The sequence below is a fragment of the Lissotriton helveticus genome, chromosome 8 (genome assembly GCF_964261635.1).
Source record: "Lissotriton helveticus chromosome 8, aLisHel1.1, whole genome shotgun sequence".
NCBI lineage: Eukaryota > Metazoa > Chordata > Amphibia > Caudata > Salamandridae > Lissotriton > Lissotriton helveticus.
In genome coordinates, this window is record NC_136069.1 from 154,114,618 (window position 1) to 154,186,706 (window position 72,089).

General features: G+C 42.2%; 2 long non-coding RNA genes across 2 annotated transcripts in view; both read right to left on the minus strand.

Moving 5' to 3' along the window:
- The window catches only part of LOC144771517 (uncharacterized), a 5,832-nt gene extending 4,341 nt beyond the window's left edge, over nucleotides 1-1,491 (minus strand). The window contains exons 1-2 of the long non-coding RNA XR_013599319.1: nucleotides 1,409-1,491; nucleotides 1,165-1,308 (exon numbers count right to left, since the gene is read on the minus strand). This is a non-coding gene — a long non-coding RNA (uncharacterized LOC144771517). The remainder of the gene's footprint in view (nucleotides 1-1,164; nucleotides 1,309-1,408) is intronic.
- A 4,928-nt stretch (nucleotides 1,492-6,419) lies between these two features.
- Nucleotides 6,420-56,764, minus strand: LOC144771518 (uncharacterized). The gene is made up of 4 exons (XR_013599320.1): nucleotides 56,639-56,764; nucleotides 48,489-48,545; nucleotides 16,392-16,424; nucleotides 6,420-6,463 (listed from the first exon to the last, which is right to left on the minus strand). It is a non-coding gene; the product is annotated as an uncharacterized LOC144771518 (long non-coding RNA).
- Between the last annotated feature and the right edge of the window lie 15,325 nt (nucleotides 56,765-72,089).

The window sequence follows — 72,089 nt, forward strand, 5'->3', positions numbered from 1 at the left end:
TCAGCAAGGGTGTTAACCCAATGACTCTTCAGGGCTGGAAGTGATACAAAGAACAGTGTGGGAATGTTATCTGCAATGAACACATTCAAGGGGTGAAGAAAAATGAAGACAGAAAGAAAACCTGTGTACGTGGAAACCAAAGGAGGGAAGTTGTGTGAAACAAAAATAGTAGTGACTGGCACTTCTAAAAAGAACACCTAAAGTGAAATCGTATACAGAAGTGACCTAACCAAGTGATGTGTGTTTAAAATGTAAAGAATCGAAATGCGAATTCTGGTATCAGAAAACAAAACTAGGGCGCAGGGAAAAAACATAGTGGCCTAAGTAAGAAGCCTGGGTAAAGGCAGAAGTTAAGGGCCTAGTACCTGTAAGAAAAACAAAATAGAACGGACTAAAACATATCATGAACAGGAGCGAAATAAGCATGGGTGCGGTGAAGTGAAACCAGTGCCGTGAACTATAAATCTCAATAAGCAAAACAAAAGAATAGCAAAAGATTATTGCACAACGACCCTGTTACTCATGTCATGCCACCTAGGGAAAAGAAATCACAATAGTACCATCCTTGGTGCACATGAATCTGTCCATACTTAAAGGCACATCTATAAAAACTATGCATGTACAAAATTATCTTCACAACTACACTTATATACATGCTGTTCATTCTTTACATATCCCCGTCGTTTCCAATTCAAATCGTTATTGGCTATTGCCGTTGAACACTTTAACATGTCTGCAATGTATAGGTCCAAAAAAATATCACACTATAGAGTATCTTAAAACAACGTTCACATGGGTCTGTACCCACAAATTTAAACGTATAGATATGCTATGCAAATTCAATCATATTCTTCACGAATACAAAGCATGCAGTAACTGGTCTAGATAGAGGATTGAGGAGTGCACTAGTGTTGAGAACACTTAAGCTAGTAATCCAAATAATGGTAAACAGGAAGGTGACAAAATAAAAAAGGGGGGAGGGGGGCGAAGAAAAAAGTCCATTTTAAAAGGAAAGAAATACCTGCAATAGTATATAAGGTTGTGTTCTCTGTTGGAAAGGGGAGAAATAAGGGGAGGAATTAGAGAAGACAGAGCACCAAATATATGCGTGCCATGCCATTCTTAAGGAGAAGTGAAAAAAAGTAACAGGGGTGTGTCACTCACCGGGGGAACGGTGATAATTCCAAACCGCTCCTGTTCGGGTTCACAAGGTCGAAGTGTGCACGGGTCTGCACAAGGAACCAAGTTAATGGACCAAAAGTGTAGGTCGACAAAGGCGGGTAATGCCTGTTGTCACTATTAAAGCGGCTGCACGGGAGAGAAAAATAAAGGAGAAATATAAGGAGCGAAGACAAAATTGGGCAGCAGGGAAATGAAGTGCACGAAAAAGGGGCTCCGAGTATCTTACCGTTGCCGCCGTATTTGTTGAAATGAAGGGTATTCGCCGGATAAGGGAAACACCCTAGCCCGAGGCTAAATGGTCTTATATGGACCAGAAACCGGCGCGTGAGGGTAAAGACTAGAACGCTAATCGCCGCATGGAGGCGATGGCCCGTTAAAGATAAAGGAAAGACTGAGCTAATGAAATATTTGGTTAACATTGGGCAGAGAGCAATGGGAAGGAATAAGAAATATCATCATTCTAATGGGAAAGAAAGGAGTAACGGAAAATGGAGTGAAGCTTTATAATTAAGTTGAAACTATAAAATGGAATAAGCAATTTGGGAATAAAAAGCAATCAAAAAAAGGACACATAGGCAAAGTGGGATTGGGATCACAAGGTATGAACTAGTCAAAAGGGTAACAAAAAGGGTAGCCAAGGAAATGTATGCCAAGAAATATAAGGCCGAGTAAATTGATTAGGTACAGTTCAATAGAGGAAAAATTATACATATGGTAATATAATGTACATATGGATATAATAATATCTCTAATTTTCAGACGCCTGTTCGAAAAAACAAGGGACAATTGTCATTAAACTGAGAAGCGTGTATGATGTAGTGTCACTGGTCATGGTCCCAGAAAGAAATGAAGCTCATCATCAGTGTTTTGTCCGTATTTCACAGAATGAAGGCGCATGATCCAGGTTGCTTCCTGGCGTCTGAGTCTTAATTCTCGATTGCCACCTCTCACGTTCCCTTCTACTAGGTCTATACCAAAAAACTTGAAATTCTTTGTGGTTCCTTGAGAGGGACAGGTGGCCATGTGTATTGCCATTGGATAATGTGCATCTTGTTGTAGAATGGCCCGTGCATGGTCTCTGATTCGTTCTCTCAAGGGTCGGATGGTACTGCCCACATATATGCTCTGGCACATGCATTGAATAATGTAGACCACATATCTGCAATCACAGTTTATGTTTGTGTTGATGGTGTATAGTTCTTTGTGGAAGCCATTGAAGGTCTTGGTGGCATGGTTGGCCCATCTGCACATTCCACAATAGCCGCATTTGTAGAATCCCTTGGATTTCTTTGTTAACCATGTAGTGGTCTTGGTGCCATGTGGAACTGTAGGGCATAGTCTGTTTCTCAGGTTTCTTCCGCGTCGATATGTAATCTGGGGTCTGGTGGTAATTGAATCCTTCAAAGTTCTGTCTGCTAATAGGATGCCCCAGTGTTTAGTAACACTCTTTTTTACTGTTGATCTTATTTCATTGTAGTCCATGATCAGTCTCACAGGTTGACGTGCCGCATCTATTGTCTTTTTTCTGATGAGCGTGGCTTCTCTGTTGATTCGTTTGATTCTGTTCTTTGCTCTGTGTAGAATCCCTGCATTGTATCCTCTATTAGAGAATCTTTTCGTCATGTCTCGTATGCATAGGTCAAATTCCATGTTGTCACTACAATTTCTTCTGGCACGTATGAACTCTCCATAAGGGATGGTGTTAATCTGGTGGAGAGGATGTGAGCTGCCCGCATGTAAAACCGCATTGCAGGAGGTCTCTTTTCGGAAAAGGCGGCTTTGTAGGGCATTGTTTTTGATGTATAGTTCGACATCTAGAAAGGTGAATTTGTGGTACTAATGTGGCTTGTGAATTTCATCTCCATGTCGTTGTTGTTCAGATATTCACAGAAATCTTCTAGCTTTTCTTGTGTCCCACACCAGATCAGTAGGCAGTCGTCAATATACCTGCCCCAGTATACTATGTAGTCGACCCAGGGCCGGCCACTATGTGTTTTCCCTGCGCCCTCGTTTTGTTTTCTGATACCAGAATTCGCATTTCGATTCTTTACATTTTAAACATACACATCACTTGGTTAGGTCACTTCTGTATACGATTTCACTTTAGGTGTTCTTTTTAGAAGTGCCAGTCACTACTATTGTTGTTTCACACAACTTCCCTCCTTTGGTTTCCACGTACACAGGTTTTCTTTCTGTCTTCATTTTTCTTCACCCCTTGAATGTGTTCATTGCAGATAACATTCCCACACTGTCCTTTGTATCACTTCCAGCCCTGAAGAGTCATTGGGTTAACACCCTTTCTGACGAAACACGTGTCGGCTGGTTTCTTTCTATATGGATCTCCTCTGAACAGGAGAAACATCCATACACCAATTAAAAAAACAAGAATGAAAATGAACACTAGTGTGTGATCTTATCCTTGGAGAACATTTTATCTTGATTACCCATATCATTGAAATTGTTGTGTGCGCTTGATTTGACACTTAGAAAGATGAGACAGGTGTGCCGTAAACAGGAGAGGCAGTGGCGTTCTGACTTAGAGCCTCTGGGAAGGGAATTCCACAAACAGTGTTTGAAAGAATATAAAGCGTCTATTATGGAGGAAAAGGGGCTATACTATTCAAAGATCACAGAGTCAATGAAATCCTCTAGGGATCTTTTTAATGTCATCAATTCTCTTACATCCCCCACAGTCACAGATCCTTCAAAATTTTCTCAGGAGTTCTGTGATAAAATATCCGATTTCTTTTGTACCAAAATCACAGACATTTATTCCTTGCTGGAAGCTTCCAACTCTAATGCGGGGTTGCCTGCTCAGTCTACCTTGCTCTCTAACGAAGGTGCATTTATGGAGGGGACTCCCAGGCTACTCACTTTCCCTTGTATGTTGCCAGAAGTTACTGATTGGCTACTAGAAGGAGTCAAATATGGCTCCCCTCTGGACCCCTGCCCCTTAAGGTGCTAAGAATTGGTTGAGAGATCAGTATTCCCCACCTTACTGCTGTATTGAACGTAGCTATCTCAGAGTGACAGTATCCTGCCCTGTGGAAGACTGCAGTCGTTAAGCCACTTTTAAAGAAGCCTTCTTTGGCCCATACAAGTGGATGCAGGGCACACCACTCTGCTTGTTATACTTGACCTCACTGCAGCTTTTGATACCCTATCTCCTCTGAGGCTGGTTGAACGTCTCAGAGAGACAGGAATCGGGGGCTCGGCCCTGGGGCTTCTTGCTTCCTTTCTCAGTGATCGTACACAGACAGTGAAATTTGGCCAATTCTACTCGCCCTTCAACCCCCTGGCATGTGGTGATCCTCAGGGCTCCTCCCTGAGCCCAACACTTTTTAATATCTATGTTGCCCCACTGGCTAAGGTTGTTAGATCCTTTGGGTTGGAGGTGTTGTCCTATGCGGACGACACCCAAATAATGGTGTCCATCACTCACAGCATCAGGGATTCTGCCCAGAATTTTAGGAATTGTATGCAGGCTGTCTCCTCCTGGATGGTGGAAAACCTTATGAAATTGAACAGAGAGAAGACTGAGGTCCTGATCTTCGGCAGTAAACTGGACATTTGGACCAGTGATTGGTGGCCGGACACGGTTTGCGTCTGTCCCTGCCCTGTATCCCCCGGGGAAAATCTAGGGGTCATAGTGGACAATTCACTCTCCTTGTGCCTGCAGGTCAGTAGGACAGTGTCCACCTGTTTTGGGATTATCAGGATCCTCAGGAAAATCTCCCATTTTCTCTCTTATGACTCACGCAAGCAGGCTGTTATTGCCTTGGTAATGTCCAGATTGGATTATTGTAATGCCCTTTATTTGGGCATTAATAAAGGCCTGGTGCGAAGTCTGCAGCTGGAGAAGAATTCTGCGGCCAGGCTGGTAATTAGTCTACCGAAATACCACTCAGTCTCAGCCTCTCTTATCACGCTGCACTGGCTTTCTCTGGACCATAGGATCCTCTTCAAAACACTGTGCCTAACTCATAAGGCCTATTATGGCTCAGGCCCTGATGGTATTAACGCAATATTCCATTGTTATGCTCCCACTAGACAGCTCCAGTCTGCAGAAAAAAATCTGTTAACAGAACCTAGGTTAAAAAAGTCAAAATGGGGAGGTAGAGCCTTCTCTACTGCTGCTGCTAAGTTGTGGAACTCCCTACCGGAAGAGCTTTCTGGTCAGGTGTCACATTCTCCCTTCCATAAATCCTTGAAGACCTGGCTTTTTAAACAGATTTCAGTTTGAGCATGCCATCTTGTCTGCACATTAGTTCCGCAATAGTGCCGCGACACCCTTGGGCTAAGTTTAGCGCTCTATAAGTTCAATTTTCAATCATTCATTCATCCCCATAACCTGTGGGAATATCCCAGCGAGTATGGTTTTTCTAATACAAACTCCGACTTTGAGAGTTAGTTTTGAAGTGGTCGGCTGAAACATGGGGGCTGCTCAGAAAACTTACTATGCCTTCAAAGAAACTTACTATGCCTTCAAAGTAGCCCTCGTGGTGACGGTGGCATCTCTGAATGCACTGAGGTCTGCACCAGGCAAGCAAAGATCTATAAATATAGCAGGTGGTATTCTGCCAGGTTGGCTCAAGTTATGACCTCCGCCCAGCTGGTAGATGGCAGGCCACCCACCACAACTTTTAATGAACCCAAAGAATGGGCCACTTAAAAAGAAATAATAACCTCTAGAGGTTTCCATACCAAGTGTCCAGACTCCGCTTGCGCTAGAAGAAGCCAGATAATAACATTCTGCTTTAAACGCTTCCCAATTTTGCTGAGATGTATTTCACTTTTTAATTGCACCCCCGTACACTATGTCTCTTTTTTCCATCAAGGCAATACAAGAGCTTCATTAAATTCAATGTTGTTGTTAATTTGCATGCTAATGAGCAGCATTCGTGGCAACATGATTTGAACCTTGGGACTAATCAAGGCAGCTAGCATTTGTTTTGGAAAGCAAAGGTGTAGGTGTATATTTTTCACCGTTTTTTGGGTGGCAGTGTATCTTCAAACTCTTGTGATCCTCGGAATCAACACATGTTGCCAAGGCAACAACTAGAACGGCAGAAAGTGTATTTAAACAGTGAGGTGGCCATGGTAATGGTAATTTGTTAACATGCTTCTGATGGGAAGAATTACATCCATTTCAGGGGAATGTTTTGGATATACAATATGATTACTTATACCTCTTTCAGGTTTTATTGCGTTACCCCATTCTTACCATGCTAGAATAAGTGATCCAAGAGTCGGCCCATTTAGTGATGTGGATGGTTCTTCGCTGTACACAGAAATAAGAGATTTGAATATGTTAGCTCAGGTTTTTTCGCAGTTGTAACAAGCTTATAAAGTGCAACTAAGTAATACAATTATCACTTAGAGCTGCCAAGAAAAGCAAACTGTCTAAAAACAAACATACAATAATAGAAATGTATTTAAATTTTAAGCTGAAATGGCGAAATAAAGATTGAACCATCTAAAATTATTGTAAATGATATGGAAAATATGCCCAGAGTGTTACTTATGCAAGAGCAAACAACTCAACATAAAGCATATAAACAAACAAAATAATTTATGTTGAAGGGACCTCTGAGAGCCGGACACACATTCTGGTTTTCTCTAAATTTGTAGTCACCCCTGAAGAAGGGATAAGGTATCCCAAAATGTATTTGGTTGATATGATTAAGATTGCCAAGGAGGAAAATGAATTCCAGCATGCTTTAGAGAAAGGCCTGGAAGACACGTATTTTGCATTAGAAGAAAAGGGAAATCATGAAGCCTTACATGTGAATGATGAAAACATAGAAAAGTCAATGGACAAAATGGAATAACATTGTCAAAAATGGATTACTGAATGAAAATGGAGTCTCTGTGAATATTTATGGAATTACACTGTGCAACTGGGACAAGGGTATAACTGTGCTCTAAATCTTATGAAGTTACATATGCATGCCATTGTGGCAGGGCGCGAGCCCAGGTTGCACGTAGGAGCAAAACATAGAATAACTTTGAAAAAATTAAGTATAATGAAGGTGTTCATTCTATCATCTATTTGGACACTATCTGCGACAGTGCCACATGGTCATATTTTAATGAACACAGTGGCAGTTCCTATTTATGCCTCTTCTATTTTCCTTCTGTGCTTGCTTTATGAGTCTGCCATCTCTTTTTAGGAAGTTTGAGGTTTTTAAACACATGCAGTAATGTTGACATCATGCCTGCATGTTATGTTTGCTGACATTTATCATTGTGAGGATCTGAGGAGTTTTTTTAATACAAATCATAAAGGTTTTATGCTGCTCAAGAGATATTCTTCTCCAGATTGCAAATTCCGCGTGTTCGGCATCGTGATCTTCACAAAACTTCCACCAGAATTCCAATGGGGCGCCCGAATGATGTGTTCGCGATCGCACACTCTAGCCGGACCATGTAACCAGCTACCAATCCTCGTGGCGCTCGCGAACTGATAGGAGAACTCGTCGGTGAATGCAGGCATCCCGGTAAGTCGCTCCCACGCACGTGAAAACGCATTTAGTGCGTGAACACAAAAAAACTCCGCTCCGTTGTGGAGATCGGAGTTTTTCGGTAACTCTGCGTTCTATGCAGAAGGCAGAGTTTCCAAGAATCCACAAACCTTGCAAGCAGAGTGGAATTTTAGACCAGGGTTACCTGCTATTTCACCAAACCCCATCTGGTAGGTCTATCTTTAGAGGGAGGGGACTGTCAAGAATCTGGGTTCTCTCGCTCCCTCTTGTGGGATTTGTGTCCTGGGATTTTGTTTTGTCACTCGTATTGCCATCACCCAAGACTATTTGTTCCAAAGATCCTAACAAAGTCACGGTGAAAAATCACTACCCTTTACCTTTGATCCTGGTTCTATTTGATCAGGTGTGGAATTTAACCATTTACACCAAGTTGGACCTGTAAGGGGCATACCAGCACATCAGAGTTATTTAAGGAGATGAATGAAAGACAGACTATTGAACTTAGTTCAGCCTCTTTGAATACCTAGTAATGCCGTTCGGACCCTGTAAGGCCCCAGAGGCATTCCAGTTCTTTATTCATGAGCTCCTAAGAGACTTATTGCACATATGTGTCCTTCTGTACATAGATGACATCCTCATTAACTCCCCAAATCTGACTGACCATGTAAGTCATGTTGGGCCATTCTACATGGTATATGTGAAAACAATCTGTTTGTTAAATTTGAAAACTGTACCATCCACACCTCCATAGTAGAATTGTTATTTTCTCTCCCCAGAAGCTATAACTACAAATAGGAAAAAAGTAGCTGCCATCTTGGATTGGTGAGCACCTACCAAACTTAAGGAAATACAGTGCTTCTTGAGTTTCACAGATTTTTAGAGGTGATTCATTACCCATTTTTCTGAAATTATTTCACCCATTAACAGGCTTTTGAAGAAGAAATTACCTCCCCACTGGTCAGAGGAAGCTGATCAAGCCTTTGCCTTGATTAGCAACAAGTTCACATCAGCCCGTGTGCTTAGGCACCCTGATCCTATGCAGAGTTTATTTGGCAAAACAGATGCCTCTCAAGTAGAGGTGGCAGTGAGGTTCTTCTGCAGCAAGATAGTTATACAGGACACATGCACCCCTTAGCTAACCTATTTAAAAAGCTGTTACTCACAGACCAAAAATACATGATTGCTAAGAGAGAGTTCCTCATCATCAAGTTATGTTTTTAAGGAATTGTAACATTACTTAGTAGAAGCTGCTCATACTGTCATGCCATTCACAAATCGTTTAAATCTCTCATTGCTTTAACACTGAGGACAATTTGGTGGCTAATGGTTTTTAGTGAATTTGATTTTATGATAACATATCACCCAGGGGCTCAGGAAACAAAAGCAGATACTTTGTGACGGTGGGATATACCACCCAAGAAACCGACTTCATGCCTCCTCAGAACATCATCTCCCCAAAAACTGTTTTAGGAGTTTGCCAAATAAAAAACTTTCTCAAAAGAGTAAAGCAGGAGGCCCTTCAGATTTACATGGGGGAATAGTTGACTGATAATGGCATTAGAAAACAGGATGGCCTCTTTTACCCTTAAAAGTAATGTATTTCCACCTTTTCCAGAGCTAGTGCAGGAAGCTTAAGTTTGGTGTCTTAATACCTCTCTCACTGGAAATCCAGGCATTTAGAACACCATAGCAAATTTCAAAAAATTGTATTGTTGGCCCCGCCTGCCTAAGAACATACAGAACTATGTTCATTCTTGTCCAACACGCATCCAAACTGACTCCCAACTCAGTATCAGTAGGACTCTTTTATATTCTCCAAGCACCCCATACCTATGGCATAACAGAAGAGTGTATTTTATCACAGTCCTTACCAACTCCAACAAACACACTGTTGTCTGGGTAACTGTAGACCTGTTTTCTACCTCTAAAGAAACTCCTCATGTCAAAGGATGTGTCCTCTCTTTTGCTTCAGCATGTCATGCAGCTTCATGGTCTCCCTTCTGGTATAATTTCTGATAGGAGGGAACAATTGATCTCTAAATTGTGGCAGAGCTTGTGCACCTCGTTGGACATTGATGTTTGACTCTTGGTTGCCTATCACCCACAAACCAATCGGCAGGCAGAGCAAGTTCGATAATAATTGGGACAGATTATTTGATGTTTGTTAGCCACTAATTCCTCAAAATGGGAACAGATACTCCCTTTAGTAAAATGTGCATGCAATAACTCTGCTACTTTCCTATTTCACTGTGTAACAGGAAAGGTTCCGCAAGCTCTACCTGCAGGTCTACCAAGAAGCCCTGAGCAAGTTTCTATCTATCCAGAACAATCCTGATCTCTCATCTCAAGTCCAAAAACACATTAAACAACTGTTACAAGAGTCACAGGAACACATAGAGGTGCAAGCCAAGAAACATCAAAAACAGCAGCCTGGTTACAAAGGAGATCTGCTATGACTCTCCATCAAGATAATTATAATGGAAGGACACTGAAAGCTACAGCCCAGGTATCGGGGTCCTTTCTTTATCCTCAGAGTTATCAACCCAGTGGTTATGAAACTCCACTTGTGATTTTATGGTCATTGCATCCAGTGTTTCATGCTCCTTTGGTTCTACCCTATTGGGTTCAAACTTGTCTTGAGGGCCCCTCTCCTCCAATATGAGTAGATAATCACATACATTCTGAGGTCCATCTCATCTTGTAGGACAAGCAAGTCAAGGGTGTCAATTTGGTGGATTGGAACTAGTACAGGCCGGACGATCATTCATGGGAACCCCCTGCCAATGTCTGCACTCTCCACGTTTTGTGATGGTTTCATGCCTGCTATCCCACCAAGTCTGCCCATCAGCTTGCTCTTTTTTGGAGGGAGCAGTCAAGGATCTAGGCTATCTCAGACCCTCTTTTGTGATTTGTGCTCTGGGACTTCGCTCTGTCCCTCATATTGCCATCCCCCGAGGCAATTCCTTCCAAGGACCCTTTTTGTTCCAATAGATAATTTGCTAGGGCCATTTATTCCAAGGACTTTTTAGGCTACCATACACTATCCCCCAGGCCTTTTGTCTTTTGTCCCTGTTGGTCCAATCCCCCATTAAGGCTGTATTCATTCCCCAGGTCCCTTATTGCCACACTCTACAGAAAAAATCAGTGACACCAACAATCTCTATAGAATTTGGGAATCATGCAGTAGCAGTGGCCATCTTGCTTGAGCGCGGTAAAAATCCTTCGCCCAAACCATGATGAATGGTTTCATTCTTTTTGAAGAGAGTGGCTCTCTCTTCCCATTCTCGCTTGAAAATCTGCGTTCCCTCCTGAAGACCTCCAGCCTGGAAGCCTGATACTCCACCTGGAGTCCCCACAAGCTCCTTACCTGGATGTTGTCCTTTCACGTGGTGAGCTCTTACTGAGAGAGAAAAAGGAGAAAGAGCAGCATTAACATGTTTTAAAGCATTCTGTAGCAAGCTAACAAAAATTAAACAAAGACTAAGATTAGTGCACTAGCTGATGTTTTTTCTTTTCTTTGTGTTTTACTAACATTAAGCATTTCTAAGAATAGAAAGCATGGGACTAACTTTTTGGAGCCATTTTAATATAATGTAGGGAACTATCATGTTTATCCTCTCCTGCTCAGTGTTGAGAAAGAAACTTGGTGATTATTACCAAATTTCAAGCACGTAGGTACTCTTCAAAAGGACAGTCCTGAAGTAAGGGCCAGAAACCCAAGTAGTGGTTAAAGATTATAGACCGTATGTACACAGATATTTGTACAGAATGATTATTTGTGTGTAAGGAGAGGTTCTGTACAGTAACTTTGGGGAAACTAAGGTCTCTCTCTCTTTTGTTGTGAATAAATAACAGGTATACAGCACCAGTCTGAGACGAAAGACCCTTAGCAATCAGATTAAGACAGGTGTTTCTGTAGGAGAATAAAGCAAAAGGGAAAAGACTGAAGTGGAGAGTAAGAAAATGGGCGGGGAACCGGTGGGAGCAGCAGCAAAAGGTCAAGAAAGAGAGCATGAGCAGCAAAAAGGTGGGTAAGAGAGCAGGAAGAGGCCTGAGAAGAGAGTGGTGCGGAAGCAGGAAGAGGAAGAAAAATGCAGCAGGAGAGAAGGGACCTAGAAGAACACAGATCCTGGAGGTGGCCGAAGACCAACAAAGGTAGGTGGAGAGCTGGACCTGGACACCTGTTGACTAAAGACTGGTTGCTGAAGAGGCCTACTGGGCATAAAGAGTGCACCACCACAACATCCTGGGCACAGACTGAGAGCTGATCAGGCCGCATCGGGGTGGGAGCTACCCCTGCTGGGAAAGTGTAGATCTGGCTGAGAACTCCTCGAACTGGGTGGAGCTGCTGTGAGGGGGGGTTTCCTGAGCCGGTTGATCTGGCCTTTTCAGCCCGCAGAGTGATGGTAGGCACATGGAGGCTGCCTGCACGAGATTACAGTTAACCAGGGCTTGATCCAGAGATATCCTGAGGACTGTTGGAGCGCAGGTGGGGAGCCGCTGTGGCCCAGATTCATTACCCCTCCAACTGAAGCAGGCTGGCATCAGGAGCGCAGACACTTTGTGATATTCTTATAACACTGTCCGCTTACCTGGTCCTGGGTGCCACTCAACCCAACCGGGTACTGCACAGCTTGAGGATCACCTGGGGAGGAGGGTATCTGCCACGGTGAGTGTGGCAGTTGGCTGACAAGGTTAATGTGAGGCCCATCCGGGTGGATGGTGGGTGTAGTCCCCCTCTAGCAAGCCACTCGCTGGGTTCTGTGTTGGAGCTCCCAGAGTGGACAAATTGGAGGGGACTTGTGAGTCCAATCTGCCATTCCGCCATGGTCATGAGCAAGGAAAAGGCAGCAAGAGCAGCTGGGCCAAACACCATAACTCAGTATACCATGCCGAGACACCCTACCCAGTGTATAACCAGATAAACGAGGTACTGCATTTTGGGGAGAAGGAGGATCGCTCCGAGCCATCCCGGGGAGAGCTTCTTGCTGCTATTCAGGGAGTCAAAGAAGGCCCTAGAAGACCGAATTGAGACCGCCTTGATTGATGTTAATCTGCTCCGGGTAGATATGTGGAACGTGGCAGGTCACTGCGGCCGAGGGGGTATGTTGCAGATCTGCAGGAAGAGGTGACAACACTCAAGCAACAAGTGCCCCAGATAATGATGGCCATGAGGGCACTGGAGCAAAGGGCTGAAGATGTGGAGGGACATGCAAGATGCAGGAACATTCGTGTGCTGGGAATTCCAAAAGATACATTCCAGGAACACTGGCTTTGCACACAGGTGCATCCCAAGGGCCTTTCTGACCTGTTCACGTATGAGAAGGCTCACAGGGCTCTGGTGCTGCCTCCCACTCTGGTCACAGAGACTTGCGCTATCATTGTGAAGGTGCTAAACTACTGTGACAGAGACTGTGACCTGCACGCTGCCAAAGAGCATCAAGACCTCCAATATGAGAACAATAAAGTCACTATATATCTGGGTTACACCAGACAGGAGTAGGAACTGTGGAAATGCTTCATGGGGGTCAAGCGAAAGCTACGTGATTTACAGCTGCAATATATGTTTCTCTATCTGGCCTAGTTGAAAATCCTAGAGCAGGGCAAGGCCCACATCTTTGAGTCTGTGGAGGAAATTTGGGAGTGGCTTGAGATTTGGAGAGATGGTCTCCTCCTACAGGAGCTACATGGTCTTTAGTAGGGGCTCCCAGCATCGTATTGGTGCCAGTGGGTGACTCCTGGGCTCCGCGCCTCTGCAGGCCTCAATTGCGACGCGCACTGGATATTATTTCGCCCTGGCGGCGAGATGGGAACAATGCCGGGCGGGGGAGGGCGCTCTGGGAGGGAGCTGCACCACTCACCATCTGCCGGCAGTCTCAGCCTTACTCGTCCGGTGCACCCCCTGTGGACGGCGTCTCAGTACGCGCCTCTCCGGCGGGTCTTCAAAATTGAAGCTGGTGCGCACAACGCGGTTGCAGGCCGCAAACTTTCTTCCAATGACGCTCTGTGCTCACATGTCGTAGGAGCCTCGGAGATGAATCGCTGCATGCCGGTTCACCTCCGCCACCGATATTCTGAGCGCGGGGCAATGCTTGAGCCGGATAACTGGTTGGATGTCTGAGGGGAATGGGTCTCACCCTCGGAGCCTCACTAGGTCACGGCCATCTTAGTTAGCTGCAGGCCATGCCCCCGTTTCACAGATTTTTAGAGGTGATTCATTACTCATTTTTCTGAAATTATTACACCTATTACCAGGCTTTTGAAGAAGAAAGTACCTCCCCACTGGTCAGAGGAAGCTGATCAAGTCTTTGCCTAGATTAGCAACAAGTTCACATCAGCACCTGTGCTTAGGCACCCTGATCCTATGCAGAGTTTATTTGGCAAAACAGATGCCTCACAAGTAGAGGTGGCAGTGAGTTTCTTCTGCAGCAAGATAGTTATTCAGGACACATGCACCCCTTAGCTAACCTATTTAAAAAGCTGTTACTCACAGACCAAAAATACATGAATGCTAAGAGAGAGTTCCTCATCATCAAGTTAGGTTTTCAGGAATTGTAACATTACTTAGTAGGAGCTGCTCATACTGTCATGCCATTCACAAATCGTTTAAATCTCTCATTGCTTTAACACCAAGGAAAATTTGGTGGCTAATGGTTTTTAGTGAATTTGATTTTATGATAACATATCACCCAGGGGCTCAGGAAATAAAAGCAGATACCTTGTGACGGTGGGATATACCACCCAAGAAACCGACTTCATGCCTCCTTAGAACATCATCTCCCCAAAAACTGTCCTAGGAGTTTGCCAAATAAAAAACATTCTCAAAAGAGTAAAGCAGGCGGCCCTTCAGATTTACATGGGAGAATAGTTGACTGCTAACGGCATTAGAATACAGGATGGCCTCTTTTACCGTTAAAAGTAATGTATTTCCACCTTTTCCAGAGCTAGTGGAGGAAGCTTAAGTTTGGTGTCTTAATACCTCTCTCACTGGAAATCCAGGCATTTAGAACACCATAGAAATTTCAAAAGATGGTATTGTTGGCCCAGCCTGCCTAAGAACTTACAGAACTATATTCATTCTTGTCCAACACGCATCCAAACTAAGACTCCCAACTCATTATCAGAAGGACTCTTTTATATTCTCCAAGCACCCCATGCCTATGCCATAACAGAAGAGTGGATTTGATCACAGTCCTTACCATTTCCAACAAACACACTGCTGTCTGGGTAACTGTAGACCTGTTTTCTACCTCTAAAGAAACTCCTCATGTCAAAGGATGTGTCCTCTCTTTTGCTTCAGCATGTCATGCAGCTTCATGGTCTCCCTTCTGTTATAATTTCTGATAGTTGGGCACAATTGATCTCTAAATTCTGGCAGAGCTTGCGCACCTTGTTGGACAATGAAGTTTGACTCTTGGTTGCCTATCACCCGCAAACCAATCGGCAGGCAGAGCAAGTTCGAAAATAATTGGGACAGATTATTTGATGTTTGTTAGCCACTAATTCCTCAAAATGGGAACAGATACTCCCTTTAGTAAAATTTGCATGCAATAACTCTGCTACTTTCCTATTTCACTGTGTAACAGGAAAGGTTCCGCAAGCTCTACCTGCAGGTCCACCAAAAAGCCCTGAGCAAGTTTCTATCTATCTATCCAGAACAATCCTGATCTCTCCTCTCAAGTCCACAAACACATTAAACAACTGTTACAAGAGTCAAAGGAACACATGGAGGTGCAAGCCAAGAAACATCAAAAACAGCAGCTTGGTTACAAAGGAGATCTGGTATGACCCTCTATCAAGATCATTACAATTGAAAGACTCTGAAAGCTACAGCCCAGGTATTGGGGTCCTTTGTCTATCCTCAGAGTCATCAACCCAGTGGCAATGAAACTCCACTTGTCTGAGTTTATGGCAATGCATCCAGTGTTTCATGCTCTTTTGGTTTTACCCTATTGGGTTCAAACTTGTCTTGAGGGCCCCTCTCCTCCAATATGAGTAGAAAATCACATACATTCTGGGGTCCATCTCATCTTGTAGGACAAGCAAATCAAGGGTGTCAATTTGGTGGATTGGAACTAGTACAGGTCGGACGATCATTCATGGGAACCCCCTGCCAATGTCTGCACTCTCCACGTTTTGTGATGGTTTCATGCCTGCTATCCCACCAAGTCCGCCCATCAGCTTGCTCTTTTTTGGAGGGAGCAGTCAAGGATCTAGGTTATCTCAGACCCTCTTTTGTGATTTGTGCCCTGGGACTTTGCTCTGTCCCTCATATTGCCATCCCCCGAGGCCATTCCTTACAAGGACCCTTTTTGTTCCAATAGATCATTTGCTAGGGCCTTTTATTCCAAGGACTTTTTATGCTACCATACACTATCCCTCGGGGCCTTTTGTCTTTTGTCCCTGTTGGTCGAATCCCCCATTAAGGCTGTATTAATTCCCCAGGTCCGTTTTTGCCTATTGATTGTCTTAGCCCACTCTCCCTAGAAAAAATCAGTGACACCAACAATCTCTAGAGAATTTGGGTATCATGCAGTAGCAGTGGCCATCTTGCTTGAGCGCGGTAAAAATCCTTCGCCCAAACCATGATGCCCTGAATGGCTTCATTCTTTTTGTAGAGAGTGGCTCTCTCTTCCCATCCTCGCTTGAAAATCTGCGTTCCCACCTGAAGACCTCCAGCCTGGAAGCCTGATACTCCACCTGGAGTCCCCACAAGCTCCTTACCTGGATGATGTCCTTTCACGTGGTGAGCTCTTACTGAGAGAGAAAAAGGAGAAATAGCAGCATTAACATGTTTTTAAGCATTCTGTAGCAAGCTAACAAAAATTAAACAAAGACTAAGATTAGTGCACTAGCTGATGTTTTTTCTTTTCTTCGTGTTTTACTAACATTGAGAATTTCTAAGAATTGAAAGAATGGGACTAACTTTTTGGAGCCATTTTAATATAATGTAGGGAACTATCATGTTTATCCTCTCCTGCTCAGTGTTGAGAAAGAAACTTGGTGATTATTACCAAATTCCAAGCACGGAGGTACTCTTCAAAAGGACAGTCCTGAAGTAAGGGCCAGAAACCCAAGCAGTGGTTAAAAATTATAGACCGTAAGTACACAGATATTTGTACAGAATGATTGTTTGTGTGTAAGGAGAGTTTCTGTATAGTAACTTTGGGGAAACTAAGGTCTCTATCTCTTTTGTTGTGAATCAATAACAGGTATACAGCACCAGTCTGAGACGAAAGACCCTTAGCAATCAGATTAAGACAAGTGTTTCTGTAGGCGAATAAAGCAAAAGGGAAAGGACTGAAGTGGAGAGTAAGCAAAATGGGCGGGGAACCGGTGGGAGCAGCAGCAAAAAGGTCAAGAAAGAGAGCAGGAGCAGCAAAAAGGTGGGTAAGAGAGCAGGAAGAGGCCTGAGAAGAGAGTGGTGCGGAAGCAGGAAGAGGAAGAAAAATGCAGCAGGAGAGAAGGGACCTAGAAGAACACAGATCCTGGAGGTGGCCGAAGGCCAACAAAGGTAGGTGGAGAGCTGGACCTGGACACCTGTTGCCTAAAGACTGGTTGCTGAAGAGGCCTACTGGGCATAAAGAGTGCACCACAACAACATCCTGGGCACAGGCTGAGAGCTGATCAGGCCGCATCGGGGTGGGAGCTACCCCTGCTGGGAAAGTGTAGATCTGGCTGAGAACTCCTCGAACTGGGTGGAGCTGCTGTGAGGGGGGGTTTCCTGAGCAGGTTGATCTGGCCTTTTCAGCCCGCAGAGTGATGGTAGGCACATGGAGGCTGCCTGCTCGAGATTACAGTTAACCAGGGCTTGATCCAGAGATATCCTGAGGACTGTTGGAGCGCAGGTGGGGAGCCGCTGTGGCCCAGATTCATTGCCCCTCCAACTGAAGCAGGCTGGCATCAGGAGCGCAGACACTTTGTGATATTCTTATAACACTGTCCGTTTACCTGGTCCTGGGGGCCACTCAACCCAACCGGGTACTGCACAGCTTGAGGATCACCTGGGGAGGAGGGTATCTGCCACGGTGAGTGTGGCAGTTGGCTGACAAGGTTAATGTGAGGCCCATCCGGGTGGGTGGTGGGTGTTGTCCCCCTCTAGCAGGCCACTCGCTGGGTTCTGTGTTGGAGCTCCCAGAGTGGACAAATTGGAGGGGACTTGTGAGTCCAATCTGCCATGCCGCCATGGTCATGAGCAAGGAAAAGGCAGCAAGAGCAGCTGGGCCAAACACCATAACTCAGTATACCATGCCGAGACACCCTACCCAGTGTATAACCAGATAAACGAGGTACTGCATTTTGGGGAGAAGGAGGATCGCTCTGAGCCATCCCGGGGAGAGCTTCTTGCTGCTATTCAGGGAGTCAAGGAAGGCCCTAGAAGACCGAATTGAGACCGCCTTGATTGATGTTAATCTGCTCCGGGTAGATATGTGGAACGTGGCAGGTCACTGCGGCCGAGGGGGAATGTTGCAGATATGCAGGAAGAGGTGACCACACTTAAGCAACAAGTGGCCCAGATAATGATGGCCATGAGGGCACTGGAGCAAAGGGCTGAAGATGTGGAGGGACATGCAAGATGCAGCAACATTTGTGTGCTGGGAATTCCAAAAGATACATTCCAGGAACACTGGTTTTGCACACAGGTGCATCCCAAGGGCCTTTCTGACCTGTTCACGTATGAGAAGGCTCACAGGGCTCTGGTGCTGCCTCCCACTCTGGTCACAGAGACTTGTGCTATCACTGTGAAGGTGCTAAACTACTGTGACAGAGACTGTGACCTGCACGCTGCCAAAGAGCATCAAGACCTCCAATATGAGAACAATAAAGTCACTATATATCTGGGTTACACCAGACAGGAGTAGGAACTGTGGAAATGCTTCCTGGGGGTCAAGCGAAAGCTACGTGATTTACAGCTGCAATATATGTTTCTCTATCTGGCCTAGTTGAAAATCCTAGAGCAGGGCAAGGCCCACATCTTTGAGTCTGTGGAGGAAATTTGGGAGTGGCTTGAGATTTGGGGAGATGGTCTCCTCCTACAGGAGCTACATGGTCTTTAGTAGGGGCTCCCAGCATCGTATTGGTGCCAGTGGGTGACTCCTGGGCTCCGTGCCTCTGCAGGCCTCAATTGCGACGCGCACTGGATATTATTTCGCCCTGGCGGCGAGATGGGAACAATGCCGGGCGGGGGAGGGCGCTCTGGGAGGGAGCTGCACCACTCACCATCTGCCGGCAGTCTCAGCCTTACTCGTCCGGTGCACCGCCTGTGGACGGCGTCTCAGTACGCGCCTCTCCGGCGGGTCTTCAAAATTGAGGCTGGTGCGCACAACGCGGTTGCAGGCCGCAAACTTTCTTCCGATGACGCTCTGTGCTCCGATGTCGTAGGAGCCTCGGAGATGAATCGCTGCATGCCGGTTCACCTCCGCCACCGATATTCTGAGCGCGGGGCAATGCTTGAGCCGGATAACTGGTTGGATGTCTGAGGGGAATCGGTCTCACCCTCGGAGCCTCACTAGGTCACGGCCATCTTAGTTAGCTGCAGGCCATGCCCCCGTTTCACAGATTTTTAGAGGTGATTCATTACTCATTTTTCTGAAATTATTACACCTATTACCAGGCTTTTGAAGAAGAAAGTACCTCCCCACTGGTCAGAGGAAGCTGATCAAGTCTTTGCCTAGATTAGCAACAAGTTCACATCAGCCCCTGTGCTTAGGCACCCTGATCCTATGCAGAGTTTATTTGGCAAAACAGATGCCTCTCAAGTAGAGGTGGCAGTGAGTTTCTTCTGCAGCAAGATAGTTATACAGGACACATGCACCCCTTAGCTAACCTATTTAAAAAGCTGTTACTCACAGACCAAAAATACATGAATGCTAAGAGAGAGTACCTCATCATCAAGTTAGGTTTTCAGGAATTGTAACATTACTTAGTAGGAGCTGCTCATACTGTCATGCCATTCACAAATCGTTTAAATCTCTCATTGCTTTAACACCAAGGAAAATTTGGTGGCTAATGGTTTTTAGTGAATTTGATTTTATGATAACATATCACCCAGGGGCTCAGGAAATAAAAGCAGATACCTTGTGACGGTGGGATATACCACCCAAGAAACCGACTTCATGCCTCCTTAGAACATCATCTCCCCAAAAACTGTTCTAGGAGTTTGCCAAATAAAAAACATTCTCAAATGAGTAAAGCAGGCGGCCCTTCAGATTTGCATGGGAGAATAGTTGACTGATAACGGCATTAGAATACAGGATGGCCTCTTTTACCGTTAAAAGTAATGTATTTCCACCTTTTCCAGAGCTAGTGGAGGAAGCTTAAGTTTGGTGTCTTAATACCTATCTCACTGGAAATCCAGGCATTTAGAACACCATAGAAATTTCAAAAGATGGTATTGTTGGCCCAGCCTGCCTAAGAACTTACAGAACTATATTCATTCTTGTCCAACACGCATCCAAACTAAGACTCCCAACTCATTATCAGAAGGACTCTTTTATATTCTCCAAGCACCCCATGCCTATGCCATAACAGAAGAGTGGATTTGATCACAGTCCTTACCATTTCCAACACACACACTGCTGTCTGGGTAACTGTAGACCTGTTTTCTACCTCTAAAGAAACTCCTCATGTCAAAGGATGTGTCCTCTCTTTTGCTTCAGCATGTCATGCAGCTTCATGGTCTCCCTTCTGTTATAATTTCTGATAGTTGGGCACAATTGATCTCTAAATTCTGGCAGAGCTTGAGCACCTTGTTGGACAATGAAGTTTGACTCTTGGTTGCCTATCACCCGCAAACCAATCGGCAGGCAGAGCAAGTTCGAAAATAATTGGGACAGATTATTTGATGTTTGTTAGCCACTAATTCCTCAAAATGGGAACAGATACTCCCTTTAGTAAAATTTGCATGCAATAACTCTGCTACTTTCCTATTTCACTGTGTAACAGGAAAGGTTCCGCATGCTCTACCTGCAGGTCCACCAAAAAGCCCTGAGCAAGTTTCTATCTATCCAGAACAATCCTGATCTCTCCTCTCAAGTCCACAAACACATTAAACAACTGTTACAAGAGTCAAAGGAACACATGGGGGTGCAAGCCAAGAAACATCAAAAACAGCAGCTTGGTTACAAAGGAGATCTGGTATGACTCTCTATCAAGATCATTACAATTGAAGGACTCTGAAAGCTACAGCCCAGGTATTGGTGTCCTTTGTCTATCCTCAGAGTCATCAACCCAGTGGCAATGAAACTCCACTTGTCTGAGTTTATGGCAATGCATCCAATGTTTCATGATCCTTTGGTTCTACCCTATTGGGTTCAAACTTGTCTTGAGGGCCCCTCTCCTCCAATATGAGTTGAAAATCACATAAATTCTGGGGTCCATCTCATCTTGTAGGACAAGCATGTCAAGAGTGTCAATTTGGTGGATTGGAACTAGTACAGGTCGGACGATCATTCATGGGAACCCCCTGCCCATGTCTGCACTCTCCACGTTTTGTGATGGTTTCATGCCTGCTATCCCACCAAGTCCGCCCATCAGCTTGCTCTTTTTTGGAGGGAGCAGTCAAGGATCTAGGTTATCTCAGACCCTCTTTTGTGATTTGTGCCCTGGAACTTTGCTCTGTCCCTCATATTGCCATCCCCCGAGGCCATTCCTTACAAGGACCCTTTTTGTTCCAATAGATCATTTGCTAGGGCCTTTTATTCCAAGGACTTTTTAGGCTACCATACACTATCCCTCGGGGCCTTTTGTCTTTTGTCCCTGTTGGTCGAATCCCCCATTAAGGCTGTATTAATTCCCCAGGTCCCTTTTTGCCTATTGATTGTCTTAGCCCACTCTCCCTAGAAAAAATCAGTGACACCAACAATCTCTAGAGAATTTGGGTATCATGCAGTAGCAGTGGCCATCTTGCTTGAGCGCGGTAAAAATCCTTCGCCCAAACCATGATGCCCTGAATGGCTTCATTCTTTTTGTAGAGAGTGGCTCTCTCTTCCCATCCTCGCTTGAAAATCTGCGTTCCCACCTGAAGACCTCCAGCCTGGAAGCCTGATACTCCACCTGGAGTCCCCACAAGCTCCTTACCTGGATGATGTCCTTTCACGTGGTGAGCTCTTACTGAGAGAGAAAAAGGAGAAATAGCAGCATTAACATGTTTTTAAGCATTCTGTAGCAAGCTAACAAAAATTAAACAAAGACTAAGATTAGTGCACTAGCTGATGTTTTTTCTTTTCTTCGTGTTTTACTAACATTGAGAATTTCTAAGAATTGAAAGAATGGGACTAACTTTTTGGAGCCATTTTAATATAATGTAGGGAACTATCATGTTTATCCTCTCCTGCTCAGTGTTGAGAAAGAAACTTGGTGATTATTACCAAATTCCAAGCACGGAGGTACTCTTCAAAAGGACAGTCCTGAAGTAAGGGCCAGAAACCCAAGCAGTGGTTACAAATTATAGACCGTAAGTACACAGATATTTGTACAGAATGATTGTTTGTGTGTAAGGTGAGTTTCTGTATAGTAACTTTGGGGAAACTAAGGTCTCTCTCTCTTTTGTTGTGAATCAATAACAGCTATACAGCACCAGTCTGAGACGAAAGACCCTTAGCAATCAGATTAAGACAAGTGGTTCTGTAGGCGAATAAAGCAAAAGGGAAAGGACTGAAGTGGAGAGTAAGCAAAATGGGCGGGGAACCGGTGGGAGCAGCAGCAAAAAGGTCAAGAAAGAGAGCATGAGCAGCAAAAAGGTGGGTAAGAGAGCAGGAAGGGGCCTGAGAAGAGAGTGGTGCAGAAGCAGGAAGAGGAAGAAAAATGCAGCAGGAGAGAAGGGACCTAGAAGAACACAGATCCTTGAGGTGGCCGAAGGCCAACAAAGCTAGGTGGAGAGCTGGACCTGGACACCTGTTGACTAACAACTGGTTGCTGAAGAGGCCTACTGGGCATAAAGAGTGCACCACAACAACATCCTGGGCACAGGCTGAGAGCTGATCAGGCCACATCGCGGTGGGAGCTACCCTTGCTGGGAAAGTGTAGATCTGGCTGAGAACTCCTGGAACTGGGTGGGGCTCCTGTGAGGGGGGGTTATCTGAGCCGGTTGATCTGGCCTTTTCAGCCCGCAGAGTGATGGTAGGCACATGGAGGCTGCCTGCTCGAAATTACAGTTAACCAGGGCTTGATCCAGAGATATCCTGAGGACTCTTGGAGCACAGGTGGGGAGACGCTGTGGCCCAGATTATTGCCCCTCCAACTGAAGCAGGCTGGCATCAGGAGCGCAGACACTTTGTGATAATCTTATAACACTGCCCGCTTACCTGGTCCTGGGTGCCACTCAACCCAACCGGGTACTGCACAGCTTGAGGATCCCCTGGGGAGGAGGGTATCTGCCATGGTGAGTGTGGCAGTTGGCTGACAAGGTTAGTGTGAGGCCCATCCGGGTGGGTGGTGGGTGTAGTCCCCCTCTAACAAGCCACTAGCTGGGTTCTGTGTTGGAGCTCCCAGAGTGGACAAATTGGAGGGGACTTGTGAGTCCAATCTGCCACGCTGCCATGGTCATGAGCAAGGAAAAGGCAGCAAGAGCAGCTGGGCCAAACACCATAACTCAATATACCATGCCGAGACACCATACCCAGTGTATAACCAGATAAACGAGGAACTGCATTTTGGGGAGAAGGAGGATCGCTCCGAGCCATCCCGGGGAGAGCTTCTTGCTGCTATTCAGGGAGTCAAGGAAGGCCCTAGAAGACCGCATTGAGACCGCCTTGATTGATGTTAATCTGCTCCGGGTAGATATGTGGAAAGTGGCAGGTCACTGCGGCCGAGGGGGGATGTTGCAGATCTGCAGGAAGAGGTGACAACACTCAAGCAACAAGTGGCCCAGATAATGATGGCCATGAGGGCACTGGAGCAAAGGGCTGAAGATGTGGAGGGACATGCAAGATGCAGCAACATTCGTGTGCTGGGAATTCCAAAAGATACATACCAGGAACACTGGTTTTGCACACAAAAGGTCAGAAATTATAACAGAAGGGAGACCATGAAGCTGCATGACATGCTGAAGCAAAAGAGAGGACACATCCTTTGACATGAGGAGTTTCTTTAGAGGTAGAAAACAGGTCTACAGTTACCCAGACAGCAGTGTGTTTGTTGGAAATGGTAAGGACTGTGATAAAATCCACTCTTCTGTTATGCCATAGGCATGGGGTGCTTGGAGAATATAAAAGAGTCCTACTGATACTGAGTTGGGAGTCTTAGTTTGGATGCGTGTTGGACAATAAAGTCACTATATATCTGGGTTACACCAGACAGAAGTAGGAACTGCGGAAATCCTTCCTGGGGGTCAAGCGAAAGCTACGTGATTTACAGCTGCAATATATGTTTCTCTATCTGGCCTAGTTGAAAATCCTAGAGCAGGGCAAGGCCCACATCTTTGAGTCTGTGGAGGAAATTTGGGAGTGGCTTGAGATGTGGGGAGATGGTCTCCTCCTACAGGAGCTACATGGTCTTCCGTAGGGGCTCCCAGCATCGTATTGGCCAGGTGGAGACTCATGACCTGGCTCCAAAGGATGATCACATGATCACAGTGGGAGAGGGCAGATTGTTGAAGCTAGGCACCATCGTGGACGCTAGGTCCCTGGATCTGCTGGCCTCCATCGCCCTCTGGACCCGGAGGGAAATTTGCGGCACTGGACACAACAGCATACAGTGTCCCTAAGACCCTGATGGGTGAGGCCCCTGAACCAGAGGGTTATTGAAACAAATCCTGGCTGAATTGAGGGTACTCCGACTGTGTAACCCCACATGCCTGGGAGGAGAGCTGTACCTGAATAAGGCGGGATTGCGTCTGTGAGCGATGATTGTGAAAGAGTGAAGGAAGTCTTGGCTCCATGAGCGACTTATATATATCAGAGGAGGTGCTGGGGCCCACGGCAGGGACCTGGGGTGAGATAATTGATGCCCTTACCTGGAACTATGTGTTGCTGTGAACCTGCTGGTCTGTGTTTGTGCAGACGGCTGGGGTAACTTGTTATTTGCTTGCCCCTGTTGGGCTATTTGGGATGCTGTGTATGTCCTGGCACAAGCATAGGGTGGGCAATCTCAAATATGATGTTGTGAGTGTATTGTCCGTGGGCAGGGATGGGGAGTTTTTGGGCCCGATTCACAGAATGAACTTAAGACTCATTCCTAAACTTACTACTATTTTAGTATTCACAGAATGCACTTACTACTTTTGGCATTCACAGAATGAACTTACTACTTTTGGTATTCACAGAAGTTGGGATTTTGTCTTAACTTTGTCTTAAGACAAACTTAAGACAAACTCAAGACAGACTTAAGACAGACTTAAGACAAAATCCTAACTTCTGTGCATACCAAAAGTAGTAAGTTCATTCTGTGAATGCCAAAAGTAGTAAGTGCATTCTGTGAATACCAAAATAGTAGTAAGTTTAGGATTGAGTCTTAAGTTCATTCTGTGAATCGGGCCCTTTGTTTTCAGTTTGCTGTTGGTTGTAAGCTGTGTGTGTGTGTGCAGTGGATGGAGGTACTAGGCAGCGGTCACTGGATCTCAAGCATGGTGTATGCTGAGTGGCAATTCTATGACAGAGGTGGTTAGGTTTCTCAGTTGGAATGTTGGGGGCTGAGCACTTTCAATAAGTGACACAGGGTGCTCTCCTTCCTGAAAAGACATAGGGGTCCATTATGATGATGGGCGGATTGCCTCCGCCAGGGTGGCGGTGGCCACCGCCACCCTGGCGGAGGCAATCCGCCCGACAAGCACTCTCATTTTCCCCTCCGCCAGATTAGGATGGCGGAGGGGACATCGGCGGACGGAAAGACCGTCCGCCGCTTTACCGCCGCGGTAATGGATTAATATGGTGGCGGTGTCCAATGGACACCGCCAGCCATATTACAATGGCACCAAGTAGAGGCCTTTCCGCGGCGGCAATGCTGCCACGGAAAGGCAGGCGGGAATTGCTGCGGGGGCCCCCTGCAGGGCCCCCAGGTTGCCAACACTGTCGGGGGGCACATGGGGGGTACCTATGGTACCCCCCCACATTTGCTTATGCAAAGCGGCAGGCACCGCGCGGTGCCTGCCGCTTTGCATATGCAAATGCAACAAAGCATTTTTAGCATTGTTGCGGGCGGTGCAGAGTGCACCGCCCGCCACAATGCTAAAACTACAGGATGTGCCCGCCACTGTGGCGGGCACATCCTAATTCCCCCCACGGGACCCCCGCCCTTATGGCGGGCGGTCCCGTTCCCCACTATGGTGACGGGCGGACTTTAATGGACCCCATAATATCAAGTTTGCATGCTTGCAGGAAACGCATCTGGATGACACTAGGGCCGCAAGGTTAAGGAAAAAGTGTCAGGACAGGTATTCTACTCCTCCTATTCTCTATATGCTAGGGGTACACAATCTGGGTGGCCCTGAGAACTCTGTTCACTCCCCAGTATATGGAAGCAGATATAGGGGGCTGTTATGGGCTCTTGCGTGCCCAACTAGATGGCCATGAAATCGCTATTTTAAACACTTATGCCCCGAACAGAGACAAAATTACCTTTGACCAAGCATTGCAGGATCTCATAGCCATAGAGCTGGATGTACAGCTCATATGGCTGGGTGACTTTAACTGTGTTCTTGCCCCTGCTCCGGACAGACATCCCAAAGCTGGAGCTAAACCTCATAAGACCCAAAAATTGCAGGCTGTAATGAGGGATTTAGGTCTACATAATGCCTAGCGGGCGCGACACCCTACTCAGAGGCTCTTTATTTGTTTCTCTCCTACACACAACATACATAACAAGCTTGACAGGGTCCTACTGACTGAGAAGCCCACCTTTCTGGCCGCTGAGGTAACCCACTTGGCCTGGTTTTTATCAGAACACACCCTTGTGTGCTGTGTAATACAGTGGAATGCCCCTGTACAGGGCCGCCGTCTTTGGCAAATGCGCTCCGCGATTCGGAAGGATTAGGAGGGAAGGGCGACACTCTCTCGGGTGCTCTCGGACTACATGACATTTAACTGGAATGCCACCACTAGCATAGGCACAGAATGGGTGGCAATGAAGGCAGAAATGCTTGGAGTAGGAATAGGACTCAACTGCAGAGTCTTGGACCAGTTGTAGGAAGAGTTGAGGGACAAGGAGATGCGCGAGCAGGGATGCAGACAGATAATCAGGGACCCCCTACCACCTATGCTCTAGAACGCACGCTGTGTGAATAAATTAGCAATATCTAGGACAGGCGGGACAAATACACGCTCACTCGCTACTGCCAGCGTCTACATGCTGAAAGCGACAAGTCTGAGCACCTATTGGCCTGGATTCTGCACTGGAAGCAGGCCCCCCCCCCCATTATTGACCAGCTTGCGTAACTCGAGAAAGCAAGAAACACACAATTGATGGACAGAATGCAGAACAAATCAAAACATTCTCCGCCAGTCAAGGGATCTGGGTTTAATCCATCATTTTTTTGCTCACCATGCAACCCCAGTTTAGACCTGGCCATATGAAAATCAGTCTTGACCTTGTCCCTCATGGGAACAGTCCAGCCCAAACTGCCAAGCCAGGTCCTCCCTCGATCAGAAACAAGTATCCTAGGACCAGTTTTGGGGTTCCACCCCTCATCAGCCAGGATAGCTTCAATCCAGTGGCACAGTGAGCCCGGGACCCACATCTGGCCATACCCAGCGCACTTAGGGCGAGAAAGCAAGAAACTCACAATTGATGGACGGAATGCAGAACAAACTAAACATTCACTACCAGTCAAGAGAACTCGGCGAGAGATATGGTGCACTCCAGGATGGCCATGCTAGAAGTGTTCCAACGGCATCACAGAAGGTATGTTCTGCGGACCCGACTGTCTGGGAGGACCGCTATGTCCCGTGCCTGAGGGACTGACATTGAAGCACCTCCTACCGGCAGCACAGAAGGATTTGAGGGCATCCATTATAACTGAGAAGATAGTATTTCCAAATGAGGTCGCACACTGCTCGTCCCATGAGCGTGTGACCCCGGAGCATGATGGTCGATGTAGTAGGTATCAGCGGGTGCGCTTCTACCCGAGTCTTGAATCTTGAGGGTGTTCACTGATGTGCTTGCCATCCCTGGACACTTGTTTTGCGTTCATTAACGTTCATCAGCAGGGATTAGGTGTGTGCACGGGGTTGCTGCATGGGCTACCGAAAATATTCGTAGGTCCAGATACCACTTATGGCGCGCAGGTGCGGAATCTCGAGGTCGTCACCTCCACCGGCTCAAGGGAGCCTGTATAAATAGTATTTCCAAATGAGGTCGCACACTGCTTGTCCCATGAGCGTGCGACCCCGGAGCATGATGGTCGATGTAGTAGGTATCAGCGGGTGCGCTTCTACCCGAGTCTTGAATCTTGAGGGTGTTCACTGATGTGCTTGCCATCCCTGGACACGTGTTTCGCGTTCATTAACGCCCGTCAGCAGGGATTAGGCGTGTGCACGGGGTTGCTGCATGGGCTGCCGAAAATATTCGTAGGTCCAGATACCTCTTATGGCGCGCAGGTGCGGAATCTCGAGGTCGTCACCTCCACCGGCTCAAGGGAGCCTGTATAAATAGTATTTCCAAATGAGGTCGCACACTGCTCGTCCCATGAGCGTGTGACCCCGGAGCACGATGGTCGATGTAGTAGGTATCAGCGGGTGCGCTTCTACCCGAGTCTTGAATCTTGAGGGTGTTCACTGATGTGCTTGCCATCCCTGGACACGTGTTTCGCGTTCATTAACGCTCATCAGCAGGGATTAGGCATGTGCACGGGGTTGCTGCATGGGCTGCCGAAAATATTCGTAGGTCTAGACACCTCTTATGGCGCGCAGGTGCGGAATCTCGAGGTCGTCACCTCCACCGGCTCAAGGGAGCCTGTATAAACAGTATTTCCAAATGAGGTCGCACACTGCTCGTCCCATGAGCGTGTGACCCCGGAGCATGATGGTCGATGTAGTAGGTATCAGCGGGTGCCCTTCTACCCGAGTCTTGAATCTTGAGGGTGTTCACTGATGTGCTTGCCATCCCTGGACACGTGTTTTGCATTCATTAACGCTCGTCAGCAGGGATTAGGCGTGTGCACTGAGTTGCTGCATGGGCTGCCGAAAATATTCGTAGGTCCAGATACCTCTTATGTTTGATGGCATTATGCTGGGCGGGCAGGCACAACATGGTAGCCTTGCATGTCTTAGCGAGGCAGTACGAAGAGATGGGGGGACTGCAGGCTCCTAGGCTGCACTTATATTACTATGTGGCGCATCTGAAACATGCAGCCCGGTGGCTGGATGAGGGAGACAATTGGGAGAAGCATCTTTTTAGAGCGTGAGTACAGCCTGGTAGTCTTCCAACGGTACTGATGGAGGAGGCGGGTGCATCCGTACACCAGCCACACATGGTCAAATAGACCACACATGTTTGGCAAGCATTTGTGGAGCGCAGACTTAGGCACACGCCATTTCAGCCAGAACTTAATATTTGGATTCTTACTCTGGTGCGAACAATTATGGAAAATATCTCATTTGAGGCATGGAGGGAGGGGGGGCTGCCAGGTATTGGCAGACCTGTACCCTAATGAATCATTTATCTTATATGAGCAGGCTTGTGAGGGGTTCAGCCTGGGCCAAGGACATATACCTGCAGCATGCTGGCCTCACAGATTTGGTCAGGAAGACCCTAATGTCCCTGACACTCAAACACTCAATATAATGCTTGCATGTGGGAGTGGGCACCGGTTAATTTCATTATTGTATAGTGCCATGAGGGCTGACTCAACGGGTCCACCTCCCATGGCATGGGCAGCATGGGCCGCAGAGCTGCACACCCCCATTGGTGAACAGGCATAGATGGCAGCTTGTGCTCTAACACAAAGTATCCTGCAATGCGCACTAAGTTAATGCACTTTAACTACCTGCACCACGTGTACAGGACTCTGACAAGACTGTGTTGATTTGGCTCGGACCACTCTGATGTTTGTCCTAGATATTGCAATATATCAGGGAGGGCGTGGACTTTCTGCATCTAGCCTGTGGTTCCCGAAGGTAACCATTTCTGGACACATGCAGTTAAGCGGGTGATGGAGGGAACCGGCCTTTAGGTGGAAGCAACACCTCTACAATGCCTACTGGGATAAATTATGATGATTAGAAAACAAAAGATGGCATACAGATTGTTACAATTGGTCCTGGTTCTAGCGAGAAGAAGGATTACCATAGTATGGATGTGTAAGTGCTCCCCCTCCATGGAGGATTGGTTGAAGGACGTGCGTAAGTGGTCGCTTGCAAAGGAGGTCTACATGAAGGCTAGTAGAAAGGATGTCAAATTGGTTGAAGACCTTGGAACGTGCAGAGAACTCTGCAGAGATCTCTTAACCACTGAGGGTGTTGAGGGCAATCAACTTGAATTGGATGCGAGCGATGGTGGATCAGATATGGAGGAGAGTGGATACCAGTGATGTAACTGTTTTTAAGTCCCTTGATATACGGTTTTTGGCACCCGCAATTGTCTGACTCCATTGTTTCTTTTTCTTTCACTGTAAATTATGTTCGAATTCTTCCAGGCCGTCTGCTCGTACCTGTGCACCCAAAGTTTTGTTCTTGTAAAATGAAAAAATAAATGTTTTTTTAAAAAAAGACTGGTTGCTGAGGGATCTATGACATAATATCGAAACACACATTATCGTAGTACAAAATTATCGACACAAAAATATCGACATCAAATATATCGTCATCCTATACTTATTTAATCACATACACAAATATCGAAATTTAAATATCGCAATACATAAACATCGATATCAATTATATCGACCCCATATATATCGCAATATTTAAATATCGATAATTAAAATTTATAAACAGTACGTTAAAAATATCGAGAGTAAAAATATCGGCTACAATAATATCGTTATTTAAGCAATATCGAACAATTTTATTAATATTCTATAACACTTTTAAACATTAAAAAAATACTATTAGCACTACAATTCACATTTTACAACAATTTATAAATACATAAATTTTCAAATTTAAAAATAAATGATTTACACATGTATAAATTATTTCTTTAACATATTATATAAAGGTATGTATGCTCAACATTAATTAGCGTTTACCATATATGGTAATTAATTACACCAACAGTTTTTCAAAAATACAAACCAACGAATCAAAACAGTACAAACATAAACTCACCAATAGCTAACTACTTACTAACTCCAAAACACTATATAAACAATTACATCCAACAAACAAATTACCTGAGAAAAGTAGAAGACAGGAAAGAATACTGTGGATACATTTGACGACGCCTACAAGAAAACTAAGATTCAACCTACCATTAAGAGGATTGAAAGTAAGTAACAAAATGTAACTTAATTAAAGGAACTGCTAAAATTACACATTTAGTAAAAAGGACAAATTACTCATACATATGTATTGTATATTATCTCCTACCACTACAGAAAACTTCACTACTAAAGAACAGAAAAAACTAAGAAGAAAACTACGAAACTACTAACAAAGTAATCATTTTATATTTTTTCTCGAACAACATTAATTAATTGAAGCTTTAACATTAAAACAGCAAACAGACCTGCTTCCAAAAATATGTTTCTAAATATGGATTTTAATGAATATTTTTTTTTTTACAGATAAAGACATCAAAGAAAATACAGGCCACAACTGAAAATTGAACAGATTGCCTTACACCTACAACAGCATTAAAACTCTGCATAGCAAGCAACTAATACAAAGTAAGTCAATTAAATGATGTGACAAACAGTAACTCCTAAAGAATGAAAAATTGCTAACATATTGTAATAATTTATGCATATATCCTTCTTTTTTTCTAGCACCACTACAACATCCACTAACAACAAATATCAAAGAACAGAATTCAACAAACAAAGATACAACTACCAAAGTAAGTATATCCAAACACTTTTCAAAAAGATAAAATAAGTAAAAGCTTTAACTTATAGCAAAACATGTAAAAGCTACCCAAAAAAACATAACTAAACAATTAACACAAATAAATGTTTTTTTTCAAGCAAAGAAACACCAGAAAAGACAGACCACAAGGAAAAGAGTAAAGAACATCAAAATCACAGACTAAACTTCAACCAAAGGTAAGCATGCACAATATAAATATTTATAATTCCCACTTAAAATACATATAACTATAACTATAATAACTATACCATATATTTCTAATAGATTTAAAAAGGAGAAAATGACAGAAGGAGCTGAATTTGTTACCAGTCAAAAAGGGAAACTATTACTCTGCTACATGGGTTATACTTATACCCAAGAGAAACAATTTGGGATGAAAGTAAATTGGAAATGTTGCAAATATTACTCTAACAAATGTTATGGAAGAGCAACAACTAGAGAAGCAACTGTCCTTTACACCAGGGAACACAACCACCCTCCAAATGTAACAGAAATAGAAGTCAGAACAGCATTAGAAAACATTAAAGAAGCTAGTACATGTTCCCAAAAACCTACAAGCCTAATTTTAAAAGAACAAATTCCACAAATCCCAAAAACAGCCACTACCCAAATGCCTAATATAATTTCTGTCAAAAGAACAATATCACGTACCAAAAAAGCAACTACTACTACCACTCCACCTCCTAAAACATATAGTGATATAAATTTAACTCATGACCAAACTATAACTTTAAACAAAATACCTTTCATAATTTATGACAATAAAAACAATGAGAAAAGATTAATAATCTTTGGTACTGCTATAAATTTAATAAAACTCCAACAATGCCAATTTTGGATGATGGACGGTACTTTTAACATCTGTCCCAGACCTTTCTACCAACTTTACACAATACATGGCTTATATCAAAACTGTAACATACCTCTACTATATGCACTGCTTCCAAATAAAACTAATTCAACATATATGGATTTATTAAACATTATCAAACAAAAAACAAATGACTATTCCCCTGAAAAAATTATACTGGATTTTGAACAAGCAATGCTCTCAGCTATTTTAAAAATACACCCCCATACCTGTATCCAAGGCTGCTATTATCATTTTAATCAGTGTCTTTGGAGGCATTTACAAAAAACTACTCTAAGCATAGAATATGCTACAAGCTCATCTTTTGCATATCAAATAAAAAAACTGATAGCACTAGCTTACGTCCCTGAAACAGATGTGGCCGAACACTACAACCTTTTAATAGACAGCCAATTTTACAAACAAAATGAAGCAAAGTTAACTCCTCTCTTAGACTACTTTGAGGACACTTGGATAGGTAGACTCCATAGATCTGGCCACAGGAGAAATCCTAAATTCTTAATACCCTGGTGGAATGTTTACAGAAGCACCTTAAATGGAGAATCTAAAACAAACAACGCAGTTGAAGGTTGGCACAATGCCTTCCTCCAATCAACAGGCCGAACTAAACCAACATTAGAAAAATTCATTACATGCCTCCAAAAAGAGCAAAGTTATCAGGAATTGAGAATGGAGCAATCCATTACTGAACTAACTCCAAAAACATCCAAACAAACAAAACAAATGCACAAATACCTAGAGCAACAAGTAAAGCTGTACCCTAGCACAACAGGCATGGAATACCTCAATATAATAGCCAAAACACTACTGTAAACTACTCTAAGCCACAAACAATCTCAATAGAAAAATGTTCTAATACCATAATATTACATTCATATAATTTATCTGGAAAAAAATTAATGTATGGAATATATATTATATAATTAAATATATATACACACATTAATTATATTTGAAATAAATAAAACTAAACAATATTCATTAAAACATTACCCACCCACAATTATAAAAATGTAAAAAAACTTACCAAAGATATTCCAAATGATGTAGAATCCATTTCCACCAAAATAATCCAGTTTCGAATACCAGTTACCCAAAAAAAAAATGAAAAAATACAACTGTCCCAAAATAGATAAATCCATTCCACGAAGCTCTTTCGAAATACCATAAAAAACCCGAAAAATTTAAAAATGTCGAAAAAACGCTCCAGGAAAGCCGAAAAATTTGAAGAAGTGTCTACAAACTATTAGTTAATAAAACTAACGAACACTTCTCCCCAAAAAAAAACACTTCCTTCGGACATCAGGAACTCCTGCAAGTGAAAGACATAAAAGAAATATTCCCTCCCACATAAAATAACACATACACTCCTACTAAAAGTAATAGCAACATAATATTTCGAATAATAAACTTAAACATCGAAACACTAACTCTACACACAAGGCAATACAACACTAAAAAGTACGTTAAATGTACATCCGCAAACACAACATATCATAATCGCCAATAAAACACATTTACTTCTAACAACACTAAATACGACCAAACTACTCTCAAAAATAATTCAAAACACAGTTAAAACATATTAAATAAACCTTACCTTCAGAGACGTGAAGTGTTTGCCAACCGCTAGCTGAACTTCCTCAAAATGACACAAAACGACCTAAAGCGGTTACAAAATAAAGGACCCAAAACTAAAGAAAATGATAGAAATGACACACTTATTATTTAATGCAAGCAAAGTATTTGTTAATTTAATAAACCAAGGAATACTATGAAAAAATAGTAATTTTTTATTTGTATTAAATTACTTAGAAAAATGTACACAATTTGTAAAATTATAAAAATAAATATTATAAAATACATAATATTTATTATTATAATTGTAAAAATGTTGAAATGGTGTAAAAAAATTAACAAAATGTTTAACAAAATGTATAAAAATAAATCTATTCTACAATATTTTCTTCAATTAAAATGTTTGTTACAAAATGTAATATTAATATATTTATATTAATATAAATACTAAACTATTGTTTACTAACAACATGTATTTGAATATATACATTGTATATGTATTTTTCAAACAGTATATTTTATTTGGATGTATGACGTTACAACTCATACGTTTAGAACGCATACCATTACAAAGAAATTTTTACAACCCAAAAACTATTACAACGCATGTATTTACAACGCATGTTTTTACAACGCAGATACCTTTACAACGCATACCATTACAACGTAAGTATTGATAAGTATATAATAATTTTGTTAATTTAAATTAATAGAAAATAATATAATTTAATTAAATGTAATATAATTTAATGTAATTTAATATCATTTAATTTATTTATTTAAAATTTAATAATTAAAAATAATATAATTCAATTTAATTTAATGTAATTTAATTTCATTTAATTAAATTAATTAAAATGTAAATTTATTTAACCCTGTACCCCTGTACCCCAAAAACCTAAAAAACTGACCCTGAACCCTAAAAATACCCTTTTACCCAAAAACTCAAAACTGACCCTGAACCCTAAAAATACCCCTTTACCCAAAAACCCAAAACTGACCCTGAACCCTAAAAATACCCCTTTACCCAAAAACCCAAAACTGACCCTGAACCCAAAAAATACCCCTTTACCCAAAAACTGAAAACTGACCCTGAACCCTAAAAATACCCCTTTACCCAAAAACTGAAAACTGACCCTGAACCCTAAAAATTCCCCTTTACCAAAAAACCCAAAACTGACCCTGAACCCGAAAAATACCCTTTTACCCAAAAACTGAAAACTGACCCTGAACCCTAAAAATACCCCTTTACCCAAAAACTGAAAACTGACCCTGAACCCTGAAAATACCCCTTTACCCAAAAACTGAAAACTGACCCTGAACCCTAAATATACCCTTTTACCCAAAAACTGAAAACTGACCCTGAACCCTAAATATACCCCTTTACCCAAAAACTGAAAACTGACCCTGAACCCTAAAAATACCCCTTTACCCAAAAACTGAAAACTGACCCTGAACCCTAAAAATACCCCTTTACCCAAAAACCCAAAACTAACCCTGAACCCTAAAAATACCCTTTTACCCAAAAACTGAAAACTGACCGTGAACCCTAAAAATACCCCTTTACCCACAAACTGAAAACTGACCCTGAACCCTAAAAATACCCCTTTACCCAAAAACCCAAAACTAACCCTGAACCCTAAAAATACCCCTTTACCCAAAAACCCAAAACTGACCCTGAACCCTAAAAATACCCTTTTACCCAAAAACTGAAAACTGACCCTGAACCCTAAAAATACCCCTTTACCCAAAAACTGAAAACTGACCCTGAACCCTAAAAATACCCCTTTACCCAAAAACTGAAAACTGACCCTGAACCCTAAAAATAGCCTTTTACCCAAAAACCCAACACTGACTCTGAACCCTAAAAATATCCCTTTACCCAAAAAACCAAAACTGACCCTGAATCCTAAAAATACCCCTTTACCCCAAAACTGAAAACTGACCCTGGACCCTTAAAAATATCCCTTAAAAAAAAACCAAACATATAAAATTTAAAATATAATAATATACTTACCAATACTTACGTTGTAATGGTATGCGTTGTAAAGGTACCTGCGTTGTAAAAAAATGCGTTGTAAATACATGCGTTGTACTAGTTTTTGCGTTGTAAAAATTTCGTTGTAATGGTAGTGCGTTGTAAAAGTTGCTTTGTAATGGTTGTTTCCCATTTTATTTACTTCTAACAATACATATGTTTATTAAATATGTACTCTTTGAAATAAGTAATATTACCAATATTGTTTGAAATGTTTAATAAAATTTACACAACTTCTACAAATATATTAATAAATATAAATGTAAAAAATATATGTTATACTAATGTTTATTGTTGTTCTTTCTCATGTTAATAAAAAATTTAATTTGTTCCAAAAAACACTACAGTATTTAATATTTTACTTCACTAAAATATTTATTTAATGACATTTCAATCTACATAACTTTACTATTCCCACTCCAGTCTACATTAATTTGGTGTAGGTGCTGGACACTAATTAAATATAAATTACTATTCCCACTCCAGTCACCATTAATTTGGGGTAGGTGCTGGACACTAATTAAATATAATTTAATTTTCTCACTCCACTCTACATTAATTAGAGATAGATGGTGGACACTAATTATATATAATTGACTATTCCTACTCCATTCTACATTAATTAGGAATACTTTAGCACACTATTTACATATACTTTTAAATTCCCACTCCAAGGTACATAAAATGCATGTATATATATGTTTAGTTAAATAAAAATACATACCTTAAACACTATATACAATATTAATGTTTAAAAAATTATTAATTTTTATTTTCACTATTCAAATGTAGTATAATATACAAAACTGTACAGCAACATAGATTGTTAACAATTTTACTCACTCCATACACTCAACAAACAAATATACTTATTCCGAATGTGTAAATATGAAATAAATGTAAAAAATTATTCCGATTATTTATATAAAATAAATTGTTAAACATATTTTAAAGTAGAACAATATTGTAAAATGTTATAGAAAAAATTTCGCAATTTATTTTAAAATTTTAGCGAAATTCGAAAATTTAAATTTGTATTTAATGTACATATTGGTTTTATAAATGTTTAGAAATATTTTAACAAAACATTTTCAATTATATATTTTTAAATTATAAAATATTTTGGTTTTTTATTTTAAAATTTTCCCAATAAATTTAAAATTTAAAATACTTTTTTTATGTAGAATTATTTAACCATTTAAAATGTTTTCTCTTATTTAAATATATTTATTTATAAACATTTTTTATATTATAATTTTTTTAAGTAATTATTATAAAATAACATCTATTTCAAATATCAAATTTAAAAAAAAAATATATTTGAAAACATATTTTTATAATTTTGAATTATTTAAAAAAATATTAAATTTTTAATTTTTAAATGTTTTTTTAAATGTATTATATTTTTTCAATTAAATAAAAAAAATTATATTTTTTTTTAAAACACTCCCCACCCTTATCCCCTATAAACCCAACATCCCGCTCCTAAATTTATATATCAATTAATTATTTTTTATATAAAATTTATATTTAAATTTTTTTTTATATATATTTTCTAATTAAAAAAAAATCTGCAATTTAATATTTATAATATATACATTTTTAATACACTCCCCACCCTTATCCCCTATTAACCCAACATCCCGCTCCTAAATTTATATATCAATTAATTAATTTTTATATAAAATTTATATATAATTTTTTTTTAATATATTTTCTAATTAAAATAAAAAATCTGCAATTTAATATTTATAATATATACATTTTTAATACACTCCCCACCCTTATCCCCTATTAACCCAACATCCCGCTCCTAAATTTATATATGTTTTATTTTTTTTATTTATTATATTTTATAGGTACACATTACTATTACTAAATTGTAAATATTATTAATTATTACACAACAATAACACATATTACTACATAATTATTACTATATATTTTATTTCGATATTTTTACTATTTATCGATATTTATTTGCAACGATATTTTTACTTAGATATTTTTGTTATCGATATTTCAGCACACATACTTATTACGATATTTTTGTAATCGATATTTGTGATTCCGATATTTTTCATCATCGATATTTAAACTTCGATATTATGTCACTTCGATATTAAAAGTTTGATATTATGTCTGCGTACCGTTGCTGAGATCCAGTTGGCGGAGGAGAAAGGACTTCTCTCTTCTATAGAGGGCAGAGGGACAATTTAAGGAGTGTCCCAAGCTGATATTGCCGACCCCCCCCAACAAATTGCTCCTAGTTTATAGACCAGGTAGTCAAATTAGATCACTGACTAAATGAGAAAAAAGGCAAATGACCCAGAAGAAAGGCTAAATTCCTTGTAGTAAAGAAAGACAGGAAAGAAGGAGACTGTATGGTCCCTGATTCCATAAAACCTATGCAGATAGGAGGGGGTTCGATGTCCCTTATCAAGTGAGGGAAAATAGTGAAAACAAAAGTTAAATCTATGCCGCGATTGCAGCAAGGCAGGGCACCTTGCCCAGGATGGCTTAACGGAGCCTAAAATCACATGCAAGACAGCACAGTTTGTCAATGAACATATTCCGGAAAACTAGAAAAACGGGCAGTGAAGAGGTTGTCTTGTTGAACAGAGTTTTGGAAAACTCTTTTCAACATTTGGCCAAAACCTTGGGAAGTAGCCCATGTGAGCTAACCATCCTTGTCACAGTAATCATTTAACCTCAACAACAAAAGGTCTTGCTTATGTCACTAAATTAAGGAGCTACTGACAATTTCAAAGATCTCACCCTTCCTACCTCCCTAAAAATCCCTTGAATAGAAAAATACAAACTTTAACCTGTGTGAGCAGTCAACGGCTCAGACTCTCATCAGATATAACCCAATTCCAAATACCTTTGTCTTTGGTTTGTTAAATCAATCACACCGCGACCCTGACTTGACCTCATAGACACTACCTCCTTTGTGGCAATTTTGGGGGGGCCTTGGTTACGGAGTTAAATGCTTATATCGATTGGGCTCTGCGTCTCCTGGCCTTGGGTTTACAGCCTTGTTGATCCAAGAAAAAAAACGCTTGGGGAACTGTCCTGGACCTACCCATCGAATATCAAGATTTCCAGGATGTCTTTGACAAAATAAGGCCACTCAGTTGCCTGCCCATAGGGAGTTTGACTATAGAATCAATCTAATTCCTGGGGCTGTTCAACTGTGTGATAGAACTTACGCCCTGCCCGATTCATTAACTTATCATCTAATGAATTACTAGATATTGGTTTCATCTTCTTCCTCACCTGCATTCTAACCTTTGTTCGTTGTTCCGTAAACAAAATTCAGAACTGTGCATGTATTTATTACAGGGCACTTAGCAAAGTCAAGGTGAAAAATTGCTACCCTTTACCCTTGATCCTGGTTCTATATGATATGGAGTGGAATTTAACCATTTACACCTAATTGGACCTGTGAGGGGCTTACCAACTCCTCAAAGTTAAAGAAGGCGATGAATGGAAGGCAACCTTTTATTCTAAGTTCAGCCTTGTTATAGCAATATCATTCGGACTCTGTAAAGTCTCAGCAGCGTTCCAGTTCTTTATTTACGAGGTCCGAACAAACGTATTGCGCATATGTGGCATTGTGTACACATACAACATCCTCATTTACTCCCAAAATCTGAGTGACCATGTAACTCACATTGGGCTGTTCTGAAACATCTCTGTAAAAACAATCTGTTTTCTAAATTAAAAACTGTACCTTCCAACCTCCATAGTAGATTGTTGGGGTTATGTTCTCTCCCCAGAAGGCATAACTATGTATAAGATAAAGGTAGCTGTATTCTTGGATTGGCGAGCACCTACCAAAATTAAAGAAATACAGAGCTTCATGGGGTTCACAGATTTTTATAGGCGATTCATTCCCCATTTTTCTGAAATTATTAGATCCATTAACATGCTTGTGAAGAAGAAAGTACCTTTCCACTTAATCAAGGAAGCAGATCAAGCCTTCGCCTTACTTAATAACAAGTCAGATAAGTCCCTGCGCTTAGGCACCCTGATCCTATGCAGAGATTTTTTGGCACAACAGATGCCTATCAAGAAGTGGTGGGGGTGAGGTTCTTCTGCAGCGTGATAGTTACACAGGACACATGCATCCCTTAGCTAAGTTATTTAAAAAGCTGTTACTGGCAGAACAAAAATACATGATTGCTAAGAGAGAGTGTCTCATCATCAAGTTGCTTTTTCTAGAATTGTATTATTACTTATTAGGAGCTGCTCATACTGTCATGACATTCACAGACCCCAAGACTTTGCAATTGTTTTAAATCTCTCAAGGCTTTAACCCTTAGGGCAATGTAGTGGCTAATAGTTTGTTGTGAATTTGGTTTTATAATACCATATCACCCAGGGGCTCAAGAAACAAAAGCAGATAACCTGTCACAGATGGGGGTATACATCCGAAGAAATGGACTTTGTGCATCCACAGAGCATCATCTTCCTAGAACGTGTGTTGGAGTTTACCAAAAAGAAGCCTTTCTCAAAAGAGTAAGGCAGGAGGCCCTTCAGATTTGCAGGGGAGAATAGTTGACTGATTATGGGAATATAATACAGGATATCCTCTTATACCATCAAAAGAAATGTATTTCCACCTTCCCCAGAGCTAGTGCAGGAAGCTTTAGTTTGGTGTCTTGATACCCGTCTAACTGGAAATCCAGGTATTTAGAAAAGAATAGCAAATTATAAAAGATGCTTCTGTGGTTCTATGTTCATTCTTGTCCAACACGCATCTGAAATAAGACTCTCCCATCTCAGTGCCACTAGGACTCTAATATCTTCTCCAAGCATCACCATACATTCCGCATAACAGAAGCGTGGATTTTATCACAGTCCTTCCCAATTCCGAACAACATGCTATGGTCTGGGTAACTGTAGACCTGTTTTCTAACATGGCACACTTTGTATCTCTAAAGAAACTCCTCAGGTCAAAGGATTTGTCCTCTCTTTTGCTGCAGCATGTCATACAGCTTCATGGTCTCCCTTCTGTTATATTTTTTGATAGGGGGGCACAATTCTTCTCTAAATTCTGGCAGAGGTAGTGCACCTCGTTGGACATTGATGCACAGCTCTGGTTGCCTTTCACCCGCAAACCAATTGGCAGGCAGAGCAAGTAAAAAAGTAATTGGAACAGATTATTGAATGTTTTTACCTACTACTTCCTCAGAATGGAAACAGATGCGCCCTTTAGTTAAATGTGAATACAATAACTCTCAGCCTTGTGCCACTGGTACTTCCCTATTTCACTATATAACAGGAACTCTTCTGCAAGCTCTACCTGTATATCCACCAAGAAGCCCTGAGCAATATGTTATTTATCCAGGACAGGCATGATCTCTCATTTCAAGTCCAAATACTCATTAAACAATGGTTACAAGAGTCGAAGGAATACTTAGAGGTGCAAGCCAAGAAACATAATAAGCAGCAACCTAATTACAAAGGAGATTTGGTATGGCTCTCCACTAAGAACATTAAAATGGAAGGACTCTGCAAGCTCCAGCCCAGGTATTTGATCATTTGTCATCAACCCAATAGCAATGAAACTACAGTTGTCTGATGATTTGGCAATGCATTCACTGTTTCATGCTCCTAAGGTTCTACCCTATCAGGCTCAAACTTGTATTGAGTGCCACTCTCCTCTGATATAAGTAGATGATCACATAAAGTTTGAGGTCCATCACAAAATGTATGACAAGAGAGCCAAGGGTAGTTAATTTTATTTGGTGGATTGGAAAGGTGGGCAGACGATCATTCATGGGAACCTGCTGCCAATGTCTGCACACTCTTTTTTGGAGTGGCGGTCAAGGATCTATGTTATCTCACTCCCTCTTTTGTGATTTATGCACTGGAAGTTTGTTCTGTCGCTCATATTGCCATCCCTTGGGGCCATTCCTTCAAAGGACACTTCATTTCATAGTAGACTAGCTTACTCGTCGCGCGTTGCTGCGATCTCAGAAGAAAGGAAATTTAAGGAAACTTGTTATGATAACATTCAATTTACATTGTCTCATTTTTATTGAAACGTATTCATTTTAATCTTGAAAACATTTCAAAGTGTTGTTTAAATTCTGTTTTTTTATTCGAGTGCTTGTGGATACATGATTTTTTTTGTTTTTCCGTCTGGTGCGTAGACAAATAAATCAGAAGGTTTTCCAACGCATGAGCTGGCCACATACAGTTGTCCATGTGAGAAGCACGGATTCTCCAAATCTAGTCCACACACTTGCAGCGATTGTCCTTGTGTTTTGTTGATGGTCATTGCAAAAGCGAGTGGCACCGGAAAGTGTAAATGTTCAGTATTGGAAAGATTATGAGGGCCCTGGGGGGCCGACATTTAACACATTTTTCTTTTCTTTTTTTTTTTTTTTGCCAGAATCTTCCGCGGGAGTGTACTCAACAACTTTGAACAATTGTTTTTTTTTTAAAATCACTTTACTTTTTTTTTTTTGCCAGAAAACTTTGCGGGAGTGTACTCAACAACTTCCCAAAGTTTCATGCAGATCAGATGAATGGTGTAGTAATGCATAAAGGACAAAAGGACATACTTTGGTTTTCATGTATATAGATCATTCGCTGGCGCCTTTTATTTTAAAGACCCTTAATGCTGCTGTTGGACTTGGCTGTTTTTTGCAGGGTCATCCCTGAACTTTTTGCCTTCCTCCTGTATTTTGCTTGACCTGTTTTTGTTGGTTTTATGACTCTGGGGACTTTACCACTGCTGATCAGTGCTAAAGTGCATATGCTCTCCCTATTGTAAATTGCTGTATGAATTAGTGATTCCATAATTGGCTGGTTTGGTTTACTTGTCAGACCCTAGTACAGTGCACTGAGTGTGTCCATGGCTTGTGAACTAAAGGCTGCTAGTGGGCTTGCAGCACTGGTCGTGCCACCCACAGAAGGAGCCTGCAAAAGTGTGTCTAAGGCCTGCCATTGCAGAGCCTGTGTGCAGTCTGTTACTGCCATGCTGACTGGGCAAGTGCACCCACTTGCCAGTCCCTAAACCTTCCCTTTTCTTCATATCAGACACCGCTATGGTAGGCCCAAGGGCAGGGTGCATTGTAAGTATAAGGTAGGACATGCCCTGGTGTGTGTGGCATGTCCTAATACTGAATTACAGCCGTTTTCGTGTTTCACTATTGCAAGGCTACCTGTTCTCCAGGCCAGAATGGGCAGTTAGATTATTACATCTTATAATCCTAACTGACTCAGGGAACATGGTAGAAATTTGAAGTTAGTATGGCTAAACTCAGAATGATAAAATACATCTTTTAGTGAAGTTGATTTTAACATTCTGTGTTTGAAAATACCACTTTTAGAAAGTAGGTATTATCCTGTCTAACTATCCAAAGCTGTCTCTGCTAGGTTGTGTTTTCCTTGCCTGGAGTTTGAGTGACAGGGCTGGGGGATTCCATGAGACAGGGTCGGTCCTCCCAGTGGTGAATAGAGAGATCTGCATATTGATGGGAGGGAGGAGTTGCACCTGGGACCTGAATAGGACAGTGCCTGCCCCCCACAGTGCTGGCTCCACCCCCTGTGGTGCGTCTGATGTTTATGCCCTGCACTGTGAAAGGAAAGAAAGAGTCATGTAAACGGAGTGCTCCAGAACTGGTTTGGACTGGGCAAAGGCCCCTCTGACCTCAGAGGACAAAGGATTTTGGCGTATAAATATTGGGACCCTGATCCCAAGAAATTAGATCAATTTTGGACTACAAGAAGAAACCTTTACTGAGGAGAGGAACCCAAAGAAACTGAGGAGAGACTATTCCCAAGCTGAAGTGCTGCTTGGGGAATTGGCCTGCAGTAGTTGCCTTACTGCCCAAGGAAGGAGAAAGGAACTTTGTGTACTTTGCTTTCAACTTGTGAAGGATCTCCAAGGGCTTGTTAAACAGCTTGCCTCCTGCTGAAGTCTCAGGGACAACAGACTTCACCCCTCAGCTACCCAGAGTTGTTTGGAAGTGCCTGCTGCTGTTTTGGGCCTTCTAAGGGACTGCGTGTCGCAAGGAGCTGGAAGCGCGACTCAACGAGGAAGGAGCGTGTCGCCATAGCTGCTGCTGCCGTCGCATTTCTGAACAAGGGTGTTGCCGCTGGAGTTGTCGCACTGCACCGCATCGAGAGAAGAGTCTCACAACGAGGAAGAAGCATGTCGCCGTCGCTGTTGCCTGCCGTCGTACTTCTGAACAAGGGTGTAGCCGCTGGAACTGTCGCACTGCACCGCATCGAAGAAAGTGCCTCGCATCCCCGAGAAGCACGCCATCGCTGGAGCTGCTGCTGTCGCATTTCTGAACAAGGATGTCGTCGCTGTAGTTGTTGCATCGTGCGGAAGCTTCACGCATCGTGGGAGAAGAGTGTCACAGCTGACGCTGTTGCCGTCGCACTTGTGAACAAGGGTGCCGCCGCTGCAGTCCACGCATCGAACCGAGAACTTCTCGCATCCCCGGAGAAGCATGGCGCATCTGGAAGATCTTCACGTCTTTATTTCTTTGCACCTGAACTGTGCCGCAGTTCCCTCACTGCGACATTGCTTGTCGTGGCAGCGCAACTCATCGTAAGGTACATTGACGCAAAGTGTCGTATCTTAAGAACTGAACTGAACTAAGCTAAAACTACCATCTTAAAGTAACAGTATTGTGTATTTTTGTTGTTTATGGTCTTGTGGTAAATCTATATGAAGTATACTTATTTTTTATATAAAACCTTGTGTGGTGTCCATCTGTAGTGTTGTCACTCAGGTTACTGAATGTAGTAACAAATGCTTTACACACTGCCTCTGAGATAAGCCTGTCTGCTCGTGCCAAGCTACTAAGGGGGTGAGCAGGGGTTATTTAGTAGTGTAATCCCCTTATCCTGATTAGAGGCAAGGGTCCCTATTTATCACAAGTACCTTTCTGTGCCAACTAGAGACCACCAAATCTAACATTGCTGGTCAGCGGTGAGGATTCCGGACTTGCTTTTGTGACTCATGTACAGTGATTGGTGAACACTACTTAGTGAATGCAGACCATAACGCAACCACATACTTTTTGGTAGATTTCTTTTGGGATTTATTATTTTTGCCAAGAACTGCCAAGTTTAACCACCATGAGTAAAGCAGCATTCATATCATCTGTTGATTTTTATTGGGAGGACGGAGCGAGATATAAGATACATGAAATGGAGCTGGCCAAGCTCAAGTGGAGTGGACAACTGGAGTTAGAGAATAGGAAATTTGCCCTGGAAGAAAAGAAAATGCAGTTTGAGCATGACTTGATAATGAGGAAGCTTGATATGGAGCTCGTGAGGCTTGAGGCCATGAGTGTCTCAGCCCAGCTACAAGAAATGTGTGTAGCTCAGAGATTGAGCTTTGTTGAGTTGAAGGTGGAGTCCAGCTCAGATGGCGGCATCAAAATTGAATTTTCTAGGGCTGAGGGAGTAGTACACACACCCAGAGATGTGACGCCTGACTTGGAGGGGGTTAACATACACCAGGAGGTTCAAGGACATGAGGTAGCTCCAGTAGTGCGCAGTGTCCCTGAGGAGAATAGGGAAGCTGACGCAGCGGTTCATGGTCCTAGTGGTGGGAGGGACACTCTACTGACTCTAGATGAGAGGTGCAGGGAGAGGGGTTCTCCCAAAGTTGAAGTCCTGGTATGTGAGTGTGAAGACCGCCCAGAAGAGTGTGAGTTGAATGACAGAGACAGTCAGATACTATCTCGCCAATCTCAGGAGAGTGGTGTGGAGTACGTGTGCGAGGCACTGGATGGTGAGGTGAAGGATAGTTTGGTTAACCCCTGTAGGGCGCTGTGTGATCCAGTGTGGGAGAGCATATTGTAAGTCCCTGTTTTCCATAGCTATAACAAGTATACAGCACCAGTCTGAGACAAGCAAGGTTCTGACAAGACCCTTAGCAATCAGGTTAAGAGATGTTTTCTGTAATAGAATGAAGCAATAGAGAAAAGACTGAAGTGTACAGTATGAAAAATGGGCGTAAAATGGGTGGGAGCAGCAGCAAAGAGGGTGAGAAAGACAGCAGGAGCAGTAAAAAGGGTGGGTAAGAGATCAGGAAGAGGCTTGAGAAGAGAGTGGTGCAGAAGCAGGAATAGGAAGAAGAATGCAGCAGAGGAGAGGGGACCAGGAAGAACACAGATCCTGGAGCTGTCTGAGGGCCAACAGAGGTAGGTAGAGAGCTGGACCTGTGCACCTGCTGACTAAAAACTGGTTGCTGAGATCCAGTGGGCGGAAGAAAAAAGACTTCTCTCTTCTATAGGGGGCTGAGGGACAATTTAATGTAGTCCCAAGCTGATATTGTTGCCTCCCCAAAAAATTACTCTGAGTTTATAGACCAGGTGGTCAAATTAGATCACCAACTAAATACATTAGAGCTTATGCAGATAGGAGGTGTTTGATGTCCCTTATCAAGTGATGGAAAAAGAGCAAAGACAAAAGTTAAATCTATACATCTATTGCAATAAGGCTGAGCACTGTGCCCGGGACTGCTTAACGGAGCCTAAAGCTGTGTGCAGTGGAAGTCATCAATCAACAGTTTACGGAAAACAAGTAACATCATCAGTATTTTGGAAAAAGACCTCTCGATATTTGGCTGGCACCATGGGAAGTATCCTATGTCAGCTAACCATCCTGGTCACAGTAATCATTTGACCTCAATAACAAAAGGTCTTTTTTATGTTACTAGATTCAGGAGCTTCTGCAATTTCTTGTATCTTATTCTTGCAACTTCCCTAAAATCCTTTGAATAAAAAAAAGACAAACTTGAACCTGTGTGAGCAGTTGATGGCTCAGAGCTCTCACCATATACAATCCAATAACAAACTATACCTTTGTCTTTGGTTTGTGAAAATAACCACACTAGGACCCTGAAATTTAACTTCATAGACACTCCCACCTTTGGGACAATTTTGGTGGTGCCTTGATTGCACACCTAATCCCTCATGTTGGTTGGGCTCTACTCTTCTGAGCTTGTGTTTGCGGCATTGTTGATCCGTGTGCTTAAAACGCTGTTAACTCCTTTTACCTGTGCAGTTATTGACCAGGGAACTATCCCAGACCTACCCATCGAATATCAAGACTTCAAGGGTTTATTTGACAAAAACATCCCACTCAGTTACCTACCCCTAGGGAGTTTGACTGAAGAATCAATATAATTCCTGGGGCCGTTCCACCAGGTGGAGAATTCACACCTTGTCTGATCTAGAAACTCATCATTTAAAGAGCTGTCTAGATAAGTTACTAGCCATTGGTTTCTACCACCATTTTCCTCACCTGTATCCTTCCCCCTGTTCTTTGTTCCTTAAAAAGAATGGGAAATCACACACACACATATATAGATTACAGGGCGCTTAACAAAATCACAGTGAAAAATCGCTATCCTTTACACTTAATCTTAGTTCTGTTGGATCAAGTGTGGAATACAACCATTTACATCAAACTGGGCCAGCGAGAGGCTTACCACCTCATCACAGTTGAAGAAGGCGCTGAGTGAAAGATGGCCTTTCACATTAAGTTTGCCCTCTTTGAATATACAGTAATGCCGTTCGGTCTCTATAAGGTACTAGCAGCATTCCAGTTATTTATTAACAGGGCCCTAAGAGACTTATTTGGTATATGTGTCATTGAGTACATAGATTACATCATGAATTACTCCCTAAGGAAATACAGAGCTTCCTAGGTTTCACAAATTCTTATAGATGATTCCTTACCCATTATTCAGAAACTGTTACTCCCAATATAAGTCTTAACAATTAGGTTTCTTATTTAAAGAGGTATGCACCCCAATCAAACAGGAACCACAATCCTTGTAAGGAGGGGATTGTCAAGGATCTGGGGGCCAGATATACGACTAATTTTAGCATGCACAAACTGGTTAGTGACCCGATTGGACATGCTAAAATTGGTATGGCCATGTACCAACACAAATAAATTGCGACCGTAAAAACGTGTTTAGAGACTTGCAATTTGGAAAGGGCATTCCCTTCCAAATAGCGACTCTCTAACCCTTGTATGAATGTTTTGCAACCGCAAATGCTGTCGCAAAACACTCCCAAATGACCACCCTCTTTAAGAGGGTGGTAACGTAGTTGCAATTTAGAAGGGGTCCCCAGGGACTCCTTCTACTTTGTGACTGTCTCTGAAAATCTCGTGGGATTTAGGGTGTCACATTGTAGAAGCAGCCATCTTGCTTGAGCACAGTGTAAATTCCATGCCCAAACCACAAGGTCTTGCTCGGCTTCATTCCATTTAAAGAGAGTGGTCCCTTCTTCCTGTCCAGATTTGGAAACCTGCATTCTCCCAAAAGACCTCCCACCAGGAACCCTGAACTCTACCTGGAGTCCCCATGAGATCCTTACCTAATGCTTCGCGTTTGCTCAAATGGTGAGCCTCCTCATCCGCCTGAATTATTCTTCCTGACAGAGTAAAAGGGATAAGAGCAGTGTTAACATGCGTTTTAGGTATTCCTTATTGAGCTAACTGAAAATTGAACAAAGACTAAGGTTAGTGCATTAGTGGCATTTTTTCTTTTCTTCGTGTCAACTAACATTTTTAACTCCTAAGTATAGACAACTTTGGACTAATGCTTGGGAGTATTTTAATTTACCATAAGGAAATAACTGGTTCATCCTCTGCTGCTCAGTATTGAGAAAGAAAATCAACAATTCAGAGTGGATTTCAGCAAGGAGGTTCTTTAATCCAGTATACAGGATGATCCAGAAGTAAGGGTCAGTAGTGGTTAAAGCTTATAGACTATAAGTACACAGATATTGGTACGTAATGATTGTTTGTGTATAAGGAGAGTTGATGTAACATGAACACTAAGGTCTCGCTCTCTCTTGTGAATAGATAACAGGTATACGGTCCCAATCTGAAACATGCAACGGTCTGACAGAAGACCCTCAGCAATCGAATTAGGAGAAGGCTTTCTGGAGGTTCCCCTACACCAAATCTTGATGTCTAGGATCTTTTTCTTTCTTTCTTTCTTCCTTTCTTTCTTTCTTTCTTTCTTTCTTTCTTTCTTTCTTTCTTTCTTTCTTTCTTTCTTCCTTCTCTTTCCCCCTTCCCTTCTGGGACAGCTGCTGATTTAGAGTTGCAGTCCTGGTCGGGAGTGATCCTAGAGGAGAATTGAGATCCAACATCATCCCTGCATACAAATTCCCAGTCAGTGGCCTTGACAGCAGTCACAAGCTGGTAGACAGACAGCATTAATATCAAACAGAGAACTCCTCACTTTGTAATTCACTAGAGTCCCCAATATAATTGTCTTCATGCATTACGTTTTAGGGATAATCCATTGCAGCATCTTAAAGCTAATCTCCTGTTCATATAGTTCATTACAGTCTCACAGAAAGAGCATGGAATAACTTGCCACTGGCTCTACGAGCTATTTCTTGCTGTATTTTTATCAAGAAACTAAAGACCCTACTTTGAGTTCTGGTAGCTATTGAATATCATAACATAAGATATATAGGAAGGAAAAGATGGTCTGACTTCTGTGTCTGTAGTTGGGTCCCAACCTCATTGGGGAGATTTTCTAAACTCATAGGGGTCAAAGAGTAAAAAAATTTTTTTTTACATGTTTTCTTGGTACAACAGTGCTTATAAAGTGAATAATTTGCACAAACAAATCCCAAGGTCATCCAAAATGTACATGATTTGGAGTTTCACAAACATTCACTCCTAATTTGAAACCATTTGTCATCTATGTACATGGCATTCACCTGGAAAAAGCAGCACTAACGTGAGAAAACGATTCTGCTAATTGCACAGAAGTTTGAAGAGAACAGAAGCACTAAACCATACTCACATACTGAAAATCAGCATGTCTGCATTAACAGCGGTAGTCAACTCATGCAATAGCACATATTCGGTTATCTATGACTCTGACCAAATCTTCTTGAATCAAGCATATGAATGCTAGTTTGTGGACACAAATTGTGCATATTGAGTACTTCTAATAACAAAGTGGGGAAATTCCAGAGGCTTGGTGAGATTATTGGTTGAACCAAATGTGAATTTTGTCTCCAAAGGATAACTATAAAAGTGTATACTGTGATGTGCCAATGATCGAAGCAGAGGGTCGGGTTGAACTCATTGAGACATGCAATAAAGCAGTTGTAATGGACCTAACTACACATGCCACAGCAAGCTGTATTGTTGTATAAAGTTATTTTTCAGAAGGGGAGAGTGAGAGATTGACATCTTCCCAGTATCCTCATGCTCAAAGGTAGGATTGCAAGAGATAATCACACATATGACATCGCATGAACGAGTGGGTGTATAGATTTAGAGCATGGATACAGAGAGAAAATAAAAAAGAAAGACACTGCATATGAGATAAGAGTTGTTGAGAAGCAGGAGTAAAGAAAAAAACTAATTTAGAGGGAGATGTAGCTATTAAAGTAATTCCTCAGCACTTGAAGCCAACAGGGGGTAGCCTTTACCATCTGCCCTCTCCATCTTTCAAGGACTATACCCTGTTATTGTGAGTTACATATTCATCACTACTCAGCACATCTGCCACCATGAGAGGATTTCAGTAAAGGTACAATACAAGTTTAGTCCAAAATATGCATTGATGTTAAATTCACACAATAATGCCAATAACAGTGTCAAAGCACTAATATCGCACAACAATCTAATGTAATCCATGTGAGTTGGCAAACCTATTGCTCTGGCATGAGCATGCATGCATGAACCCATCTGCAATGCATAGAGGAAGAGCTAGACCTTAACAGAGCAACAGTGATTACGTAAGCAATATTAACAATTTTATCCAAAGGTTAGGGCACGGGTACTCATAGTACGGCCCAGGGGTCGCCAGCGGCCCAGCTAGCCTTCTCTGGCAGCCCGTGGACCTTGCAGACAATGTACCTGTGTTTAAAAAAAATATATATATAAAGAGTGTCAGCAAACACTTGCTGCGACTCTGAGAGACTCTGCTGCTCTGTGGGGGCCCGGGCATCCCAGGGATAGTCAGAGTGCAGTAGTAGGGGCGCTAAGAGGTGAAATACAAAAGCCTCATTAACATAGGTCTTTTGAAGACCTGTGAAGTGCTGGGGTGTGGCTGTGTGTGTGTGTGTGTGTGTGTGAGCCAGCAAGCTGTCTCAGCCCGGGCACACACAGGCAGGGTGAGATGAAGAGGGTGACAGAGGGAGGAAGAGGGGGGGGAAATAGAGGGAGGGAGGGCAAGGGAGGGAGACAGAGGGAGAGCGAGGGAGGGAGTGAAAGGGAGGGAGAGCGAGGGAGGAAGGGAAAGGGAGGCAGACACAGACAGAGCCTAACCGTTACGGCAATCCTATGTAGTTTTTGGCCAGACATGGAGCTCTAGGGTCCAAGACCCGTCTCTCTCCTATGATAAATAGCTGCATTAGATTGTCTTAAATGTGGCTATTACAAATCAGATTGCACACAAACGTTTTTGTAAGCTGTTAGTAGTATTTAGGTGGATGTTTACAAACCTGTGCTGCAATTGTTATATTCCATATAGGTACCCTATATAAGCGCAGGTAGCATTGCAACCTTTTCACCTATATTCTTCCCTAAAATACATACATAACAGTTCTTAGGGACTGACCTTTTACCTAGATACAACACTGCATTCAGAACGCGGGTTTTTCCCTAGTTTAAATCTCATACATTATGCATGAGGTTTCTTGGAAGCACAGCAGGACTACTGTCTCCTGTATAATATCTCTGTATAAAGTTCAGGTCCGACATCATACTTTAGGCCGACACAGAAACACAGCAAGGTAGGACCCATGGGGAGGCCTATGGGTATATAGATATCATGTATTGCTTAGAAAGACCGAGGAGACCGTGACTTCCCGGCTGACACACGGGGCCCGATTCACAGAACTAACTTAAGACAAAATCCTAAATTTACTACCATTTTCGTATTCACAGAAGACACTTACTCATTTTGGTATTCACAGAAGACACTTACTCATTTCGGTATTCACAGAAGTTAGGAGTCCTAACTTTAGGACTCCTAAATGCCTTCTGTGACTACCGAAAGTCTTAAAGTTAGGATTTTTCGAAGTTTAGTAGTAGTAAAGTTAGGACTCTTAACTTTAGGACTCCTAAATGCCTTCTGTGAATACCGAAAGTCTTAAAATTAGGATTTATCTCAATTTAGTAGTAGTAAAGTTAGGACTCCTAACTTTAGGACTCCTAAATGCCTTCTGTGAATACCGAAGGTCATAAAATTGGGATTTTTCTCAGTTTAGTTGTAGTATAGTTGAGAAAAATCCTAATTTTAAGACTTTCGGTATTCACAGAAGGCATTTAGGAGTCCTAAGGTTAGGAGTCCTATTTTTACTACTACTAAACTGAGAAAAATCCTTATTTTAAGACTTTTGGTATTCACAGAAGGCATTTAGGAGTCCTAACTTTACTACTACTAAATCGAGAAAAATCCTAACTTTAAGACTTTCGGCATTCACAGAAGGCATTTAGGAGTCCTAAAGTTAGGAGTCCTAACTTTACTACTACTAAATCGAGAAAAATCCTAATTTTAAGACTTTTGGTATTCACAGAAGGCATTTAGGAGTCCTAAAGTTAGGACTCCTAACTTCTGTGAATACCGAAATGAGTAAGTGCCTTCTGTGAATACCAAAATGAGTAAGTGCCTTCTGTGATTACCAAAATGATAGTAAGTTTAGGATTTTGTCTTAAGTTAGTTCTGTGAATCGGGCCCACTGACCATAGTCGCTGAGGTTCCTGCATGCAGACACTCCAGCTCACAGTGCTCTAACATCCCTTGTGGGTTGTCCAACTCTAGACCAGGACGGGGTCCCATGTTCTCTCATTCTCAGGTAATGGGGTTGACTAGATCCTAGAGGGATTCATGGCATAACACCTACACAGATGCCAGGTACATTTAGGTACATCTAGTTAGGAAGGCATCGTAGGAGAACGCACTTTTTATCATGTTTTTCATGTACTTGTATATATTCATTATTACTGCAAAATGGTAGAACTGTACCATCCCTTCACTTTCGTAGTACTGCTAATCACATATTTCTGCTACTGTCTAATGGTTGTTATAGCTCATCTAATCTACACTAGAATAACAACTGTTCAATAAATTCTTATTGACAAAATGCCCAGTATGTTTATTCTGTGGATCACTGAGCCCAAGTGATTGAGCACGAGTGACTGAGCGAGAGGTAGTATATTGTTTCCAAAATTCTGAGGGATCAGGGTTGTCATGTTCTGACGTTGCCAGAAGCTATTCTCTCCCTGATAAGAGGAGATTCGAGTGACACTGTGAGCTAGCTGATGCAGACAGGCTAACATACCCTGCGGGGGCGCATGGAACCAGTCTGCCACCGATCCCACAGTTTATGTTGTCCAAAAGCTCAGATCCTGTATAGGGTATATAGGAACTACACAACACAATGTTTTTGATGAGTAAACCCTAGGATTATTTCTTCCGAGTGGCTCAATTTCAATGCATTCAAATTGATAAACATTAGATTCTAGGGATAAGTTAAACATTTGTCAGGAGCACAATCCTGATTTTAGGGATATGAACTTTAACATACATTCACCATGGCAAAATTGTTCATCTGCAACAATTAGCTGGATTGTCTTTTAATGAAAATGGTTTTGCTCATAAAATTTTAGGAGCAAATATGAATGATATTATAAAAATATAAAATGGTGATAAAGTGCATCTAACAGTAGAATGCTCTTCATCACCTTATCAGAAAAAAGCAATGATATACTAACTTCTGGGCAATCCATGTCCCCCTCCTTCTCACTATAAATTGTGAAACCTTGTGCACCAGGCATCCATACCTGCCAATGAACGTCACCTGTGTCTACTTCTCCTATGGCACATACGTTGTCCCAGAACTGCCTGGGAACCATGGCCTGACATCACTCTGAGCCAGTCTCTCATAGAACTCCCATACCCTTGTTGCTTGATGCAAATATCATGTACCAATAAAAATTGCCCACATAAACCCGCTAAACTATATTTGGCTATCGATTGAAAAGCCTTAATGCACCATTCTCTAGATATTGTTAGATATTTGCAGAGAATGTTTTCACAGGCCACAGGCCAGAGAAGAGGTACACTAGCAAAGATATTTATGCGGGCTCAGTACTATTCAAGCATTTAGTCACCTAGTCCATATGTAAGGCCATTTGACAAAGCTTTGCATACGTGTCCCAAAAGGTAGTGTAGTCGAAATCGATGAAACAGTATTTAATTTGCTGCTCTCATGACTCCCTCTGACCCATCCGTCCTTCACCTCATCCACAAGTTATTAATCATATTTGCCTGCTTTTTTTTCAGAATACATAACAATTCTTTTAGAACATACAGAGGGAGGGAATACCATACATTTAGTTATGCCAATTACTAAATCAGTTTTATCTGTTTTTTTGTCATGTTATAGACAAATATGGCTGAATAGATAGAGGGAAAACTTGAACAGAGCTCAGTTTCAGTGTTGGGTTTCGAACATGACTTGGACATCCTTGCGAACTGCATGCCTTCTCTCTATCCCTGTGATCACCCTATGCTACCAACCTTTGCTCAGCCTATGCTGCTGCTTGTGGTGATAAGTGCTGGCCCTGCAGGGTGCACAATCAGCATATTACTGCAGCAGTGCTAGTATGATTCACTCCACCCTGTTTCTCCTCCCTGAGAAAGATGAAAAACTCGGTGTGGTTTCAGCGAGGAATGCTCATGTGGACCACAACCCTCAAGAAGATGCTGTGCCTTAAGTAACCACTGCCTGTGAACCCTTGCTGGCTGCCCTGTTCCGGCAAGTGCAGGTGGTATTCGAGATTGCCTGATCAGCCCAGCCGACCCCGAAAGCAGCTCTTATGTTCCTGCTTCAGCTGTTAGAGCAGGGGCCTTAGGACACTACTGCTCTATCGTGGCTTTGTCACCAAGGTTCAGCAATGAGCTAGAGTGCTAGCATCCTTAAAAGAGGATAGAGCGCAGATGTGGCACTCGTTGACGCCATGTTAAGAGAACTAGAGATGTTGAGTTTACTGCATTTCGTATGGATCAGACTACTGGAAAAGAGTAGCAAAACAATATACCTAGTCACATTGTTTTGTGCTGGGTGATGGTGTCTTTCTCTTTCCTCTTTTTTTTTTTTTTTATAACATTTTTTATTGAACATAGCAATGGATAATCAATGGTACAGAACATCTTTTCATTTTTCATTTTCAATAATTATTTCAATAGTTAAAAAGGCTTGAGAAAAAAGAAAAAAAAAATATATATCAGACATGGGACACAAAGATTAGGAAGAGGTGAAGAAATTCATCAAGCACATCTGTTTTCCCACTATATCCATTCTCTGTACCACTTCATCAGTTTAAAATTAGAATAATTACATGTTTGAAGACTGAAGAGGGCATTCTCTGCCTTCAGCTGTAATTTAGTGGGGTACATGTTTAGAGAAAGGGGAATCTATTAACAGATACATCTTATGTTATATGTTTTGTACTCAAGTTGGTGGACATGGCCTCCACTGGAGGTGGGTTAGAGGAGACCAGCCTGAACCCTCGGAGCAGAGAGATTTAAAAATGAATGACTAAATGTCAGCAATACATCTACACAATTCAAGGAGATAGCATTCAGTATCTCGTTGTAGTCATGGCATGTAGCCAGATCCATTGATCACTTGCCACTAATATCCACCTCCACACTAAGAGCCCAGCTCCTCTCCAATCACTTGGTCATTATATCTTTGCCTTTAAGAGCATTCTTGCCTTTCGACTAGGTTCATGCTTTAAGTACGATATAGATATAGACGCATACTCTGAACATGACTGATCATCTCATAAGGTTTGGAAGGGTGAATAGTACAGTTTTTGTTTCCTCATTATCTCCACTCCTGCTATTCAAATGCCCTTGTAGATCCCACATCCCTGTCTTGCACGTTGTATTTCACTACTTTTGACGGCTGCATCTGCTGTGTAACTACAACTGCCTTTTTGCAATTTTACACTTTGATATTTTTAGCCAATATTACAGACCTCTAATTGGCATCTATAATTGCACAATTTAAACCATTTTTAAGAATGAACAACTGAAAGTTGTTCTAAAAGTCATACTGCCAATGTCACATTGCACAAAGCTTTTATAAAGTCTTGATACAGATTTCAGTTTTTGACCATGACAGAGCTATTAGCAGTAAATAATTTATCAGAGTGTTCACTAGTTTTTTTAGTTTGCCGAAACATCCACTGAACATAATTTGTTTGCAGACTCTTTAAAAGACATACTAAATGAAGGACCTTCGAGATGTGTCCTACCTTGAAATAAACACCTTTTGATTATTATAAAAGGACTCATGAGCCGCATGGACAAAATGAAGGAACACATTATGTGAACCTAAAACCATAATCTCATTCTGTGTTACAACCCAAAACCATTTGTGTTCATTTTTGCCCCAGAAATTATGGGTCAGCAAACAGGATTGCCTTAATCAAACTTATTTTCAAGTGGGCTGATAAATTGACCATACATTACCTTCGTCAGTTTCAGCAGGTTCGCAATTCACAAGTATGACTCCTATAATAAGGACCAAAGCCAGGCCATAAAACACCTTGAGAGCCATGGACTGTATTGCAGTCTCCTTAACTCAATCTGTTTGGCAGATTCTGGATGTGGATTGCTCTTCGACGGTGTTAACGTCACTTTTATATCCTCAGTTCTGTTTGTTTAAAGGTTTGATATTTTTGCATAAGCATCATGTCTGTCATGTAAGCCACATACTATGGTAGTAAAACGAGTCAGCTGATGTATGGTGCATTGCGAAAAAGGATGATGACTTTTACTGTATTTGCTCATGGACCCGTCTGGCACTCTGTTTATGGGATTAGAACTCTCTGGATCCTGATAAACAGCTTGTTGACAGCTCATTTATGCTGTGTGAGACAGATGCAGCTCTCTGTAAACAACAGTAATGGGCTGTCTGGAGACAGAGTGAGAGAAAATATATGATTGTGAATGTGGTGAGTCAAGGCTGTATGTGGGGTGGGTGCTCACCAAAACAGACTTCAAAATGGGCCCCAATCAGGGCCTACATTTCAGGGTCTTAACTTTACAAGCAAACACAATGTTTCATTTTTCAGCAATGAGCGAATTATGTTATGTTATGTGTTATGTTAGCAGTTTGTAAAGCGCCTGGTTACTCCTATCCAGAGTGTCCCCATGCTTAATTCCAACTGTCAATCTGATAACGGTTATCCCTGAATTGTTAATGAACAAAGCCATTTCTAAAAAGCCAAGTTTTTAAATGTTTCCGAAAAAGGTTTTCAGAACGTTCTTGTCTAAGATTCCGTGGCAGTCGGTTCAACTGTTTGGCTGCCAGTAACCTAAAAGAACTGCTGCCAAGACGTGTTCTATGAAATTTGGGAACTCTGATCATCCCAGTTCCAGATGATCTCAAACACCAACTCAGAAAGTTAGGTTTAATCAAAGGAGACTTATAACCCGGGGCATTTTTAGTTAATGATTCTATGTACAAAGCACATAGCTTTAAAGGAGAACCTCTCCTCAATGGGAAGACAGTCAAGCTTTGTCCGGGCTGGCCCCATTGAATCGCATATGGGAATATTCAAAAGCAGTTACTCTGCCGCATTCTGTACCCTCTGGAGCATTTGAAGCCTGCCCTTAGAGGCCCATAGATAGAGTATATTACATTAAACCATCCGTGATACCACAAGGGCCTGGACTACTGTTTTTTGCGCAGGGTCAGGTAGAAGCCCCAAAATCTTCTGAATCATTTTTAATGTACCAACAAGATTTGATCTTCAAAAGATAGGGTAGAACTAAACCAGATTCCTAGATTTTGTACCTTTGGTTTAGGAATCAGCGTAGGGCCTAGCTCTTTTGGTCACCCAGAGTGGACCAGATGGATGTTTGTTTCCTGACCACCGGGAGGTCTGTTTTTTTTTGCATTCAGTCTCAGATAACTGTCCTTCATCCAGTTGGCCAGGTCTACTAGACACAGTTTGAAATCATCTGTGGTTTGTTGTTATCCTGAGCCAATGTTATATTTATGTGCCATCAGCATAAGATACTGTCTGAACACCATGGCCCGCAATAAGTTTGGCCAAAGGTCGCATGCATAAATGAAATAGAGTCGGACTCAGGGCCGAGCCCTGAGACACTTGCTGCTGCAGTGACTGCATCTTAGAGGCGTAGGACTGTTGGATGACCTGAAAAGTGTGACACTGCAAGAAGTACGCAAACCATTAACCCTTAAGGCAATCCAAATCAATGATTCATTCACTGTTAATTTCACACATTGTACTTCATGTTGAACAGTGCACATGTTACTATTTCCTAAGAGTGGTTTCTTTACCCAGATGCTGTGTATCCGCAGTTGTGTTCTTCATGTAATATATTAAAAGCCCATATTGTATATAGCATTCTGCAAACTGAGTTACTTCTGGGAGTCAGGTGAGTTCTCAGAGTGGAAGGGTGTCCTTGGTAGCACGACAAAGACCTCTGGATTTGAGGATGAATGCAGTGTGAAGTTCTGACAATGCCAGTATTTGGGCCATATATTTTTGTTCTTCCTCCAGGGACTTTCAACTGTTGGCATCCCAGCAGACTGCACAAAGTATCCTGGTTCATTTACAAGAGTGGGTATTTGGAAATAATCTAATTCCCCTTGAACAATCAGGGTTTCGGAAGAACAGTGGCACTCTAGATAACATCTCTGTTCTGCAAACCCTAATTGATAAATATCCCGTTGGTCGGAGGACTCCATTCTATACAGCATGTATTGATTTCTCCACAGCGTTCAATGGGGTAGATCGGGGACGCTGTGGAGGAAATTGATTACTATGGGGATTCCAGGAAATCTGCTAAGAAGGATAATTGCTCTTCATTCCTCTACATGGACCCAAGTTTTGTTAGGGGGGACTCAAGGCCTTTCAAAGAAATCTCTACTAACAACGGGTTATAGCAGGGGTGCCTATTGGCCCCTTTACTCTTCTCAATCTACATAAATGACCTGCCGAGTCGGATAGGGGAGAGTAAAGGGGATCCTCCACAAGTGGGTAACCTAAAAATAAGTTGTTTACAGTACGCCGATGACGCTATATTAATGGACTTAACCCCAATTGGGCTGCAGAGACGACTGTCGGAATTGGTTAGGTGCACAAAGGAATACTTTTTAAAAATAAATGTTTCAAAGAGTAAAGTGATGATTTTTAGTTATAAGGGCTGTAAGGTTAAATCAAACCTAAAATGGTTTTTAGGAGATGAAATGATGGAAATAGTAAAATGTTACCCTTATCTAGGAACATTTTTCACAAATAGGTGTTCTGTTAAAAAACATATGGACCATTGCAAAAGTAAAGCTATCTCACAAGCCTCTGCAATTAATCGCTTGTACTTGCAATGTGGGAAAAGTCATTTTTCTCATACCATTGCCGTATATAAAATAAAGATTCCCCCGACCTTGAATTACGCAAATGAAACGATAGATGAATGTGAATGGGCAAAGTACGAGAAAGTAGAAGGTAAAATCTGGCATCAATTATGCAATCTGAGTTATGCTGTGTCAATTGCGGCCCTTAGGCTCGAATTTGGCCTTCTTTCACCATATTTCTTAACAATCGCAGCTTGTTTAAGATGGGGTAACGCATTGATAAATTGTCAGGAGAACCTATTAAGGTTGGCATTGCATAAGGAAATTATCGTTACTATGCTATCAAAAAGTGTAATTTTTAGGAATTATTTAAAGGCCTTAAGCAGTGTTGGTATAGATTTTGAAGGGGCAGCAGGTTTGGATAAAATAACATTAAAACATATAATTAAAAGATCTATATATGTGATTTCACATATATAGACATATATATAAATATGCCGTGTGAATGGAAGGTTGGACTGTATTACGGAGAGCTCTATAGTTAAAAATCCTCAGCCGTACGTTCTTTGGAACTTGAATCATGGAGTTCGAAGAGTGATTTTATTATTAAGAATGAACCTGCTGCCTTTGAGGATTGTAACAGGTGCCTGGGAGGGTATCCCCAAAAACAAAAGACACTGTGATTTATGCAATGGCGGTATACAAGACCTTGACCATGTTTTGATTGTGTGCCCAGCACTTCTTTCAATGCGCCGCAAATTTCTAAGGCATGTTTTTTTACAGTATAAAATCTCAACAGCAGAACAGGCCCGTAATTTTCTTCTGTTTCCACCGTCTGAACTGATTTGTTTTTTAAAAAAATCGCTTTTTTAAAGAATTTTTGAATGTATATTAAAATGTAGCAGATGAGGGTGACCTTTATGCCTTTATAGTACTGTGTGATGTGTTCTCATGCATTAGCACTTTGTTATGCACTTTAAGCACTTTAATTAGTTACTAAATATGAAAATCAATGCATAATTGTATTGTGTATTGGCATTTCTGTAAGATAGTTAATTAAGAAAGCACATTCCCTTAGAAACATAGCACCTGGGTAATTATATGTGAGAAATGTCCTAGAATAGGGTATTAATGCACTAGCTCTTTTGTATTGCATTAGCACTTTATTTGGCACTTTATAAATATACTTGCTGCTATTTCCATTCCATGCTCACCTCCCTAAAAAAGTATTTAATTATTTATGTAAATTGTTATGTGTATATTGGATGGTAATGGTATTTTTATCTTAACCAAGTGCCATCCAAAGGTAGATTATTTTAAAAAATCAGGGTGAGAGCTAAAAGTTTTACCCACCTGATAATGATCGATATTGGCATAAATATATTTTACTAGAACGTTGTTACCCACCGTAGTGATGAACTTAATGAAGAAAGGAGAATTCCAAAACTTGAGAATTATTCAATTAAGGAAAATTGAACATGTAACTCTTTGTGGTTTAGAGACTGTCCTCTGTCGTCCTCCATAGTGCAGAGTCTATAGAAGATAAGTGATTATGTGCCCTTGGGTGTAACCATGAAAATTTTTAAGTTGTATCTTTCCTGGTTTTTATTATTGTGATTTGAATGAAATGTTGTTTTATCTGTATTTTATGTAGAATTCCTCGGAATTCCAAATCATAATAAATAATTGCTAATTGCTTGCTTGCACAAAGCAGTGGCCACATAACTGCCAATTGTAACTACAAAACTATGGTTGTGAAGCTGACAGAATAGAACTATGATTAAATATTTAAATAAGGGTAGAGTGAAATTGCAAAGGAGGGACATGACAGCTAAATTGAATGGTGCAAAGTTGTTCTCTTGACTTGACCTAAACAAAGGATATCACCAGTAGGAACTTGAAGAAGATTGCAGGTACTTAGCAACCTTTTCTACACACATGGCTCTGTTTCACTATAAGCAACTGAGTTTTAGTGTTTCTTCTGCTGCAGAACTTTTCCTACATGAAATTTAATCTATCATACAACCTGTTGAGAATGCCTTCAACTATAGTGACAACATATTTGTTTTCAGAGGAACTCTGAAAGAGCATTACAACAATCTCATTAAAGTATGTCATTCGCTAAATAATGTTGGATGAACCTTGAATGATGACAAATATGAATTTCATAAGACCAGTTTGAAACTCTTTTGCCAAATCTTTTCTGATGGGGATATGACACCTCATTCAGTTTAAGTGTAAGCGCTATCTACTACTAATCCCTCACAGGACATTTCCATGTTACATTCACTCCTTGGGATGGCCAGTTATTGTTCCACATACATACAAGACTTTGCCATCGTCAGTGCACCATTACAAGAACTAACAAAAATGAATGTTGTGTTTCATTTGTCACATGAGTATGGAGTAAGTGTCAAGAGGATCAAGCAAGCCATTGAGAATGCCAATGAAATAGTCTACTTTGATCCCAAGCTTCATACAGAGGTTGTCGTTGATGCTGGCCCTGTTGGCTAGGCTCATTCGTTGCACAGCACAATGTACAGCCGAATGCTCGTAGTCATGTTGTGGCATATGCCAGTAAAAGCTTGGCCCTAACAGAACCTGCTCATTCAGAACCAGAGAAAGAAAGCTTTGCAATGGTGTGGGCTTGTGAATATTTCCTTGTGTTCTTATATGGGAAACCTTCCACAGTAATGACCGATCATCATGCAATATAGACAATATTTCGCAATCCAAAAGTCCCGATGCCTCCTGGTATTGAAAGTTGGGGTTTGAGATTACAGGAATAAAACTAAACCATTGCGCACCATACAGGGAAAGATCAAAATCCTGATGTTTGTTTTTCAAGAGTGCCCATACCATGACCTGGTAGCCCATCTAAGACATCTGAATCCACCATAAATTGTAATGTAAAATCTAAAACACACTAGCTGCCATGTCATTAGAACACATTGTCACTGCCACAAGCAAAGACAGTGACATACTGAAGCTGAAATACATTATTGCCTATAAGTCATGGAACCAGCATTCTCTAACTATCAACAGTGACAATTAGTACCTAAAATTCATTTTAAAAAGTCAGAGATGAACTGTCTGTGACTCAAGAAGGCCTCATATTGCAAGGGACACATATTGTCAAACGATCATTGAAATGGCCCATGGGGAATATTTGACACAAAGAGAGCACTTCGAAACAGAGTCTGGTTTACTCTTCTTGATGAAAGGGTTATAAGAGAGTTGAAGGCCTGTCATTTATGCAACTGTCTCTCAACCAGAGTTACTCAGCACCCTTGCTATTAATTTCTTCAGTCCTCTTGAGTATGGACATCATCTAATGGTCACTGTTGACTAGTACTCCCATTTTCCACTGGTAGATCTTTCATCCATCACTCATTAAATAGTTATTGAAACTTAAGATGGCATCTTTGCGACATGGGGTGTCTCTGTCATCTTGAAATCTGACAATAGCCTATCCTTCAATGGTCGAGAGTTTAGAGACTTTCTCTGTTATGTTATGTTACTAAGTTTTATTAAGCGCGAACAGCTGCCCCAGCAACTAGGCGTCCTGGCGCTGACCCATAACAATAACCAGAGGGAAGGAGGGAGAGAGAGGACAGAAAGGGATTAGGATGGGGAGAATAGAATGGTTTTAATCGCCTTGCGGAAGACCAGTAAATTGGTCATGGAGCGGATGTGGGGTAGCAGGGAGTTCCAGAGCCTTGCCCCCAGGACTCTGAAAGAGCGGCCGCCCATTCTGCTTAGCCTTATACGTGGGGTAACAACCAAGTTTTGCCCTGAGGAGCGTAGGGCACGCTGAGGGGTGTAAGGCTCTAAGAGAGGGCGCAAGAGACCAGGGCAGTCAGTCTTAAGAATTTTAAAAACGGTAGTGAGAGTTTTGAACTGAACTCGGGCTTCCATACGCAGCCAATGTAGTCTCTGGATGGTATTTCTAGCAGAGCACCTACGAGGGAGGCCTACAACTGCCCTGGCAGCAGAGTTTTGTATGCGTTGCAGCCGCGCCATCTCAGCTTTGTTAAGGCCGAGGAAAAGGACATTGGCGTAGTCCAGTCGAGACAGAATGGTGGACTGGACAATCAGCTGGCGCGTATGGTGGTCAAAAAAGCCAAGAATTGGGTGAAGGCACCTCAACAGGCCCACACAGGTGGCAGCAAGTTTCTTAGTGTGGGTCTGGAAGTTAAGAGCTGCGTCCACCCAGACGCCAAGGTTTTTTACCACGGTTTTAGAGGGGGGATGGGGCCCAGTGCAGATGGCCACCAATGATCAGTCCAGTAGTCGGGGTTTTTACCTAGGAGCAGCACCTCCGTTTTGCCAGCATTCAACTGGAGACAGTTGTGTGACATCCAGCGTGCGACTTCCTGTAATCCGGTCTTGAATCTCGCTGCTGAGATCGAGGGGCCTTCGGACAGGGAGATGACCAGCTGGGTGTCGTCGGCGTACGACACCAGCGTCAGATCCCATTCTTTTGCTATTTCAGCGAGAGGCTGGACATAAAGATTGAATAGGGACGGGCTGAGCACCGATCCCTGGGGGACGCCTTGCTCTATGGGGTAAGGCTGGGAGATGAATGGAGGGGCCGAGACCCGAAAAGATCTGTCCGTCAGGAACGATCGGAACCACTCTAAGGCAAGGTCTTTAATTCCTATGTCCTCAAGGCGCCTAAGTAGGATAGGGTGGGAGACCGTATCAAAGGCTGCGCTGAGATCGAGTAAAATCAGCGCAGCACTTTGGCCGGCATCCAGGATATCCCGAAGATGTTCAACGGTGGTCAGCAGGGCGGATTCGGTGCTGAATCCTGGCCTGAAGCCGTTCTGTGATGGATCTAAGATTCGATGTTGCGTCATATAGTTGGCAAGAACCTTGTTCGCATGGGCTTCAGCCAGTTTTGAGGCCCATGGAAGCAGTGAGATTGGTCTAAAATTTTCTAGTTTGGATGGGTCTAGGGTGGGTTTTTTTAAGATTGGAGAGACCCATGCCTGCTTCCAGCAAGTGGGAACCACCGCTGAGGTGAATGAAAAGTTAAGTAGGGTCTTCAGAGGAGGGAGGAAAAAATCCAGAGATTCTAGGAATTTGTCGGGTCTCATGGCGTCTGTGGGGGAGCCAGATTTAACTTTAGAGCACAGTTTAGCAAGTTCATCATGTGTTACGCTGGGGATGAGGGACAGACTGGGACTGTCAGGCAAAGGCTCACGAGGTTTGAAGGTATCCGGAGGGTTCTGAGGAAAGCCATCTCAATGTAAAGCATCACAAAAGTACTCCTTTTTTACCCCAGGCCAATGGCCTGCTAGATTGATTCATGAGTACACTAAAGAAGCTCAACCTCAAGGTTGCTTGAATACCACTCTTTGAACTTACCGATTGACCCCTCACTCAACTGCAAGGGAAAGCCCTGCAACTTTAATGTTCGGGATAGTCATGACACCCAAGTTTCCGCAATGGACCAATCTCAGATCAAAGACTGAGAAAGGCATTTACACAGAGGATTCTGGTTGCAAACAAAAAATGGAAATCTGTGCTGACAAGCAATGTCATGATATCAATTTCAAGAGAGGAGATCGAGTACTAGTTCAACAAACCAGAAAGCAAAAATATGATGCCACATTCGAGGCTGAGCCCTTTACCGTCACAACCAACAAAGGACATATGGTAACCTCCCAATGTCCTGGGAAGTCCCTTACGAGATTCTCTTCTCACTTCAGACATGTGGCTCATCACTTACCAAACATCGTTGTCACTATAAAGACTGGGTCTGGACAGACTGTGGATGTTCCTGAGACTGCTTTTGCCTCTACCTCACCTATACAGATCAATTACACTTTGAGTGCCAGCTCCCGGTTACCGATCATCCGTTTGGGCCATGTGATCCAAGCGCCATGAAGGCTCATTTAAGAGCTGTCAGTGTATGTGTATTTGCGATTATTTATGATTGTATTCATCTATTTATTTGCTTATTTAATTATAAACAAAGTTGTAACTTAGTATTTAACAAAGGGGGAGATGTAGTGTCAAGTAAATAGAAAATGACAGAACTCTTTTGGTTCCGGTGGACTCCTTAGACATGTGAGATAGGCCTTGGAGAGTAATGAAGTGAATGCATGTTTAGAACATTGTGTACTTGCTTACATGCTGAAGAATAAAGATGTGTATAACGACTTTGTGGCGTAATCAATTGACGAGTGCCTGGGCTGGGTAAGATACAACACCATGGTGTGGTGTTTTTGCTGATGGTCCATACTTCTACCTGGTCAGTTTTGAGCAAGAGATAGTAGCTTTCATCTAGTAAGCGACTTCGGTCTTGCAGGTGGTGAATTTGGTTCCTGTGTGGGAGTCTTGTCCACGTCCAAGGGAGAGTATGATTTGTGGTATCTGCGTAGGAGAGAACATTGTTGTTAAGTGCATGGATGACATTGGGCCAGAGGGATCATGTATACGTTGAAGAGGGTGGGGCTCAGTTATGAGCCTTGGGGCACTTTAAAGATGAGAATGTGGGTTTCTGAGGAGCAAGGTGCCAGACTGACAGCTTGTTTTCCAACCTATAAGAAGGAGCAGATCCCAATCTTGTGCAGGCGCCTGATGAGGATGGGGCGTGAGACAGTGTCAAATGCTGCAGAGAATTCCAGGAGAATAAGGGCTGCCAAGTCTCCTCTGTAAAGGACAATGTGTATATTGACTATGGAATTGATCAGTGTTCTTATACTGTGGTTGGGCCTTAATACAGACTATGTGGCATGAAGGAGTTGTGGTTACTGAGGTAAATAGTAAGGTATCTGTTGAGTAGTTTCCTAAGACCTTTGCCAGGTATGGTAGGAAGGAGATAGTCTATAGATAGTCTATAGTTGGAAAAGTGTGGCTGGGTCAGCGGATGGTTTCTTGAGTTGGGACATGACTATTGCATATTTCCACCTGTCTATGAATGTGGCTGAGTTGATGGAGGCATTAAGTGTTTGTGCTTTGCTGATTGATAGCAGCCCTTTGGTGAAGGCATGATGGGGCAAGGGTCAGATGGAGTCTCCAAGTGCAGGGTATTCATGGTAGTAGCAATTCTGATGATGGTGATGGCAGGCCATGTGGTTAGGGTTCATTCATTGGCTATATGGGAAGTTGAGTTGGGACGGTAATGGGGTCCGGTTGAGGGTCAACGTTGTTGCATATGGAAATTATTTTGTTGCAGCAGAGTTCAGAGAATTTGTTGCGAATGTCTTGTGAGGTGGTGATGTTGCTGGAGTGGGCAGGAAGTGTAGTAACATCTTTGATGATGGTAAAGATTTCCTTGCTGCTGTTAGTGCTGACATTAAGGTGATCTACAAGAGCTGTGCTCTTGGTGTTGCATATCTGCCTAAGTTTCAATGATATGTTTAGCTCCAAAGAGAAAAAAGGTATCCTTGTGGGATGAGCATGCTCTTCAAACATGAAAAGGTAATTATATTATTATTATTTTTGTAAATAAAATTGAACTTTAGGGGCTGAGTGTATGTTCGCCTCACTGACTCTTAAATAAGGGAGTACGTTTGTAAGGGATGTGCTGATTCAAATTAAAGCTAACCACCAGCAGGCCATTTAGATTTTCGCAGAGCGAGTTAATCTGCATAAATTCATGAACTACCCATTCTACTTGACTGGTAGTTTTCCTTTTGATATTTAGGGCCTTATTCTTATTTTCAGGTATAGCACCTGGTAATTCTGGTGGTTCCACATCCGAGAGATACTAATATGAGAGTTACCAGTAACTGATGTCAGAGTAATTAATTCCTAAACATTGAGCCCTAGTCTGCCACCAGTCTATCATAGGAGGTGGTCTACCACCACATGGTCACCGCCATTAGTATATCATGGAGGTCTGCCCTATCATAGGTGGGTTTCCTTATGCATATCCCAGTCAGGGTCTGCAATGCTAGACAGGGAAAAATAACATGGACCTCCACTTACAGGGAAAAAAACTCCCTATGTGGAAACCTTTGTTTTCTTTTTTTTTTGGTTTACAGCAACAAGTGAATGTCTATTTAAGTCTTTGTCTGGGGTGGGCTTAGGCACCATTGATGGCATACCCATTCTGTACTCTGTGGGAAAGAGCAAGTTTCAGGAGTACGTATTGTTTATGACTTAACTAGGGCTGCCAAGCTCATCCTCCTTGGCTAGGAGACAAAAGGAACCAACAAGACAGTTTGCGACTGTAATGTCATGGGCAAGAATTAAACCACATAATTTATTCTTTGACATTTTTATTGTTCTTCTTTTATTTAGCTATATGTTTTTTTAACTGGAAAGGAGGGTAAACAATTGTGTTCTGAGTACTTGGTAAATATCACTGGCACCACATATTCTCAATAACTTCAATTGGAATGTGTATGTAGATGCGTAGATCATAGACACCTGAAGCGCAGTTATGGGGATTATGGTGACATGGCAATCTACCATGTGGTCATTTAATAGTAATATTTTAAAATATTGTTATGTAAATGTACAGGAATTTATATAGCGCAAATCACCAAGCGGTTTCTAAGCGCTTGCTTAGGGAACCCGTCCTGGTATTCCCCTGTGAGATAACCCCGGCTGGGTATCCGCAAGGTGAAAGCCAGGCATCCCGCCGCGAGGGGCCGTTGTGGAGATTAAGCAAGCTATTGCCCAGAGTCGCAGAGTGTGAACCCTTGAATCGAGTAGGCACCGGAGCGAGAATTGTTGAGTCCATGGACATTTTAGGACTCAAGACCCCGCCGAGCCGGGAATTGAACCATGGTCCCGGGCTGACCTCTGCTTCCAGGTCTGCCTCCTCTAACCAGAGAGCCACACTTCTCCACTGTTTGGATATCTCCACCATAATAATGGCCCTTATTGCAATGTATTAATGTATCCTGTCCACTCTTACTTATATCTTAGGATTCTAAAGTCATTGATTGTGCACTATCAGATGGCATAGTTATATTGTCTCTCACTCATGAGGAGTTATTTAAGAGTTTAGCATTACCAGCTGTCTTTAGACCTAGGGTAGTGCTTGAGAATATTTTAGCAGGGCTTGTGGCCACTTTTGTAATGTTACTGATGAACCACCTTGAAACATACCATGTCTGTTGAGGAGAGGTCTGGCATATCTCAAAGTTTGAAGGTATGTATTCTGTGTTCACTTGCATTCTGTGCTGGCTTGTAGTGTTACTTTGGGTTAGTGAACATTGGCAGATTTGGTATCTCTGAAATGCTGGTATGGCTAAGGCAGAATAAGTTACATATAAGAACCATTCACTAGACAAGACTGACTCTACTCGAACCCTTGTGACATTTCAGAGTTAAGAAACCTGTGTGTTGTGAAATACCTCTAGATTTCAACATAGGTCAGTCCGGATGAACCTCTGAATTTCCATAAAGGTCAGTCTTGCTGAAAGTGGCCTCTCTGCTACTTACTCCAAGGCCTTCCTTAGTCAAATGTGCCATGTTTCCTGATTTATTTCACCCTGGGCCTCTTGCTGGCAGGCAGGTGAATGTTTGGTAACCTGACACATTGCAGTGGAACCTAACGCCTGTAAAACCAGGTATGGAGAGGCATGGAAGGCCTTAAGAGTGGTGTTAAGTATTAAGAGAGATGCAGTTAGAGTGCTATTTCCCAAACTTGTTAGAACCATAACCCAATTTTTTGAACAACAAACTTTCCTGTCCCACCTAACTTTAACGGACATGAGGATGGAAATGTGTCAGTTTAATGGAACTAAAGCATTGAGCGGTAGCGTACTTACAGACATCATATTTTCCATTGAAAGGCTCACTAAATGTGCGCACAAATACAAATTTACTGATAAAGCTATATTTCACACAAATTATATTGCATGGAAATCAGGTTTTAATGAACGTTTCTCATCTGTGAATCACCAAGTAAAGTGTCTGTAATTTTTCAGATCCTAATAAAATCGTTGATTCCATCACACTTCAGAATAACAAAAGTAAGTTGAGCATACTACTGAAGTAGTGATAGATACAGGTCGCAGCCGGAGACATACAAAAATAGAAACTGGTGATGGTGATAGTACCACATCCCGCGGAGCCGGGTGACTAGAAGGGGTAATGTCAGAGCAGGTTGAATAGTGTTGTGTAGTTCCTAGGAATGCCCCAGGACCTGCACGTTTTGGATGGCCTAAACTGAGGGCTTGGTATCCAAACTGACTCTGGACACACCCACAGGATATGCCAGCCGTTAGACCCACCAGCTAGCGCTACAGTGCCACTACCACCCCACTGTATTCTATAGCGGTGTAGGTAGTCTCTGGCACTGAAGATGACAACCCTGATTCCTCAGGAATCGTGGAAATAAAGTACATTTCACTGAGACACTTGTTCTCTGTTATTCTCAGAAAATACACAAGATGGCGACTAGGACGTTTTCAATAGGTATTTATTGCTCAAGCGTCCGTCTTGTGTAAAACATATCTGCTGCGACAATCAGGAGACAGAAGCATATGAGCGATATGGTAAGTATAAATATTGTAAATAGTAGATACATTCCTACCATAGTACTAATAAGATGAACATAAGCAGCTCAGATAAAAACAGTAGCACTTGCATATTCCTAAAATGCGTGACCTAAAATAATTCACCTATGTACTTTTCCTAGATCTGTGAGTATAACATGTATATGCATATGTGTGGGTATCTACAGCTTAGACATCCTCAGGGACGAACCAGCCCCCTCACCTGATGGTTGAGAATGAAGGACCCCGTCTCTGTCTCGACGATGACACCCTGCAAAGGAATGTCAGACTGCTATGTGTCGAAAAAGCAGCATGCAGGATTCCGTCTTCATCTTGGAAGGAATTTTCCTCTAATTTGTCAGGCGGAGAGAGGGTCTTTTATACAAAAGTGGTTACTCCAGGATTTTTTCAAGAATCAATATTTTTTATAAAACAACCATGGATGTTTTGAAAACAATCATAAATGTTTTGAAAACAACCACTGATTTTTTCTAAAGCAGTGTGATCATTCACAGCTGGCTGTTGGCCAAGGATGAAAAGAAAGTGGTGACCCTTATACAGAATAATTCTGCTGTGCCTGGGGACATGTTTATATATGGCAGGTACAGGGAATATCACAAAATACTTAGCACCTGGTGTCGAAAAGACAGGAGCAAACTGCTAGGTAAAAGGTCACCTGTTTAGAATCATTATTGTTGTGTGGATAGGACAAAATATATCATAATGGGGTATACAAGATGAGACTATCCTAAAATACATGACAATAGAAGGGGTAATGTTGGTCTCCTCTGGGCCAGTTTCCACAATTACTGGCTCTTCATCCTGTTCCCCTTCCATTATTTTAAGACTTTCAGGAACTTTCCGTTTCCCTTGCCTCTCCTCACGTGCCTGGGACTCAGTCGGGGTCAACTCCATGTCAAGATCATCAGAAGGGGGGCTTGGAGATGATGGTGGAGTACCCATCCTTTTACTTACTGGAGATCTGGAAGCAAATGGTTATAAAAGAGGAGGTTCTTGCCCAGCATGAAGCAAAACCTCCTATTCCGCACCTACTTCAGGAAGATCCATGTCTGACTGCAGCTGTTGTCCACTTTCCTGACTTTCCAGCAGAGATTGTGTACTACTTTGCTCTTGGGTGTAGCCATGATTGAAGTGGCTCCCACAGTAAGAGACACAGCCATGGGTTCAGGTTGGTATGGTGCTGTTGATGCTGGAATGCTCCTTTTAGCTCGCTCCCCAGAGGCCATTGTGGCAGTCACACGACCCCCGAAAAAGGTTTTGGCCGACATTCCAGTGGTGGAAATCTACTTCTTTTTCTCCTTTCTTGTCAGCACCTTTCTTTGGGGCCATCTTGAAGTTCGCAGTAGCAGTTAGCTGCACAAGTGGAAGAGATTGGAGGACTCACGCACTGTTGTGTGGTCACAACACTTTGCATAGGCCTTCTGTCCGGCAGGGTAAACAACCTTTACAACGCGGTCAAAACACCGCAGTGCCATCACAACGCAGATTTCACAACGCAAGTCGTTACCACGACTTGCACTGGAGGGCGCTCTAGACTAAGGAATAGAAGATTTACTATTCCAACACCTTCCTACTGTACGTAGGCTGGAGTCGGAATAGTAAATCATATTATTCCTAAGTCCAGCACCCTACAGCGCACGTTGTGGTAACGACTTGTAATGTAAAAGCTGTGTTCTGATGTACCGCGATCATTTTAATCGCGTGGTAACATCATACCTCCATCTGGCACTACTGTGAGTGATGTCTCTTGTGCACCTGCTAGACCTGGCATCATTGGCGTGGATCTCGCTTCCCCTCTACTCTTCCTGTCTTGTATGTTGGCTGTATGTAGACGTTTTGAGCGCTGTGCCACTGCTCCCTGTATTTAAAATGACTGTTTGAATAAGTATTACTTTCTATCACCCTATCTGACCCTAGGAGGGGTGACTCTTTGGTCCGAGTAGGGCAGTGCCTGGCAAGGTGAATGATGGCTCCACCTCCCACTGGGGGTCTGATAGCAGGCTCCTCCACTGGTTCTGACTGGAGTCAGCGATTTGTGACCGTAGAGAACAAATACTTCTTATGTATAAAATGCTGTGCTGGAACTGTGGCCAAGTGTGTTCCT